At 45.2% G+C, this 60,948-nt stretch overlaps 2 protein-coding genes across 2 annotated transcripts; both read right to left on the bottom strand.

Moving 5' to 3' along the window:
- Positions 1-25,439: 25,439 nt before the first annotated feature.
- Positions 25,440-29,244, bottom strand: LOC147973462 (protein FAR1-RELATED SEQUENCE 5-like). The gene is made up of 6 exons (XM_087524692.1): positions 29,086-29,244; positions 28,889-29,014; positions 28,083-28,145; positions 26,820-27,313; positions 26,334-26,716; positions 25,440-25,762 (listed from the first exon to the last, which is right to left on the bottom strand). The coding sequence occupies exons 1-6, from the start codon at positions 29,242-29,244 to the stop codon at positions 25,440-25,442; spliced, it is 1,548 nt and encodes a 515-aa protein (XP_087380818.1).
- A 4,730-nt stretch (positions 29,245-33,974) lies between these two features.
- On the bottom strand, positions 33,975-36,182 carry LOC147973463 (uncharacterized). The gene has a single exon (XM_087525011.1). It carries the CDS (start codon positions 36,180-36,182, stop codon positions 33,975-33,977), a length of 2,208 nt encoding a protein of 735 aa, XP_087381137.1.
- Positions 36,183-60,948: the final 24,766 nt, after the last annotated feature.

The following is a 60,948-nucleotide window of genomic DNA, read 5'->3' on the forward strand; positions in this document are numbered from 1 at the left end:
ATCAAATAAAAACTCGTGTCTATGGTTAGGAAACATAACCATGATTGATTCGACGAGCTAGTCAAGTAGAGGCAAACTAGTGACACTTTGTTTGTCTATGTATTCACACATGTACTAAGTTTCCGGTTAATACAATTCTAGCATGAATAATAAACATTTATCATGATATAAGGAAATAAATAATAACTTTATTATTGCCTCTAGGGCATATTTCCTTCAGTCTCCCACTTGCACTAGAGTCAATAATCTAGTTCACATCTTTATGTGATTAGTTCACATCTCCATGTGACTAATACCCAAAAGGTTTACTAGAGTCAATAATCTAGTTCACATCGCTATGTGATTAACACCCAAAGAGTGGTCATGTTTTGTTTTTGAGAGAAGTTTAGTCTACGGTTCTGCAACATTCACATCCATATGTATTTCGCAATTTTCTATGTCTACAATGCTCTGCATGGAGCTACTCTAGGTAATGTCTCCCACTTTCAATATGTATCTAGATCGAGACATAGAGTCATCCAGATCGACATAAAGAGCTTGCATCGACGTAACTCTTTATGATGAACTCTTTTATCACCTCCATAACAGAGAAACATTTCCTTATTCCACTAAGGATATTTTTGACCGATGTCCAGTGATCTACTCCTAGATCACTATTGTACTCCCTTGCCAGAAAGATGCTAAGGTATACAATAGGACTGGTAAACAGCATAGCATACTTTATAGAACCTATGACTGAGGCATAGGGAATGACTTTTCATTCTCTTTCTATTTTCTGCTGTGGTCGGGTTTTGAGTCTTTACTCAACTTCACCCCTTGCAACACAGGCAAGAACTCCTTCTTTGACTGTTCCATTTTGAACTACTTCAAAATCTTGTCAAGGTATGTACTCATTGAAAAAACTTATCAAACGTCTTGATCTATCTCTATAGATCTTGATGCTCAATGTGTAAGAAGCTTCATCGAGGTCTTTCTTTGAAAAACTCTTTTCAAACACTCCTTTATGCTTTCCAGAAAATTCTACATTATTTCGGATCACCAATATGTCATTCACATATACTTATCAGAAATGCTGTAGTGCTCCCACTCACTTTCTTGTAAATACAGGCTCCACGGCAAGCCTGTATAAAACCATATGCTTTGATCACTTTATCAAAGCATATATTCCAACTCCGAGATGCTTGCACCAGTCCATAGATGGATCACTGGAGCTTGCTCACTTTGTTAGCACCTTTAGGATCGACAAAACTTTCTGGTTGCATCATATACAACTCTTCTTTTAAGAAATCCATGAAGGAATACAGTTTTGACATCCATTTGCCATATTTCATAAAATGCGGCAACTGCTAACATGATTCAGACAGACTTTTGAGCATCGATAGGAGTGATAAAATCTCATCGTAGTCAACACCTTGAACTTGTCGAAAACATTTTTGCGACAATTTGAGCTTTGTAGATAGTAACACTACTATCAGCATCTGTCTTCCTCTTGAAGATTCATTTATTCTTAATGACTCACCGATCATCGGGCAAGTCAACCAAAGTCCATACTTTGTTCTCATACATGGATCCCATCTCAGATTTCATGGCCTCAAGCCATTTCACGGAATCTGGGCTCATCATCGCTTCCTCATAGTACGTAGGTTCGTCATGGTCTAGTAACATGACTTCCAGAAAGGATTACCGTACCACTCTGGTGCGGACCATACTCTGGTTGCCCTATGATGTTCGGTAGTAACTTGATCTGAAGTTTCATGATCATCATCATTAGCTTCCTCACTAACTGGTGTAGAGATCACTAGAACTGATTTCTATCATGAACTACTTTCCAATTTGGGAGAAGGTACAATTACCTCATCAAGTTCTACATTCCTCCCACTCACTTCTTTCGAGAGAAACTCCTTCTCTAGAAAGGATCCATTCTTAGCAACGAATGTCTTGCCTTCGGATCTATGATAGAAGGTGTACCCAACTGTCTCCTTTGGGTATCCTATGTAGACACATTTCTCCAATTTAGGTTTGAGCTTATCAGGATGAAACTTTTTCACATAAGCATCGCAACTCCAAACTTTAAGTAGCGACAACTTTGGTTTCTTGCCAAACCACAGTTCATACGGCGTTGTCTCAACGGATTTAGATAGTGCCCTATTTAACATGAATGCAGTTGTCTCTAATGCATAAACCAAAACGATGGTGGTAAATCGGTAAGAGACATCATAGATTGCACCATATCTAATAAAGTACGGTTACAATGTTCGGACACACCATTACGCTGTGGTGTTCTAGGTGGCGTGAGTTGCGAAACTATTCCGCATTGTTTCAAATGAAGACCAAACTCGTAACTCAAATATTCTCCTCCATGATCAGATCGTAGAAACTTTATTTTCTTGTTACGATGATTTTCCACTTCACTCTGAAATTATTTGAACTTTTCAAATGTTTCAGATTTATATCTCATCAAGAAGATATACTCATATCTTACTCAAATCATCTGTGAAGGTCAGAAAATAATGATACCTGCCGCGAGCCTCAACACTCATCGGACTGCATACATCAGTATGTATTATTTCCAACAAGTCTGTTGCTCGCTCCATTGTTCCGGAGAACGGAGTCTTAGTCATCTTGCTCATGAGGCATGGTTCGCAAGCATCAACTGATTCATAATCAAGTGATTCCAAAAGCCCATCAGCATGGATTTTCTTCACGCGCTTTACACCAATATGACCTAAACGGCAGTGCCACAGATAAGTTGCACTATCATTATTAACTTTGCATCTTTTGGCTTCAATATTATGAATATGTGTATCACTATGATCGAGATTCAATAAACCATTCACCTTGGGTGTATGACCATTGAAGGTTTTATTCATGTAAACAGAACAATAATTATTCTCTGACTTTAAATGAATAATCGTATTGCAATAAACATGATCAAATAATATTCATGCTTCACACAAACACCAAATAACATGTATTTAGGTTCAACACTAATCCCGAAAATGTAGGGAGTGTGCGATGATGATCATATCAATCTTGGAACCACTTCCAACACACATCGTCACTTCACCTTTAACTAGTCTTTGTTCATTCTACAACTCCCGTTTCGAGTTACTCATCTCAGCAACTGAACTAGTATCAAATACTGAGGGGTTGCTATAAACACTAGTAAAGTACATATCAATAACATGTATATCAAATATACCTTTATTCACTTTGCCATCCTTCTTATCCGCCAAATACTTGGGGCAATTTTGCTTCCAATGACCAGTCCCTTTGTAGTAGAAGCACTTAGTCTCAAGCTTAGGTCTAGACTTGGGCTTCTTCACTTGAGCAGCAACTTGCTTGCCGTTCTTCTTGAAGTTCCCCTTCTTCCCTTTGCCCTTTTCTTGAAACTAGTGGTCTTGACAACCATCAACACTTGATGCTTTTCTTGATTTCTACCTTCATCGATTTCAGCATCACGAAGAGCTTGGGAATCGTTTCCGTTATCCCTTGCATATTATAGTTCATCACGAAGTTCCAGTAACTTGGTGATAGTGACTAGAGAACTCTGTCAATCACTATCTTATCTGGAAGATTAACTCCCACTTGATTCAAGTGATTGTAGTACTCAGACATTCTGAGCACATGCTCACTAGTTGAGCTATTCTCCTCCATCTTGTAGGCAAATTACTTGTCAAAGGTCTCATACCTTTCGACATGTGCATGAGTCTGAAATACTAATTTCAACTCTTGGAACATCTTATATGCTCTGTGGCGTTCAAAACATTTTTGAAGTCCCAGTTCTAAGCCGTAAAGCATGGTGCACTAAACTATCAAGTAGTCATCATACCGAGCTTTGCCAAACGTTCATAACGTCTGCATCTGCTCCTGCCATCGGTCTGTCACCTAGTGGTGCATCAAGGACATAATTTTTCTGTGCAGCAATGACGGTAATCCTTAGATACGGATCCAATCCGCTTCATTGCTACTAACATCTTTCAACTTAGTTTTCTCTAGGAACATATCAAAAATAAATGGGGAGCTACAACGCAAGCTATTGATCTACAACATAGTTATGCAAATACTATCAGCACTAAGTTCATGATAAATTAAAGTTCAATTTAATCATATTACTTAAGAACTCCCACTTAGATAGACATCCCTCTAGTTATCTAATGATCACGTGATCCAAATCAACTAAACCATGTCCGATCATCACGTGAGATGGAGAAGTTTTCAATGGTGAACATCATTATGTTGATCATATCTACTATATGATTCACGCTCGACCTTTCGGTCTCCAGTGTTCCGAGGCCATATCTGCATATGCTAGGCTCGTCAAGTTAAAACCCGAGTATTTCTGCGTGTGCAAAACTGTGTTACACCCGTTGTAGATGAACGTTGAGCTTATCACACCCGATCATCACGTGGTGTCTCGGCACGACGAACTTTGGCAACGGTGCATACTCAAGGAGAACACTATTACCTTGAAATTTAGTGAGAGGTCATCTTATAAAGCTACCGCCGAACTAAGCAAAATAAGATGTATAAAAGATAAACATCACATGCAATCAAAATATGTGACATGATATGGCCATCATCATCTTGTGCGTTTGATCTCCATCTCCAAAGTACCGTCATGATCTCCATCGTTACCGGCATGACACCATGATCTCCATCATCTTGATCTCTATCAATGTGTCGCCACATAGTCATCTCACCAACTATTACTCTTGCAACTATTGCTACCGCATAGCGATAAAGTAAAGCAATTGTTTGCCGCTTGCATCTTATGAAATAAAGAGACAACCATAAGGCTTCTGCCAGTTGCCGATAACTTCAACAAAACATGATCATCTCATACAACAACTTATATCTCATCACGTCTTGACCATATCACATCACAACATGCCCTGCAAAAACAAGTTGGACGTCCTCTACTTTGTTGTTGCAAGTTTTACGTGGCTACTATGGGCTGAGCAAGAACCGTTCTTACCTACGCATCAAAACCACAATGATAGTTTGTTAAGTTAGTGTTGTTTTAACCTTCTCAAGGACCGGGTGTAGCCACACTCGGTTCAACTAAAGTTGGAGAAACTGACACCCGCCAGCCACTTGTGTGCAAAGCACGTCAGTAGAACTAGTTTCGCGTAAGCGTACACGTAATGTCGGTCCGGGCCGCTTCATCCAACAATACCGCTAAACCAAAGTATGACATGCTGGTAAGTAGTATGGCTTGTATCGCCGACAACTCACTTGTGTTCTACTCATGCATATAACATCTATGCATAAACCTAGCTCGGATGCCACTGTTGGGGAACATAGTAATTTCAAAAAAATTCCTACGCACACGCAAGATCATGGTGATGCATAGCAACGAGAGGGAAGAGTATCGCCCACGTACCCTCGTAAACCGTAAGCGGAAGCATTATGAGGACGCGGTTGATGTAGTCGAACGTCTTCACGATCCGACCGATCCAAGTACCGAACGCACGGCACCTCCGAGTTCAGCACACGTTCAGCTCGATGACGTCCCATGAACTCCGATCCAGCAGAGCTTCACGGGAGAGTTCCGTTAGCACGACGGCGTGATGACGGTGATGATGTTGCTACCGACGCAGGGCTTCGCCTAAGCACTGCTACGATATGATTGAGGTGGATTATGGTGGAGGGGGCACCGCACACCGCTAAGGGATCAATGATCAACTTGTGTTTCTAGAGGTGCCCCCTGCCCCCGTATATAAAGGAGCAAGGGGGGAGGCCGGACGGCCCTCTATAGCATGCCAGTAGGAGGAGTCCTCCTCCTAGTAGGAGTTGGACTCCCCTCTTTCCTACTCCTACTAGGAGGAGGAAAGGAAGGGCGAAGGGGAGAAGGAAGGAGATGGAGGAAAAGGAGGAAAGGGGGGCGGCCCCTAGTCCAATTTGGTTTGGGCTAGGGGGCCGCACGCCCTGCCTCCTCTCTTCCACCACTTGGCCCATTGAGGCCTAATACTTCTTCCCGTATTCCCGTAACTCCACGATACTCCGAAAAATACCCAAACCACTCGGAACCTTTCCGATGTCCGAATATAGTCGTCCAATATATTGATCTTTACGTCTCAATCATTTCGAGACTCCTCGTCATGTCCCCGATCTCATCCAGGACTCCAAACTACCTTCGGTACATCAAATCACATAAACTCATAATATCGATCGTCACAGAACTTTAAGCGTGCGGACCCTACGGGTTCGAGAACTATGTAGACATGACCGAGACATGTCTCCGGTCAATAACCAATAGGGGAACCTGGATGCTCATATTGGTTCCTACATATTCTACGAAGATCTTTATCGGTCAAACCGCATAACACTATACGTTGTTTTCTTTGTCATCGGTATGTTACTTGCCCGAGATTCAATCGTCGGTATCCCAATACCTAGTTCAATCTTGTTACCGGCAAGTCTCTTTACTTGTTCGGTAATGCAGTATCCCACAACTAACTCATTAGTTGCATTGCTTGCAAGGCTTATAGTGATGTGCATTACCGAGAGGGCCCAGAGATACTTCTCCGACAATCGGAGTGACAAATCCTAATCTTGATCTATGCCAACTCAACAAGTACCATCGGAGACACCTGTAGAGCACCTTTATAATCACCTAGTTATGTTGTGACGTTTGGTAGCACACAAAGTGTTCCTCCGGTACTCAGGAGTTGCATAATCTCATAGTCATAGGAACATGTATAAGTCATGAAGAAAGCAATAGCAACAAACTAAACGGTCATCGTGCTAAGCTAATGAATGGGTCAAGTCAATCACATCATTCTCTAATGATGTGATCCCGTTAATCAAATGACAACTCATGTCTATGGTTAGGAAACATAACCATTATTGATTCAACGAGCTAGTCAAGTAGAGGCAAACTAGTGACACTTTGTTTGTCTATGTACTCACACATGTACTAAGTTTCCGGTTAATACAATTTTAGCATGAATAATAAACATTTATCATGATATAAGGAAATAAATAATAACTTTATTATTACCTCTAGGGAATATTTCCTTCAGCCGGCCCCCTCTCCCTTGCCCCTATATATAGTGGGGGGTGGGAGGGCAGCCGCACCCCTTACCCTGGCGCAGCCCCTCCCCTCTCCTACACCTCCTCCTCCTTCGTAGTGCTTGGTGAAGCCCTGCCTGAGAACCATGAGCTCCATCACCACCATGCCATCGTGCTGTCGGAGTTCTCCCTCAACTTCTCCTCTCCCCTTGCTGGATCAAGAAGGAGGATATGTCCCAGGGATGTACGTGTGTTGAACGCGGAGGCGCCGTTGTTCGGTGCTTAGATCGGAATCGACCGCGATCTGAATTGCTGCGTGTACGACTCCACCAAACGCGTTCTTGCAACGCTTCCACTTAGCGATCTGCAAGGGTATGAAGATGCACTCCCTTTCTCTCGTTGCTAGCATCTCCCAGATTGATCTTGGTGACACATAGGAATTTTTTTGAATTATTGCTACGTTCCCCAACAGTAGTGATGTACCCCGAGTGTCAGACTGACAATGTGTAGATGTCCATTTCTAGGCCCACGTGCCAGAGTTTTTGCCGAGTTGTTCTACCAGATTACCGAGTTGCATTAGATAAGGACCAAAAGGGCACCACAGAGATCACGAGGCCAAAGGTGTTTGTTGTGACCCTCCTCCACCGTACGACGTCCAAGATCCCATGGCTTGTCGAGAGCAATAATATTAGGATCCAAGCATAGCAAGTTGCTGCCCCAACCTAATGAACCCGCGAAAAGAGAATTGAGTTCCCGCACTGAATGCAAAAAGATGAAGAGACCACAAAGTGACCCCTCGCATCCTCGGCGACTACCATGTCCAAAGCATTTCTAGGCAGTTGATCACTAGTCTTGTCCATCCACAACCACTTTGTCCAAAGCACATCATTCTGGGTTTTGAGGCAGTTCAAGCCCAACCCACCAACCTCCTTTGGTGAGTAGACAATCTTCAAGAAACCTTGCATTGGCCTCTCTTAGTATTGTCCCTTCTCTCACAAAAGAAGCCCCGTCAGAATTTCTCTGACGCTTTGAGAAACCATGGCAGAAGATCCATCGTGATCATAGGGTAGATGTTGAACGAGGTAAGAATCGAATTAATCAGCATTGGCCTCTCTTAGTATTATCACTTCTCTCCCAAAGAGAAGCCCCATCGAAATTTCTTTGATGCTTTGAGAAACGATGGCGGAAGATCCATCGTGATCATAGGGTAGATGTCGAAGAAGTAAGCATCGAATTAATCAGCACAAGGCAGCCGCTTGATGCAATCAAACCATCTTCCCAATTCAGTAGTTTATTTGGGAATTTCTGCACATACGACATGAGGTCCACCTTCCGCGGATATTTATGCGATAGAGGCAAACCTAGGTACTTGACAGAGTAAGACCGAACTAGGATAGGGAATGGAAGGAGAATGGCCTGCAAATCCACATTTTGCACCTGATTGGAACATTTGCACACCTGTTGAGATTCATTTGTAATCCTCACATGGGCCTAAATATGTTGAACAGAGCGAGTAGAAGCGAGTGAAGTCTGAAATAAACCTTATAATCATATGGCTCCTCGAAATCAGACTTTTGAAACTTAAAAAATGTTCTTGAAGCCCAAACTCCAAAAGACCTTTGCATTACACTAGTAGAAAAAGGGTCTTCTGTCCCGGTTGGTAAGGGCCTTTTGTCCCGGTTTTTGAACCGGGACTAAAGTGTCGTTACTAATGCCCTGGCCCTTTAGCCCCGGTTCAAACTGGAACCGGGACAGATGGGCCTCCACGTGGCCGGTGCACCGAGCCCAGGCAGGAGGGCCTTTGGTCCCGGTTGGTGGCACCAACCGGGACCAATAGGCATCCACGCGTCAGCATTTGAGGGGCTGAGGTTTTTGTTTTTTTGCCTTTGGTCCCGGTTGGTGGCACCAACCGGGACCAATAGGCATCCACGTGTCAGCATTTCAGGGGCTGAGGTTTTTGTTTTTTTAAAGGGGGGGGGGGTTGGGGGTTTTGGGAGGTTAATTTAGGTGTTTCATATATTGTGTTAGCTAGCTAATTAATAGAGAGAAGTGTCCTCTCTTATGTCCGTGCTTGGTCGACGCTACGTACTATATACGTATAGAGAGGACTAGACACGCTAGCTAGCTAGTAAGCAAACGAAGGAAACAGAAGATCGTCATGAACATATATGCATACAGAGAGAAGTGATGTCGACCACCTCTCCTTCTTCGAGAGATTGGTCGAACAACAAGTTCTCGTATATCTATCCGGCACTACCGGCTACATATACACAATAATTATCTCTTACAATATAATCTCCTAATTATATATGAACACAGGATCCACATAGTATTCTCCGTCTTCAGCGATCACATGGTCAAGGAAGAATGCCGCCAATTCCTCTTGAATTTCTCACATACGAGCTGGTGCTAGGAGTTCATCCCGCATCCAAAAGATCTAATTTGAAGAAGGGGGTCAATACATATATATATATATATAAACACTATTCTGATCACGGGATCAGAATAATATTCTGATCACAACCTGAACTGCCTGAGTAACGCACCTGAACTTCCCTCTGTACGAACCCGACCTTCGGGCTATCTTCGCAACCGTGGCTTCCCCCGCGAATTATCCCGGTCGATAGTGTTGTGTGGGATGTGACTATAATCCAGATACCCATACCTGCATCTAAATGCTCGTTTTGATTTGTAATTTTGCATTTTGGCGGATTCACTCTCGGGGCGGATGAACTCGTGTCTATTTATAAGTTTAATGCATTCAGTGGATGTTCTGGAACCTCTAACATGATGGTAATTTGGTTTAAGTACGAGTTTCGTGGGCAATTTGTCGTTAATTTCAACGGATTTGATTTGAGGCTCTGTATTCTTCGTCCGCGGGAGTGGTTCCGCTGCTTCTGTAGATTTGTTATTTTTATTTGAGTATAGAGGGCGGATTTGATTACAGTAGTGAGATTGGACCGTTCATGCGTTGTTAATTCCATCGGCAAGGCGAATACACCGCTGAAATCGGGCGATTGGATCTCGTGTCCGCCGGTGCTGGTTTTCGGTTCTTCAATGAGACAGCTTGGTTGATTTATCGTTTTGATGTCAGGGCGCAATAGGATATCATTCGAGGTCATGGCCTGAGAAGGTGTAGTCACCCAAGTGAATAAATCTGAAAAGAAAATTCGATAATGTGTTTTTTCAGTGATTCTACTATCTGTGTTACAGAGTTGGACTTTTGCACCTTTTGTGCTTGAACTTCCCTCGTTTTAATGCATGTGTTTTGGTTGATGCTACAATACGATCTGTTCGGTTGGTGTTGTTATAAAAATTTTGTGTACGAATGTTTTGTTTTTCAGAGTACTCATATACGTAAATGTGGAGGTGGTCCATAGATACACAAATCACCCTTTTTATATTTATTCAGTCTTTGGGGCTAGTTTTTTGGATCATCCACATTCTGTGGTAGTAATTGGACTTCTATGCTAGCAGTGATTGAACTTCCTGATTTCCACATTGCAAGGTGGTGCAACATCGCGCTCTATTTTTTGTTTTTTTTTCTTTTTTTTGTAATTTTCAATTTTCTAATTTGGGTTTTAGTTTGTTCCGTGGAAACTATGGGATTATTCCCAAATATGCATGCATACCTTACTTTTTTTGTAACACATTTGCATACTTCAAACAGTGGTAGAACTTCAATTTGTGTTTAACGTGAACTTACAAGAATTTTGCTTCTGTGTGATTTGTCTTTTCTACATGTTCATTTGATGTTTTTTCCAAACGCCAAACTTCTGTGTTTTTACAACTTGAGTTTACCTTTATTTAGAACATTTTATTAGTTAACTTACGCCTTGTGCATTTTGTTTCTTCGACACTAAACATTATTATTCCTCATGTGCTTCTTTCTTGGTTTTTTATGTCACAGCAAAAATTTTCTTGAATGGTTCATCTTTTTGACATTGATATTCCAGGACAGATTACATTCCAGAAATCAAAAACCCTTAGTAGATTTCTTCTGCAATTTTGTTGTAACTAGTGTGTAAGTGTGGAGCTGGATCACAAGCACTATCTTCAGTAGGATTTGGACTTCTTTTTTATTAATGGTTGAACTTCTGGTTTTGGAGATTTGCACTCCACATTGGAAGGCGAAGGTGCATGATGCTCTATTTTTTGTTTGTTTGGTTTTCTTTGTAATTTTTAATTCTCCAGATGTTCTTTTTAGACTTTTGTCTCGTGAGAAATCATGGGATTAGCCCAAGTATGGGCCGAGACAGGAACAAGCCGGAGCAGGCGACGACGCGGCGTGCCGCGTCGTCGCATGCGGAGGCGAGTCCATCACATCCGTGACCCCACTATCTATCTTAGGGTTTTTAGGGTTTAGGGTGCGTGCGGTGGGGGTGGAAACAGAATAACCGCATTGCGTCCTGTCAAATCCTAGCGCCCAGCAATGCGGTAGCGCGATGCCGAGCAGGGGGGAGGGGGGGGTCGGGACCCCCCTCCCCTCCCCCTGCGAGGCCGAGACAGGAACGAGCCGGAGCAGGCGACGACGCGGCGTGCCGCGTCGTCGCATGCGGAGGCGAGTCCGTCACATCCGTGACCCCACTATCTATCTTAGGGTTTTTAGGGTTTAGGGTGCGTGCGGTGGGGGTGGAAACAGAATAACCGCATTGCATCCTGTCAAATCCTAGCGCGCAGCAATGCGGTAGCGCGAGGCCGAGCAGAGGGGGGTCGGGACCCCCCCTCCCCTCCCCCTGCGAGGCCGAGACAGGAACGAGCCTGAGCAGGCGACGATGCAGCGTGCCGCGTGTCGCATGTGGAGGCGAGTCTATCACATCCGTGACCCCACTATCTATCTTAGGGTTTTTAGGGTTTAGGGTGCGTGCGGTGGGGGTGGAAACAGAATAACCGCATTGCGTCCTGTCAAATCCTAGCGCGCAGCAATGCGGTAGCGCGAGGCCGAGCAGGGGGGAGGGGGGTCCCGACCCCCCTCCCCTCCCCCTGCGAGGCCGAGACAGGAACGAGTCGGAGCAGGCGACGACGCGGCGTGCCGCGTCGTCGCATGCGGAGGCGAGTCCGTCACATCCATGACCCCACTATCTATCTTAGGGTTTTTAGGGTTTAGGGTTTAGGGTTAGATATGAACTTCATCTGTTTTTGTACTTGAACTTCTTCTTTTTGTTTCTTAGGGTTTATTTATTCTTATGCTGTTACTTCTTTTATTAGAGTACTTGAACTTCTGTTCTTTGTTTTTTGAACTTATTTCTGCTGTTTTTTAGGTGCATATTTATGTATGTATTTTTCTTCCTTTGGTAGTGCATTTGCCATCTATTTTTGGTTTTAAGGATATCAGCAGTGTTGTTGTGTGAAGTTATCTCATTATAATATATGCATTCAAATGGTGCATTCATTTATCTATAGATGTATTTACTTTTTAACAATTCTGATGACAGATAGGCATTAAGTGAGCATCTCCCTCATCACCACCTGTCAGAAAACCCCTCTCCCCCTGTCGCTCGCTCTATTCCCCCTCTCCGTCGCTCCGCTGCCTTCCTCGCCTCCAACTCCCCCCGATTTCTCCGCCCCTGTCCCCTGCCCTCGTGCTGGAGTAACCGACGCAGGCCCCCGCTTCTATTTCTCGCCCACGCCCCGCTCCCCCTCGCCCAGCAAGCTCTATTCTGCTCTGAAGCGAGGGCGGCAACTGCCTGCACGGTTGCAAGGTGCGCGTGGCGTTGTGGGGAGTGGAAGAACCGCCGCGGATTCGTGTGTGCGGGGGTTGTTTCGAGAGGTACAAATGCTGCCCCCCCCCTAATGCTTGTTTTTAGTTTTGCCAGATCTGTCGAGTCCACCTCCTACTCTCGCGTCTGCATCCTACCCCCTTCTTCTGATGGTTTGATGGGAGATTAGGTAGGGTTCTTGTGCGTGTGGTGGGTGGATTCCATTCCCCCGTGGTCAGATTTGTCTATGAGATGCTTGTGTGTGCTATTTCTCCGTTCAGAGTTGATTGGATTTCATTTCCCCTTTGGTGATTTCAGCATTCAGATGCATGTGAGAGAGGGGTGGTGTGATGGTTCATGTTGAATCTGATGTATCTAATTGTCTTAATATTGTTGATTTCGAAGTCTAGATTGTGTCTGTCACATGCTAGTTAGTTTCTAGATTCTTTTTTTGTTTGTGCTTGCCTATATGTGCTACTGTTCATGTTTCCATACTTGTTGATATTATCTAGTTGTTTCATCCTAGGGTTTCATTTAGTTGTTTTTTGTATTTGTTGTATGCTTTTCTACCTGCTAACTATATGCATTCTATCCCCTGTTTTTAGTAGGTTGTTCTAGGGTTTGGAGTTTCATTCATCAAGGGGGTTGTGTTGTCATGGCTTCCAAACCTTCTCCAGGTATCTTAATGTAGTTGGATCTTGTATTTTAAAGCACTATTCTTATATATGTCTGCCCATATCTTCACTTAGTTTTCTTGTTGGACTGCCATTCTTATTAGTGTGAACTTCTAAGAAAGGTTATGTGTATGCTTTTTACCCTTAGCTTGAGTTAGTAGAGTGTTGCTTACTTTTTAGTTGATGATTTGCAGGTGAAACTATGTCACCAAGTGTTGTTGGACTTCCCAAATGATTCATATTTATAGTGTATATCTTTGTTTTTTTATTTGTTATCATGTTCATTGTATTGATATTTAGTTTGGCTGTGAAATACTATTTGTGGTCATGCTACATATTTTTAATGTGCTATTTGCTTGGGTCACATAGTTGAACTTCTGGTTTTAATTAGTGTTTGTTCATAATGAAATTTGGTTGAACTTCTGTTATGCACATTTTGTGTTTACTACATTGTTATATATCGTTGAACTTCTGGACATTCATGTTATATGTAGTACCCCTCTGGTGTAGATTGTTTTTATAGTTAGTGCGTAGATTTTAGTTTGTTTGCTGTGTTTACTGCTTTGTTAGGTATTGTTGAACTTCTTGTTATTGGACATTGTTGTCAAAGTAGAAGTCCCTATGGTGTAGGATTGTGCATTAGAACTCAGCTGCCTTTTTACTTGCATTTTTCGTAGTTGGTGATGAGTTGTATAGTTCTGAAAAAAATGCCTGCGATCAAGATGGAGCTTCAGAGGTTAATACTGATGCTCCAATATCTGATGCGGCTAAATCACCCATTATTCCTGACTTTCTTTATTTTTTGCTTCGATTTTTTGTGTTCTTTGCAGATGTGTCCACAGAGGAGGAAGCTGTGAACACCATCAACGATGTTTTATCTGAGTTGGGTTTATCAGAAAACCCTGCTGCAACTGAGGACGGGGCTCCCTCAGTCAAAGGTTGTGATTCCGTTCCGGATCCTTTGTGCTCTCTTCAGATGTCAGAGACGCAGTCGCAGTCTGTTGATGGCACTGAACCTGTCACGCAACCCGAGGATGTGCCTCTTCAGCATCTCCTAGAGGACCAACGTAAGAGGAAGAAGCGAGAAGATTTTGACAAGAAGAGGGTGGCCTGCCTTGAGAAAGGTTCTGATGTTCCTGGATCTGTTCATGCAGCTGAGCTCATTGTTGAGGAAGACGTGTCGTGTGGCAGTGATGGCACAGTTGTCCCTGTTAAGAAGAAAACTAAGAAGACTGCTGCGAGGAAGCTAGTAGTTGGTGAAGTTACTCCTCGGAGGAGCCCACGTGTTTCAAGGCCTGCAGAAGTTGTTGAAGATGAAGGGCTAGGCGTTGGCGGTATGCCACGCCGTAGTCCTCGTGTGCTTGCCACTGCCGCGCCTACACCTTCTCCGCTTGGTGCTGGTGCATTTGGTAAGGGGAAGAAATGCGGCGTGAAGTGCAAGGTTCCACCTGCAAAGGTCAACAAGGGTGTGAAGAAGCGTTCTCGTGTTAATCCAGAGGACGATGATGATGCTGATTTCAATGCTGATGATGAGGACGACGACGATGATGATGATGCCGCTAATCAGGTATGAATGTCTAATGTTTACTATTTTTTAAGCATTTGTCGCTATTTTTGTAGTTTTATTGTTTTTAGCACTGCCTTGGCGTACATAGGTGACCTTCTGCTCCATATAGATGAATAAATTAGCCGACGTGCTTTGCTTTTATGGTATTTTTGCCTTTGTGTACATAGTTGGACTTCTGGGTATATACATGAAGAAATAAGCTTAACTTGTTGGTGTACATGTTTGATTACTGCCTTAGTGTATATGGTTGAACTTCTGCTTTTTAAATTTCCAACATTTTTGAAAGCATGTTAACTAGTGTTCATACATGGTTGTACTGCCTATGTAGACATAGTTGGACTTCTGAGATACATGTTTGATTACTGCCTTGGTATACATGGTTGAACTTTTGCTTTTATAAATTTCCAACATTTTTGAAAGCATGTTCACTTCTGGTCATACATGGTTGTACTGCCTATGTAGACATAGTTGGACTTCTGAGATGTGGTGCGTATGTAGGCATTAGTGGAATTTTGGTGAAGCTTGTGTGTCTCATTGTTCTGCCTTTGTTCCTTGTCAATGTATTTTTTTCAGTATCAGCTTGTGCTGCGGCCTGAGAGGAGGAAGAGAGGAGGCAAAGCGCCCGAAGAAGGTGGCCAAGGAGGAGGTGAGGCGAAACGTTTTAACAAGACGGTTCGCTGCTCACTAGGAGAGGTCAAGACGTGTGCGTAAATGCTACAACATAGGCACAAGACGAGGGTTATCAAGGCTGGTTTTGGTTGTGTGTTTGACTTGAAGGTTGATTCCAACATTTCTCGTCCTTTGATGGGCAACATCTACACGAGGATTGACCCTTCAACCATGATTTTGGACATGGGTGAGGCGAACAAGGTTATACGTATTACAAGTGATGCTATTCACCATCTCTTTGGGTTCCCTCAAGGTAATCGTACCCCCCCAGGTCCTCGAATGATGGTTTCAATGATGCTGTTATGAGGTTGAAGGGCAAGCTTGGGTATGCTAGGAGTGACGACATCAAGACAAAGGATTTGCGGAATATCCTCGCTGAACTTGTGAAGGATGAGACGAAGGATGATCTTGCTCTGCAGGTGTTTTACCTTATTGTTTTCATGAAGGTGGTTATCCCTGGAACGTCTACACGAGTGTCCAGGGAGGCAGCAATGGCCGAGAACCTTGTGTTTGAGGATATGGCAGACATGGACTACTGCCAGTTGGTTGTTGACGATATTCGGAGTGCTGTTGTTAGGTTGCAGCAAGGTACTAGCAGAGGAAAAGCTGTCACAGGCTGTGCCATCGCGCCGCTTCTTATGTATCTGGACTGCCTTATCATTGGAAAGACGCCTAATATTGACTTGAGGACCCCTCGCATCAATTTCATGGATCAGGCCAAGCTTGTTGAGCTTGCTGCGGCTGACTTGGTCACGAAAGGTGATGATGACCCAGCCAACTGGGTGTTTGGGAGACTGCCTGTGAGTGTTTCTATGCATTATTCTTTCCTGTGTAGTTTACCTTGAACTTCTGGTATTGTCTTGTATATTTTTTGTTCCCATGTTCCTTCATTTGTTTTCTGACGCGTTGACTTTTGTTTTTGTATTCAGTGGAAGACACAGACTGAGGTTGTGTTCTTTAGGGTTATCAAACGTCCTGTTCTAACTATGCCTCGTTCTGCCGGCCTAGGGAGTGGAAGTTCCCCAAGATTTGAATTCTCCCGGGATGTTAATACCGGTGCCTCCCTGTAGATACAGGAGGTTCTTCTGCCCGTGTGAGTGCTGCAGGTGGCGTTTCTTCCGAGGATTTGTTTGAAGCTGCCAATGTTTCTCTAGTTAGGATTGACAGTCTTTTTGAAACTGTTTGTGGGGAGTTGGCTCGTGTTCCTTCGACTGCTGAGCGTCTTAGTCGCGTTGATGGGATTCTTCCTCCCAGGCACGGGTTTGATGCTGAGTCTTCGAAGGAGGCATTATGTATTGAAGCTAAATTTCTTGAAGAGCTTCGTCAGAGCACTTCCCACCTCTGTATTAGCGTTGGGCTGTTCAAGGAAATGTAGGATGCTCGTTGCAAGGCTTTTGAAGATGAGGCAAGTGTTGTTGTGAGATAGATTCAGAGGCAGGATTATGTTCGTTCGGGTCATGAAGGAGGCCACGTGGAGCATACCAAAGAGGTTTGTTTATGTTGGCTTTTTGGTATTTCTTTGCACTAATGTTCAATGTTAGCTTTCAGTTATTACTGTTTGTGGTCATAGGCGAGCGTTGTTGATTTGATGTGTCGTAAACTGTTTCTTTTTACCACTAGTGTTCCTAGGTGACCTTATCTTTTTATTAAACCTGAACTTCAACTGCTACAGCACCTGAACTTCCATGACTTCGATGAATGGCCCTTTTTTGTTCCCTTTTGTATCTTAGAGTAGTTTGATATCTGACCTGCTATGTTTACTGTATTTGGACTTCCATTATGTGTCAGTTGTGATAGCTGACCTTCTCTGATTGTGCAATCTGAACTTCTGCTGATTAGGTATTTGTTTTCTAAATGATTTTTTTTATTTTTTAGGCTGTTGATGATGATGCTAGGGTTGAGGAGGATGTTTTACCTGCGCATGAAGCTGCTCCTGTGCATGAGGCTGCCCTTGTGCATGAACCTGCTCCAGCTAGTGGCGTAATAGTTGATGAGGTTCATGGAAGTGAAAATGAGGTACCATTTTTCTTGTCCATTTGTCTTGTTTCCCCTGAAACGGACTTGCTGCTCCTGTGCATGAGGTTCAGTCAGCCCTTTGTAATGACTTTCTGTTTCTTTTTGCATCAGCAGAATGATGATGTTAGTGTTCGTCCAGAGAAGGTTGCAGACATGTCCGTCTCAGGCACCGGCTGCTCCGACGGGGTGGTCCTGACTGAATCTTAGTCGTCCATTGTCGCCGAGATTTCTAATGTTGAGCAGGGCAAGACAACTGGAGACATCATTTTGGAGAAAGATGCTGTTGAGTTTGCTGTTGAAACTGGTGGTAGTGCTGCTGCAAGCCCGGAGAAGTCTCCTGCAGCAGAGCCATCAGTTGATGTTAATGCTCTACAGGCACAACCAAAAGCTTTTCTTGTTTCAGATTCTCCAGCTGCTCCAGCTGCTGCTGGTGTCCTTCCTGACGATGCTGCAACGTCTGCTGGCGACGACGATGAAGATACCAAAAGCGATAGCTATGGAGAGGAGGTTGATCATTCCAGTGCTGCCACTGGTCTAGGCAAGGATCCATGAAGAGAGGAGCATGCTTCTCTCTTCTTTCCCCATCCCCTTCCCTCTTTGTTGTTTGGTTTAGTCCATGATATCCCCTGTGAACTGCCTGTGTGGTCTAGGTTGAACTTCTGGTTTTGTTGTTCATCGTGTGGGTTGTAAAGAATGTTAAGTGAACCTGTTTTCTATGTGGGTGGAGGTTTGTAATGCATGGGTTGTGATGTCTATGATGCTGTGGTTTTATCTTTTCTGATGTAGCAGCTGAGATGTGCTTATGTTTTGAATGTTTGTGCTTGAATGTTGGTCTTAATTGAAACTGTCGTGAATCTATGTGCTTTGAGTGTTGCTGTTAATTGCTATTTTCTTTTTGGTGAGTAGATAGCGACCTTGCTGTCGTGTGAAAGAAGGTTGATGACTTTTATTACAGTGTAACTAGGCTTAGGAACGACCGTTCCAAGAGGTGAGTGCAGCTGCTCAACATTTACATCATCCATGTACCCCCTGTGAACTGCTTGTGGTTTCATACCTGAACTTCTCAAGTCTATGTATCTGACCTTCTTGTTTTTTTTGCTTCTCTGGCGCTGAACTTCTGGCCTCTTTTGTACTGTACTGCCTGTTGTGATATAGCTGAACTTCTGTGCTAACATGTGTTATGAACTTCCTGAGTTCCTGCTGCTGAACTTGTTTTACTTTCTATTCGCTTGTTTTAGATCAATGATTATGTTCCGAAACAAGGAGTGTGAAGCTTCTGTTCAAGAAGTCGCAATATCTTTTGGTCCTCACGGAATGCTTACATCTAATGTGGCTAAGTGTGCACTCTATTGTCTACGTGCGAAGTACCAGGGATCGGATAAACTCATCCTGCCGTATTGGGTTTGTGTAAGTCAACCATATAGTGATTTCTTTTCTGTTTTGTTCCTTACCATTTTAGTTAAAACTTGTTCGTCTCATTTTTGTATTTTTTCATATGTTGGTGTTGCCTGCATTATTTTAGGACAAGATTTTCAGGATTCCCGTGTGATGAAGTACTTCATGGCGATTGGTCCAGATAGCATGGATGCACATGATTCGGTATGCAATATCTTGTTCTTTGCCTCTGTATTAGTTTTGCAGTGCGGTCCACTGTGTTAATATTTGTTTTATTTTTCTTTTGTACCATTCTGATATTAATTCTCATTTTTTTAATGATTCGTGTGTTTATGATGCTTCAGGTTGTTTTCCCTACTTTTGACCCGCCTGAGCTTCCTGCTTCCATGGGTGGTGTCGGTCATTGGGTGTCGGTATTCCTTGACCTGAAGAATTCAAGGTTCCAGCTTCTCGATTCCTACTATGGACCAAAAGATGAATGTGCGGTACGCCTGTTTCGATAGATGGCCGACAACATCAAGAGGCTTTGGAAGGATGCCAGCAACGACAGGGAGACACCCTTCAGTCCTATTAGCATCAACAATTTCCCTCTGGATTGGATTGATGTCCCCCAGCAGCAAAACAAGTATGAGTTCGACTTTTTCTCTTTATCACATCTGTTTAACTGTAGATGTACTTAAGTTGCGACGTGTTTAATTCGTTGGCTTTCTTTTTCTGTCCTAACACTATTTCTTTTACTTCGTTTGATGGCAGTATCGACTGCGGATTCTTCATGCTTACGAATGTTAATTCGTATCATGACGGGGTTCTTGCAAATTATTCCCATGAGAATATCGGGGATATCAGGAAGACGTGGATGTACTCAATCGCTTCTTCTAACCTGTTTGAGACAGACTTCCAAGCTCTGTTTGGCTACTACACATGTAAGTATTTTGGAACTTGTACTGCTTACCTGCACTGCATCTTTTATTCTACCTGAACTTCATATTTTTCTCTGAACTTGGACTTCTACTTGAGGTCTGGCTGGGCTGCTGGTTTCGGAAGGAGAGGAGCATTTTCTTTGTACATGAACTTCATTTCTATCTTTTTTAATTTTGCTTGTGTGTTTTGTTTCGCTTAAATGGACATGAGCATTTTCTTTTATAATTGAACTTCAGAGATGATGCCTTTCTACGGTTTTGTTAGCTGTAGTTGAATGATTTACAGTTCATCGGTTTATCTTGAACCATGCCTCTGGTTGTGCCTGAACTTCATTTAGTTTTTTACTGCAACTAATTTTTTAGGTCAGCTTGAGTAGTAACCATGTCATCTTTATTAGTTGGACTGCACATTGTGATGTTCCTGAACTTCAGTTGTATTTAATGGTGATGTTTTCTCTTCCTTTTTTCTTTGACAGTGGAACCGTTGGAGCTGACCGATTACCACTACTCATTCCTGGGGTCACAGGAATACCAGCCTAGGGAGGAACCGATGAGTACAGCTCCAATAGTAGATGATAGACCTCGGACCCTTATTCCTTCCAAGTTGGGGAAGCAGGCTGGTGGTATTCATGGTACTCCAAAAACCCCTTGCTACAGGAAGGCTGATGCAGTCGAAGCAGCCGAAGCAGAAGTGATTTCGTCCGATGATGATTTTGAGAAGATTGCTTACCCGAAGAATGCTAAATGTGCTGCTGGTACTGTTGCTGGTAGAGGTGGGAAGAATGTTGTGATCACCAGGAGGAAACCGGCAGTTGAGTCTGGGAACATAACTTCCTCCAAGAGAGCATCAAGATTGCCTTTGAAGTGGCGTTCTCTTGTCGCTCCCCTAAAAAAATACAGTTACCCTCATCTATCCGAGGCCCGGAAGTTGAAATAGTATGTGTTGAGTAAAGACGGAATGGAGAAGCATTCTGAGTGAGTTACCCTCATCTGTCGCTCCCTTGCCTTGGAGTTGTAGTGTCTGAACTTCTGTTGTTGTATTGTCTGAACTGTCGTTGTTGTAGTATCTGAACTTCTGTTTTATGTCTCCTCTTGCCTTTTGAGTTATAGTGTCTAAACTTCTGTTTGTTGTTGTATCTGAACTTCTAATATATTTTTTACCATCCTTTTGTATTCTGTAGGACAAGCTACTGCATGTTTACCATCCCTGCGATTGTGATTGACCTCATAGGACGTGTCCTTTATACGCTTTTCGGTGAAGGGCAGCAGATGGAAGGAGACATAATGGATTATCTCATAAATTTGTGGAAGGATAAGCCAGAGGCCTCTGAGATATTCACTAGTGCTGATAGGGTTGTACTTAGTCCCTACTTCATACAGGTTTTAGTTCTTTGCACCCCTATCTCCTTCTTTTTGCCTTAGTTTTGTTGTAGTAGCATATGGGAGGTGTTTTAATTGTGTTTTTGTGAATGCACAGTACTGCCTGGAGTATGATTTCTTCGGTGCAACAGTTCCAAAGTTTGATGCAAAAAATTCTGCTGGTCTCCTCCCAATGTTTGTTCGCAAGGAAGAAGACCTTCTTAACGCAAAGCTGGTTAGGTTTTCATAACTCTTGCTTTTTTCAATTTCATGTGCATCCTTTTGCTGAGTTTGTCAAGAAGTTTTTGTTCATGCCGGTTCTTCAGTACATATGCTTTTATAGTTTGTGTTCACCGGTCCTTTCATTCTTGGCAGGTTTTCTTGATTCTATTCAAGCCAATTGGCACAATGGCGCACTACAGTGTGTATGTGTTGAATAGATATCGTGGGAGCATTGACATCCTTGATTCACTTTCTTACGATAATATGCAAATGTCGCGATCGAGTTCCCACGGGGACTGCCAAAATATCGTGAGTGTTTCTTGGCCTGAACCTCCTTTCACATTCTCTTGTTTGACACGAAGTTTATTATGCCTTGTGTTGACAAAATATGTTGCTGTCTCTGTTTTGGTAATACTGCTTGAACTGACTGTCATTTAGAAGTTGAACTTCTGCTATTTTGTTTAGGTGGATCTTATGCAAGTGTCGCTTTTTTATGTACCTGAACTTAACTATTTTGGTTAACATGTTTTTGACTTCATCTAATTTTGTTATTTCCAGTAGATGAAGAGATTTGTTGGGTTGCTCAAGGAGGTGTACGGCAAGGCTGCATACAAGGCGAGCAAGCAGCCTAACTGGGTGACTATTGCAAAGAGGCCGACTTTCATCGATGTTCCGAAGCAGAAGAGTAATGATTGTGGTTTCTTTGCCGTGAAGTTCAGCTCTTCGTATGATGGCGATGAGATTGTTGAAGATTTTGGTGATGTGGAAGTATGTTCTGTCTTTGTTCTTGTCTCATCATCCTTTGATTATTCTTGTGTGTTTTTGCTGAGACTCTCCTGCTGTGGTTTTAGATATCCGTTACTAAACCATCGTTTTCACCTTTCTTTGTTTGCAGGCTGCTGCAGATGACTGAAAGGCTGAGTTCATGCACACTCTGATTTTTAGCAAGAAGAATGAAGTCGTGCTCTCAGAGCTCCCTAAAGAGATCCAGTCCTTTGGCCCGTGAATTCGAAGCATTAGTTTCATCTGTAGATTTGATTTCGTATAGATTTTTAGGTTTGATAATGATTGGAACAATTCCGTAAAGATTTGGTTGTAAGAATGTTTTTAGTGATTTGTGTATCTATAGGTGCAGCACTATTACTTATGATATTGTGGACAAATGCATTTGGTGTGAAGAATGATTTGGCTTTGTGAATTTCAATGTACTGCGTCGTTTTTCAGTATCCATGTGTTGAATGTTTTTGCCCCAACAGATGTACCTGAACTTCTGCCTCGGTTTTGGTTTAACTGCTTGATTTTTTTTATGTTGTTTATTTTCGGGCTCCCAACATATGATCATAGACTTGAACTTCTGCTTTGAGATGTGGCTGGGCTGCTGGTTTCAGATGGAGAGGATATTTTGTGTTGTGTAATGTATTGGTAATGTTCAACCCAACCAATATGTATGCTTTTGCGTAGAATCTATATTTGTTTTTTTGTGTTTTTTTCAAGTGCGAACATATTTCATATGTAAATCTGTGCAGAAATATTTTTGACGTTTCTTTATCTTTTGTCGGCATTGTACATGAACTTCTGCATGTATCCAAGCAGAACTTCACATTTGAACGTGTTGTCTTAGGCTTGCTAACCTTAGTTTATGCGGTGAAACTTTATTTTTTAAGCATATTTTTTCCTACATTGATTTTATATACCAGAACTTCTTCTATAAGCTGACGTGAACTTCAATACTGTATGATTATTTGCTGGTTGCACTTTTATGGAATACAACATGAGCACCTCCTGCCATAATATACCAGGACTTCTGCAGTAAGCTTACTTGAACTTCCCAGTATATGTTTTTCATGTTTGTTCTTGCTTGCACTTTCATGCAATACATCACCAGCACATCACTTCATCCCATAACATACCAGGACTTCTGCAGTAATATTACTTGAACTTCACAGTGTATGTTTTTCATTTTATTACTGCTTGCTCTTTCATGCAGTACATCATCAGCACATCACTTCATGTCATAACATACCAGGACTTTTGCAGTAATACTACGTGAACTTCACAGTGTATGTTACCAGGACTTCTTTGAAAGTTCAACAATAAAAGGGGATGACATAATATTCTGGACATTGACATGACATAAGTTTGCATTGTGTTAATTGACCTATTCTAACTATTCATCAGCCTTGCGCTCCTCCTAGGCTTTGGTTGTATAGGTTTTTGCTTGACATGTACCTCTTCCTCTTCATCTTCCTCTTCATCGTCCTCTTCCTCTTCACCATCCTCTTCCTCTTTCTCTTCATCGTTCTCTTCCTCTTCGTCTTCCTCTTCTTCGACGGTGTCTTCGTCTTCCTCTTCCTCTTCCACCTCTTTCTTGTTGCTGGCTCTGGGTTTTGCTTTCTGTTTCTTCTTCGGCTTTTTGCTTGTCTTTTCAGCATCTGCTCGCTTCGGGCATGTTCTTGCATTATGTGGTTCATACTCCTTGCATATGCTACAAAGTCTGGTGCTTGCTTTCTGTGGGTGTGGTCCCTTCTTTTGTTCCATAACTTTGGGTTGCTGTTTTTGAGATTTGGGTTGCTTGACCTCCTCGGCATTGTTTCTTTCCAAGAGTGTTGGACAGGTCAGCTTGTTGTGTCCCGCAACCTGGTTGCACACACTACATTTCCTGTGTCCAAGTGGCACTCCATTCTCATCGAGCACCACGACTCTTCCTGCAGGTGGTGCCTTTATTTGCGCTCTCTTGTCACTTTTCTTTGCTGCAGTAATTTTCTTCCAACCCTTTGTTTCAGAATACAGCGGCAGTTTCATCGTCTCTTGCTGTCGCTGCTCCATTGGTTGGCCATCACCCTGCTTGCATTGGTTGGATTCAGCGGCGGCGTTGAGCATTTCAGCTGCATAATAGTGAAGGTCATCTTCAATTTCAGCGTCCTCTTCAGCCATCCTTTCGTCAGCATCCGCTCGATTTGTTGAATGTATTGCATCAAGCTCTTCCACGAGCCTCTTGAGAACATAGTAGGCTCTGTCATACTGCTGGTCACATCTCATCGCTTTCTTGTTAACCATCAAATTCAGCTGCAGCAAGATGTCTTGCTTCGATAGCCTTGAGCTGCCATCCGATGCGGTTGTGTTGTAGTCCCTTGTATCAAAGGTTGGCTGTGATTTTGCAGTCTTTGTGTACCGTTTGAGGATATACTTGTTTGGAAATTTGTCAGGCTTCAGGTAGTCCAGTATGTTCATGATGTGAAGGCAAAACAGGCCTGCATTTTTTGACGAATGCAGAATACATAGTTTGTGAGGCAGCAATGAGTTTCATAAATTTTGATATGATACTACTAGTCTAGCTATTTAATGAGTTTGTTTTCCCGCTCACATGTGTGTGTCCAGAGCTTGCATTCACACTCGTATATTTCATTGTCTGGGTCAGCTACAACCTGGAATTCATGCTTTGACCAGGAAAATCTTTCTTCATCATCATGGCCAGGCTTGTTGTGGTAGTACACAAGGTACTTAGTGGACTCTATTGTACGCTTTGCGCGAAATAGCGTGGCCTTTCTCATCCTATTCCTCATCTCGGTGTACACAGCTCTCGCGTACTTGATAGACATGTCTTCCTCGTAGCCGTAAGTTGTCTTTGTCACAGGATTGGTCTCCACATGTCAAAAAGTAAGATATTAGTTGAAGCAGAATCATGGTTTTCATTTTTTTAAATTCAAAGTGCACATGTTGAAGGTAAACAAAACATGATGGTGGTGTTTTGTACTTGTCATCATACCATGCTGGTCATTGTTTGCTCGTTCTCCTTCTGCATCCGAGTTTGTATGCAAGCATTGACCTGCCTAGCAAACTTGTGTAGGTTCTGGGTCCCCTTGACAAACCCTTTCTTTAGCACGTGGTTCATGCTCTCGCTTCATTGTGTGGAAGTCATTCTAGCACAGAAAATGTTCTTGTAATATTCTGAAATCCACATCTTCCTATCACTCCAGAGCTGCATCATCATCTGGTCGTTCTCTAGGTGATACTTGTGCACGAGTTCAGCCCAGGCATCTTCAAACTCCATTGGCATCAGCGGCCAGTTCAATATAGCTGTGAACTCCTCTTTGAATGTTTTATACTTTTTGTACAGCAACGCGAGGTATTCCCTGTACTTCTTCAATATGTGCCAACGGCATAGCTTGTGGACGGTGTTTGGAAATGATTGTGGTATAGCTTTCGCCATCGATGGGCACTGGTCTGCATGAATTAAAAAATGAAACTTGATTCTTTTTTGTACTGATGGTGAACTTATGTTGCACAAGTAATTGAACTTCACATCTAGTAGTATGGCTATCTAAGAATGTCACATGTATTTTTTTTCTTACAGCAGTGTTGCTGAACTTCTGTGGTACCAGTGCTTGAACTTCACAGTTAGTAGTAGGACAAACTAGTAGTGTCACACTCAAAAAATTTCTTACAGCAGTGTTGTTGAACTTCTGTGGTAGCAGTGATTGAACTTCACATTAATAACTATGTTTTTCTGAACATGCTACATATTTTTATCTAACAGCTTTGTCCTTGAACTTCTATGATTCATGTACTTGAACTTCTATGATTCATGTACTTGAACTTCACGTTCATAACTACTTTTTTTCTAAACATGTGACAGATAATTTTGCTTTCTTGTATTTGCTAGTTGGACTTCTGTGCTAACAGTGGTTGAACTGCATTCTTTACATATTTTTCAGAAAAAACAAATGTACCCAATCAACAGAGACCCATAGATTGAAAAGATGATGAAACTTGAGGAGTTTTTTTTTGAACTCACCTTTTAGAATGCAAGTTGGGTGCTTGTTGTTCATGCACCGTACAAATGTATCGAACAGCCACTTGAATGACTTTGCATCTTCGTCTCTTATCAGGGCAACAGCAAATATCGTTGACTGCAAGTGATGGTTTGTTCCAACAAACACTCCCAGGGGCATATGAAATCTGTTGGTCTTGTAAGTCGTGTCAAATGTTACGCAATCGCTGAAGTCTTGATAGGCTCCTCGGCAGCTTGCATTGGACCAGAAAATGTTTTTAATTGACTTGCCCTTGTCCACTTGGATGTCATAGAAAAACTCATCATTTATTGCCTTCATGTCTTTGAAGAATGAAACAAGTTTTAATACATCATCCAAATCATCTTTCCTTGCATTCATGGCTTTCCTACAAATCACACGCCAACATGCATTTGTTATTTTTGCTATCAAAGGGGTTGTGAGCTAGGATGCTATTTTACATTGCAGCATGTGGGTGTTTGAATACTTACTGGTTTAGTAGGTCTCGTCCGGTCATGCTTAGGAAGTAGCTTCCATCTTCATTTTCAGATAGCATGGACATGATTGTTGTGTGCTTGACATCATGGTACTGCAGGAGCTTTACATACTCTAGAATAGTGGGGTCATAATTCTTGTGTGAGTGCAAAAATACCAGCATGTCATCAGTTTGCATGAGCTGGTGATTATGATTGTACTCAATGTCCACTGCCACGCATGTGTCATCCTCCTGCACCTTCACCCTCATTCTTGCATTGCAGCCCGTCCTCTGCGATGTTTTGTTTCGCTTTCTGTTGGCCTCTGAAACAGAAGATGTGTGTATCCCTTGGAAGGCGCAAACAAAATACTTGTGGTTGTCATTTCCACCCGTCTTCCTGATTCCAAAACCAGCGTGTCTGGCGTATCTGTTATAAAATTCCCTTGCTTTCTCTACATCTTTGAATCGCATCTTTAGTCTTGGTATTAGATAATCCGGTAGATCCGGCGTCTGCAGAAAAAGAAAAAAAATCCAAATAGCACGTTAAAATGCAGTTTATGAACTTGTTATTCTGGAGGGAGCAGAAAATGTGCAGATAATACAAGATGTGTATATTAATATTTTTTGTTTCACTTACGTGCGTGTATGATCGCAACTCCGCCGGTGTCAGTTGCTGTCCCTCTGGGATGGGGCATGGCGGAGTAAGCATAGCAGGATGCGGCAGTGGATCACGAGGAGGAAGGAGGGCTGAAGATGGCCTCTCTCTTGTTTGCGTCCTTTTTGCTTGAGGTGGTTGTGGAGGTATTGCGATCCTGGTCTTGGTTTGCTCTTTTGTTTTGTGAAGCAATCCATCTACCTTATCACCCATACAATTCTGACTTGTAGCAGCAGCAGCAGGATTAAACGGTGGTAGTGTGCAGATCACTCTCCTCCGTGTGTGTGTTGCTGTTGGATTTGTCCTGGGATCCGGTTTAGTTGCTTCGCTTTGGCATTGACGAGGCACACAAGGATAACCTCCAGAGTTACACGCATGACTTGAGCTAACCCCCTCCTCCATCGGCGTGCTTGGGAGCCTGTTTGTGGATACAAAGAATCCGCGAGGGATTTCCGGTGTCACCCAATTAGGTGGAGGCGCAAACATGTGCGGATAGGGCTGTGACCCAACATCTCGGAAGTATCCATGTATTTCGGGTGTCATCCATTTTTGGTCTGGAGCAGGTTGGTAATGTTGTTGGTGCATTTGAGGCGTGACCCATTGAGGGGGTGATGCAACGCGTACAGGCTTTGGATTGTGTACTTGCTGCTGGGAACTTCTAAGCTTCTTCATGCGTCTCTCGTCTTCCTGACATAAAAGAAAAAAAATGTTTATTAGCACACAAGTTATATATGCCTATACCTTTGTAACTGAACTTAGCATTATTCACAGCCTGAACTTCTCGTATAAAAGTGGTGATAGCCATCACGCTATGCACTGAGCTGAGCATCTGCCAATACTTTTGTACCTGAACTGAGCACCCTTCACAGAATTAACTTCACATCCTGTTTTTTAATTCTACAATATTTTATTACTTATATGCACCTGAACTGAGCACTGTCCACAACCTGAACTTCCTGTTTTGCAAAGGGGAAATACTGTCTACAGTTAAAAAACATGAACCTTCATGCGTTTGAATGGATGGACTGCTAGTGCATACCAACCGGACCTTCATGTCATATCACGTGCATGTTTTATTTTCCTTTTATTTTTATTTTGCATAGAACCAGAGACATACCAACCTGAACTCTAGCACACTTACTAGTTGAAAGTCACGTGTGAATGTGAATGCAGGCAAATTTTATAGTGTTTGTAGCCTGGACTGAGGCTCACATACTACCTGAACTTCACATGCCTGTAAGCAGGCAGATTTTTACAATGATGTTTTGTAGCCTAGACTGAAGCTCACACACTACCAGAACTTCACATGGTTGTAAGCAGGCAGAATTTGAAAAAGCTTTTGTAGCCTGGACTGAGGCTCACACACCACCTGAAATTCACATAGCTGTAGGCAAATAACAAACCAAAGGAAGGAAGAATTTCAACCATACCCTGGCTAGAAGTTCGGCCAATCTTTTTCCAGCAGCTGATGATAGGCCACCTTGAGAACAATTCGTCGTGGAGGTAGTAGAGGAATTCCATGGAAATCCATGTCTTGCAGGGGGCGCGAAGTTCATCTGCATGAAGCAAGAAGGTCAGAGAAGGCAAGATTGAAGAAGAAGGCAAAATTGGGAGGAAGTTCATGTACTTTTGCCGCTGAATTTGAGGGCGCAGCCGATGCCGCCTCCGCGGAGGAGTTGCTCCGTTGGTCGCGCCGCTCGCCGTTGCTTCCGTCGGGGCCGTCATCTGGTCTGCCAAGGCTTCGGGCGGTGACGATGGGACGAGGATGCGGCTTCCTGAAGTCCATGGCGGCTTCGCCACGTCCAGGCGACACGGGCTCCCTCGCACCGGCGTCCGCCGTCGCTCGCTCGCCCACGCCGGTGGCCGGCCAGGAGCTGGGGAACGAAGGAAGGCGGCGGATCCGGCCGGCCAGGAGCTGGGGAAGGAAGGGAGGCGGCGGATCCGGCGAAGATCAGCGGCGATGAGGGGGAGGTCGGGGGATCGAGGGGAGGAGGGGGGCTGGGGCGGCTCGGGATCGGGATCGTGATCAGGTGGATCCTGTCGGGGGGCCTCGGGATCCAGTGGATCCTGTCGGGCCGGCGGCAGTTCAGAAGTTCGGGAGGGCCCTGTCGGGCCCTATATAGGGCTGCTATGATCCAAATAGTTATTCTAATCCTGGGATTAGAATAGTGCCACTCTATCTCTATTATTAAAGGAGGATCGAACGTCGTGATGGTTCGACCTCCCTCGATCCCTGCAAGAACCATCACGACCTTCCCCACCTCTCCTACAATCGCACCGTGATTCTTTCCCGCACACAGGAAAAAAACTCAGAAAAACGACGAAGGAAACAACCGCAACCGACGATCGCACGTCCCAGGCCCATCTCCCTCAACCCCTTATTCCACGACCCATCGTCCTCCTACCTTGAGCCGCCGCTCCTCGTGCCTGGTGTGATGGCAACCATCGCTGGAGGCTCCCACGTTCTCAGTTCTCATGCAAGCTACCGCGTCCTCCCCGCTATGCGCCACTGGATCCTCCCGTGTTCTGGCCAGAGATGCCGCGACCTCCTCACTCAAAAAGTCGACAGGGCCGCCATTGAAGTATGTAGTCTAGCGCCTCTACCTTGCCCCCATCCTCCATGCTCCCAAATATCTCCAGCCAAATGGGGGATGTTAGCGACGACATCGAGAGTGTCTTAGCCAGTAGGTTCTGGGCATGGATGCTATTGCAGGACCCACATGGCGTGCACCTCCTCGATCCAAATCAATCCTCTACCTCGTCTTCGAGTACAGGATACCGACCTCTGGAGTCTGGAAGTTCATATGTGGCCACCGCAAGAACCATAAGAAGATCACTAGCAATACCGTCAAAGGTTGGTTGTTCATTTTCCAATTTTTGCATGCGGGGTGTTTGGTTGAATGTGCCAATGGTGTTTGATCTGGTGTTTGGTGACCCGGTGATGTTGTGCATGTACATCATGATGTGCCAGCTCTACAAGGGTGTGGCAGAGACGTTGTGTGTTGCACTGGGACTTCAAGCCGCACAAAAACTTGCTCATGGACGTGCCTTCATGGTTCCTCTCAAGAAGTACACACGTGATGTCTGGTTCCTGATTCGTACTACACCTGACTAATGGTTGATTTTGCATAATTCCCTTTCCTTGATCTGTTCATGATGCATGTAATTGCTTTGCAGATTCTTACTATGTGGTACAGGCCCCTACGTTCGTGGGCTGCACTTTGGTAGGATAAACTGGACATGATAAATTAGCACAAATTTTATACTCAACTCTCTTACAAAGATACGCTGAACTTCCGGTAAATAGCATCTGAGTTTATTGCAACCATGGCACTTTTCCCTGGAGAAGGTGCAGCAGCTATGCTCCTGCATAGTTTGATGTATAGTACCACACCTTGTCAGATGTTACTTCTCTTATTGCATGACATTATAGTAGAGGGTATCTGATGCTGAAGGTCTGTCTTGTTTTTTGAATGCTAGGTTGCTGGGCACTCGAAATGAGGATGTCTTGGCCATGAGTAGGTAAGCTCCCAAACTCACACACGTACCCTTGGTGGAACGTCTCATACTCGTCTTTTGTAATTTTCAGTCTCAATGTTGATGGGTTTGATCTGCTTTAGTAATCAAACGTATGCATCTGTGCTACTTGATCCTTGCAGAAACATAGAAGAAGAGGTGCTCCAGTGTCATTACCGTGTGCAAATGAAATATATACTGATATGCAATTGTTTCAGATTTTTTGGGGGTATAGAAGTAATGTTTTAAATTTACACGTACAATTGCATCTAACGGGCTCCACATAAATCCAGTTATTTTGTATGTGAGGGACAACAGATGTTTCAGAAAAGAAACACGGTACTGATAATTATTATGGTCCTGATTTGTTAATTGCATTTGTGATTGATTCGTCAAGATTGGCAATAATATGTGCTATTAGAAATATCTGAAGAACAAAATTTGACCAGGTGGTGCTTCCCTACATTTAGTGTCAAGAATGTTCAATTATTTATCGTTGGTGTAGTTTTTAATGGCATTTTGTGTAGCATGGCTCCTCAAGGATGGTATTTAAGGGACAATATATTAATAGATGGTTCGCATTATATACACTAGATTTGTTTAATTGAAGACGATATATTCTAGACGGTGTGTGAATTATGTCCATAATGCTCTAATCCCAGTAGAGATGGAGGAGCAAGAATGCCGCTGGCAATTGTGGTACCAGCCCAAGAAGTAACCTGCGATGAATATCTCTACAAAATTCGACTCTATGCACATGGATACTCACGTATGCGCCATGAACTAATGTCTAGAGGTACCTAGAAGTGTACTATCCTTTGAGGTCTGAGCTTCGCTACGTTAGTAGACAAGCTAAAGTTTCTGCACATGTATGTGCAAAAATAAGTATTCCCTATAAATGACGTGTGCAAAACAGGTATCATGCATATCAGCATTATGTGAATTATAAGTTCTGTGTCCAAGCAAACATTGCTGAGAAATCCTCTGCATGATTCTCACTGTCTACATGCATGTATATGTGTTGAAGTGTTTTCATGGTCCTTTTTTTAGTTCTTGGAACTTTGATATACATTCAAGTGGTTTCTGCTTGCTCATGCACTAACTGGCGTGCAGTAACTTTCACCGGACCATCACAGTTCTGCTTAGTTGACTGTCCTCATTTCTTCATAATTAAGATTGTACTTTTGTGTGTAGTGAATGATTTTCTAGGTTCTAGGCATCTTATTTACCCTATGTAAAATAAAGCCGGTGATTGCAAATAGATTTGGAGAAATCCATGTTTTTCTCAGTTGTGTAACGCTAGACCTGACGGACCGAGTGATGACAAACAGAGACAGAAAATGTAGACTCCATCTTATACCCTTATGGTCGAGACGAGTCTACTATAGCAATCCAAATTTCTTTTTCTTTCTTCTAGGATATGAGGACACATGTAACAATATTTCTCAATTACCACAATTATTCAATTATCTGTTTCTCTTAGCAGAGTAACTTCCTTGAGATGATAAAAGAATTTGATCCACCAAATCTTGTGAATTTGTCATCCATCTTTGGTGCTACCTTGAGAAGTCCAAATAAGGTTGTCCAGATTTTAAAATCAAAGATTTTACCCTATTACGTGAAGATGAATTAGTTCATAGGCTTCATGACGAGCAACCACTTAAGAAGCCTTAGGATAGAAGATTCTACAAAGGAAAATGTTGACAAAAAATAAACAAATATATGTTTTGGAAGCTAATATTTCACTTACTATTTGCTGCTTTTTATTCTGGCATCTTCCTTGAAACAATGTTGTGGATACTTCTTTCGTTGTTGGCTCGACTCAAGTTTCAGCATCTACTCACCGTGAAATTGCTATAATTGTTTTACAAACGAGTCTATCTTCTAATACGGTTCATGACGATTAAGAAAGAATGATATTAGTAGGAGTACAACGGTTAGAGACAAAGACCAAGATAGACCTTCTAAAGAACATGTATTGGATGCTAGGAAGACACCGTAATTACCAACGTATGGTCAAAAATAAAACAAATAGTAGAAAAAATATCTCAATATATATCTATCACTCTGTCGCAACGCACGGGTATTTAGCTAGTATATATATATATATGAATAAATGAAACTCAACACAAATGATGGTAATAAAATAAAATTGTGAATATTATTTCTTACGCACTTCATATTGTTCATCAGAGTACCCTCGTTCACAGGTCGTGTGGCGGATGGACTCGCAAACGTAGTATCCATAGTAATCATTCCCTTGTTCTTGCCACAACCACTTTACAAGAAATAGAGGTCAATCAAACTGATAAGCAAGCATGCCAAATGGTATTGATGAAACTAGCGCTTGAATCACTAGGAGATGCGCGGAACATGTTACTATAGTACTTACTTTCGGGTGTCTAAATTGCAGCTTCTTCGGCAGTCCCAGAGCTTTTTTGGTGAATTTTCTCCAAACCCTGCCAGACAAAGAAAACAATTATTGATATCAGGAAATGAACAAAGTTGCTGATATGGTGGATAATGATCGATTTAACTTACTTCTCGAGCATTTGAGTCATGTCCGCATAGTCCCGGGATCTTTTTGTCTCGAGTCTAAGATGGTTACTAGTCCCTGCTCAAGCTTAATCTCTAGGAGAATATAGTGGAACCTATGCACGCATGCATAACTCATCAATTACTTTACTATAACCTGGACTAATAAGGGAAACCGAATATGCACAAGACAGTAACACTCACTTGAAGTTGTAAGGAAAGAGTATTATATCTTTGTTTTCATTTATTACCAATGATCGTAGCAAGTTGGCCTCGGTATCGTCAGCATGATATTTAACCTCAGTTGCATCTATGAGATTTGTGTTAATGAACCCAATATCACCGATTTGTCTTCTCTTTAATTTGGCGATCTTCAATCTGCATAATATAGTGAGGATAATTATAAATACATGCAATGAAAGAGCTGACCTATATAGAGAGACTTAATGACAGAAGTAGTACTACTTACAGACAGTAGCAAGTGACCGTTGCTTTATCGAGGGCCTTTTGATTGAAAAACTGGAAGAACTCCTCAAATGGAACATTCAACAGTTCAATTCCAACGAGGTCATGCTCCTCTCTAATTCTCAGCGTCAAAGTATTCCTCCCCCCAGACTCTCTGCAGGTTTTCATGTACCAATCATGGAATCTTCGCATCATCATTGTTAGAGATCTTTCATCTTTGACGAGAGGCTTCCCATACTCGTATTTGTGTTCCTCCACCTCCAAGAACTCATAATGTACATCGTCAGGCAGGTAATCTCCAAGATTGCTATAACCGGGCACCATCCTCGGATCATTAGTAGGCACCTTGAGCGGGGGGCACGATTGGTTCGCTTGTTTGCCGAGCTGGGGAATTTTTTTCCCATCTCGTCGTTCTTTTAACCTTTGATCACTGACAGTACTTCCCGACCGCTCCACTTCAACAAATGACTTTTCAATAATGCGCTCATAGTTGCCTTTCGGCGGAGACTTTGCTGGTTTTTTTAGGGTAGCCAGAGTGCGCTTCGTTTTCACCGGATCTACCTTCTCCTCCAGAGGTGGATGTTTCTTTGCTTTCACCCCTTCAAAGAAGTTCCTCACTTCTTCTCGCGCGATCTCGGCATTCTCCTCCGGGCTCCTCTCGTATGGTAAATTCTCTAGAGTCTTCAGAGAAGGACCGAATCTGTATTGCCTCCCGCCTCTGGCTGTACTGCTAGATGCCGGCAGAGCAGACGGAGCTGCTACGGCTGTCTTCTTTCCTTGCTTACGAGGAGGAGGAGGAGAAGGACTATGACGCGCCGGAGCAGCCGGAGCGGCGGTGGTTCTCTTCCGCCCTTGCTGACGAGGCAGAGAAGGAGGAGGCTGGCTGCTCGGGCGCGCCGGCGCAGGCGGAGAAGGAGGCGGAGTGCCGCCACGCGCTGAAGAAGGAGGCCGAGTGCCCTGATCGTCACTCGCCGGAGGAGGAGGCGGTGGAGGAGGCGGAGTGCCCTGACTCGCCGGAGGAGGAGGAGGCGGAGGCGTCCAGTTCGGAAGGTTGATGAGCTCCTTCTGCCATAGGCATGGAGTCTTCAGAGCAGAACCCAGCCGAGTCTCCCCTTCACCTGTAGGGTGGTCAAGCTGGAGGTCCTCAAATCCCTCCGTTATTTCATCCACCATCACCCTAGCATATCCTTCTGGAATCGGCCGGCAGTGAAAAGTTGTGCTGGGTTCCGTAGGAAAAACAGAGCCAACAGCCTCCTTGACCTTCAAATTCATCCATTGCGTCATAAGGTGGCAATTTTGACACTCCGTGATTGCATCCACGGGATAGCTGGCAGGAGCCTTCAATACATGCTTCGGCTGAAGCAGCTCAGTGGAAGCCATGTTGCTTCTCCGCTGAGATGGCGGGGTAGCTTCAGGGGAAGCTTCGGCAGTTCGTTTGCTGCGATTTGCTTCTCGTTCCTCTATCGCTTGTACCCTTGCGTGCAGCGCCTGCATTTGGGTCTGCTGCATTTTTTTCCTCCTCTCCTGGCATTTGTAACCGCCTGCGTCCGGAAAACCAGCCCTCCACGGAATGGAGCCTGGCGTGCCTCGTGTCCGTCCAGGGTGCTCAGGATTCCCGAGGGCCATTGTGAGCTCGTCATTCTCTCTGTCTGGAATGAACGTCCCTTGCTGCGTTGCATCAATATAGTGCTTTAGCTTCTTGACTGGTATGTTCATTTGCTCGTCCGAGCAAATGCATTTCCCTGATACAGGGTCCACGGTTCCGCCAGCCCCGAAGAACCAAGTCCGGCAATGGTCTGGCCAGTTCATTGTCTCTGGTTCGATCCCTTTATCAAGCAGATCATTCTCAGCCTTGGCCCACTTAGGCCGGGCTTTGAGGTAGCCACCTGACCCCGTGCGATGGTGAATCTTCTTCTTTGCAACATTTTTCTTGTTTGTCACCGACATCTTCTTACTCTTTTCTGATGTCTTGTAGGCCACAAATGCGGGCCAGTGATCTCTGATCTTCTCATATTTGCCGATGAATTCTGGTGTCTCTTCGTTGTCGACAAACGTTTTCAGCTCATTCTTCCACCTCCTGAATAGCTCTTCCATCTTCTTAAGAGCATGAGACTTGATTAATTGCTCTTTAACTGGCTTCTTCGGATCCTCCTCTGGCGGTAGGGTGAAATTTGCCTTCAGCTCAGTCCAAAGATCATCTTTCTGCATATCATTGACATACGACACCTCAGGGTCTTCGTTCTTAGGCTTATACCATTACTGGATGCTGATTGGGATCTTGTCCCTAACAAGAACCCCGCACTGAGCAGAAAATGCTTCCTTTGTCTAGATGGGTTCAATCGGCATGCCATCGCGTGCGATTTCTGTGATCTCAAACCTTTCATCCGAACGCAACTTTTTCTTCGGGCCTTGTCTCTTTACCGAAGTTATGCTCGATCCGGAGGGCTAGAAAAAAGAAGAATTAGATGAGAGTTAATTAATATGTGTACATACCAAAACAATGAATGCATCAATTAGCTAGTCATCACAGGCTTAACTAATATATTTACCTGGTCGGACTCTGTTCGGTCACCGGAGCCGTCACCATGGGCTCCTTCTTGCACCAGCATTGGGTCACCGGAGCCATCATAATCATGTGTTTCCTCCTCCATGCTTCGATCACTGTAGATTGCTTCTTCTTCACCATGTTCTGCTTCCAGACCATCATTGTCGTTAAGATACGACATGACATCACCTCCAGCTAAGATTATGTCCCCCAACACTTGTTCTTGTTCCTCGTCTCATCCGAACTCCATTGTTTCTGCAAATATTACAACATGGCAATTATTACAAAAACATGACAGCATGTGGATATATTAGTTGCAAACGTAGACCTAGCTTATTCCGGGTTTGGGGTGGCCTCGGCAACGCTTCAAGGGTAGGGGCGCGGCAGGAGGGGGTAGGAGACCGACATCGTTTTTTTCTAGGGTTTGGGTGTCCTCGAGAGTTTTGGTCGAGCGAGAGGGCCGGGGGTGCTCCCGTGGTATAAGTTATCGGGGAGGGGGTAGGTCGAACCCCCCCCCCTCGTGTTGAAGTTATCGGGAGTATATCGACAACGACATATCCGATAAAAAATAAGAAGACGAAGAAGAAATAAAAAGAGGAGAAGAAGATATTAATAGAGGAGAAGATTAAAGAAAAAAATAAGAAGAAAAAAGAGGAGAATAAGAAAGAAATAGAGGAGAAGAAGAGAAAACAAAATATTCTATTTTCTCTTCTTCTCCTCTATTCCTTTCTTCTTCTCCTCTTCTTTTTCTTCTTTTTTCTTCTTCTTATTTATTTCTCCTCTTCTTCCTCTCCTCTTCCTCTCCTCTTCTTCTCCTTTCTTCCTCTTCTTATTTTCCTTTTTCCTCTCATTATTTTTCTTCTTCTTCCTTTCCTAGCTAGATATATAAAACTTTTCTAAAAATGTAACTTTTGCATACATACATGCGAAAATAATATTATCGGGGAGGGGGTAGGTCGAACCCACCCCCCTCGTGTTGAAGTTATCGGGACACAGGGTATATCGACAACGACATATCTGATAAAAAATAAGAAGACGAAGAAGAAATAAAAATAGGAGAAGAAGATATTAATAGAGGAGAAGATCGAAGAAAAAAAAGAATAAAAAAAAGAGGAGAACAAGAAAGAAATAGAGGAGAACAAGAGAAAATAGAATATTCTATTTTTTCTTCTTCTCCTCTATTCCTTTCTTCTTCTCCTCTTCTTTTTCTTCTTTTTTCTTCTTCTTATTTATTTCTCCTCTTCTTCCTCTCCTCTTCTTCTCGTTTCTTCCTCTTCTTATTTTCCTTTTTCCTCTCATTCTTTTTCTTCTTCTTCCTTTCCTAGCTATATATAAAACTTTTCTAAAAATGTAACTTTTGCATGGAAAAAATGTTTTCTTCTCCAACAAAAAACACATATCATCTCATCTCATTTCATCCACATCCATGCATACATCATATATATGATCATCTATGAACAAAAAAACATCATATTCTATATAAAAATCATCATATATATGAACAAAAACAATTATGATAACAAGCATATACATCATCATATATACGAAAAAAACAAGCATATATACATGAAAAAAACAAGCATATATATATATCATCATATATATGAAAAAAACAAGCATATATACATGAAAAAACAAGCATATATAGGACAGGGAGGGCGCCGGCCGGACCAAGGTGATCGGGGCAGGGGCGCGGGGTCAGCGGCGAGGATGGCGACGGCAATGACGTGGACGGGGCAGGGGCGCGCGCTCGGGGCAGGGGGCGACGGCGACGAAGGGGGCGGGGCAGGGCACGGCGACGACGGGGCGGGCCGGGGCGGCGCGCGTCGGGGCAGGGCTGGGGCGGCGCGCGTCAGGGCAGGGGCGGCGAGCGGCGACGGCGTCGGGCGAGGGCACGGGCCACGGCGAGGCGCGGGCGACGATGACGGTGGGCGACGACGACGGTGGGCGACGACGATGGTGGGCGACGACGACGGTGGGCGATGGCGATGGCGGGGGCGGCGGGCGGCGTCGGGGCAGCCTGGCGGCGTTGATGTCGTCGGCGTCGTCGGGGGCAACTGCGAATGAGAAGTGAAAATTTCCTAAGTGTCATCTTATATAGCAAAGCCATTAGTCCCGGTTCATGGCACCAACCGGGACTAATGCCTCCCTTTAGTCCCGGTTGGTGCCACCAACCGGGACCAAAGGTCTCTTTTCAGCAGCCGAGCCCTTTGGTCCCGGTTGGTGGCACCAACCGGGACTAAAGGGGGGCATTGGTCCCGGTTGGTGCCACGAACCGTGACCAATGCACCCCTTTAGTCCCGGTTGGTGGCACCAACCGGGACCAAAGGTCTTGTGCTGCCCCGCGTCAAAAGTTTAGTACCACCTCGCTAGCTGAGAGAGCTCGAGAGTGGTTTATAAGCCCCGCTGCGGCTGCCCACTCGAGCTCCTCTCAAATGCAGGCTTACGGGCCTAATCTTACACTATGTTGTCTGTGGGCCTATTGGGCCTTCTGCGGGCCTGAATCCTGGCCCAGGTTGGGTTTCAAGTCGTATTCAGGCCATGGTGGCCCAATAGGTGGTAGTTTTTTATTTTTTTTCTAGTTTTTTTGTTTTGTTTTTTGCATTATTTATTTTCTTTTGTTTCTTGCTTTATTTTTTTATTCTTTTTGCTTTTAGTTTTAGAAAAATTATAAACTTTCTGTTAGTGCCATTAGTTTTCAAATTTGAATAGTTAAAATTTGAATTCTTTGAAATTTATGTGAATCACAAGTTTGTGATAAACTTTGCTAGAAAAATATTTTTTCCTAGTTTTTTTGTTTTGTTTTCTGCATTATTTATTTTCTTTTGTTTTTGTCGGCGTTCTGGGAACGGGGGTCCCCAGACTTGCCTGCATGCGGCCTGCGGCGTGGCTCAAAGGGGGCCCAGCACGGCCCGTCTTCATCAACACAGACCCAAGACCCTCGTGAGGGGCCAAGCCTCGCGGGGCGGACGACATGGAGCTTCCTCAGGCACGGCCTCATCAGGCTGGCTCGCGAGGAGGCGGAGAGATCAAGGCGGGGTACCTCACGATGTGCCCATGACGCAAGCCATGACGACCAAGGGTGCCAGGCGGGCGTCAGCCCGCGCAGTGTCCTCCTTTCCTCTTTGGTGCAAAGGGAGCAAGCGCAGGCGAGAGCATCAAGCAAAGGCACCCGTTTCGGTGCAACGAGACCAAGACCAGTCCAACGGCAGGGAGGAAGTCATTGTGGAGCCCAAGCCAGCGTCACCACCAGAGTCTTTGGCAGGCGAGGACCAACTTTAGTCAGGATAAGTGTACCAGATGTTCCCCTTTAAAATGGCCAATTGTTGGTGCCCTTCCCACTCAATATTTGGGAAAGAGGCCCAGGGCCTTTGCCTATAAATAGGACTAGCCACCCACAGGGTAGGAGGATGGAGAATCGTCCAACCCAGGATGGAGAATCGGCCAACCCAGCATCGAGGTCGGATCACAATCGAGAAGAGACAGAGAGAGAAGGGTGACTGAACTCCTCCTAGTAGTTCATCCCCCCCAGCCAAGAACAGACCCTCGCGAGGCTGTTCTTCCTTGTATTGCTCATCATCATCAGCCCAAGAGGCAATCCACCACACCGCACACTGGAGTAGGGTATTACACCACAAAGGTGGCCCGAACCAGTATAAACCCTGTGTCTCTTGTGTTGTTCTTTCCATAGCTTAGATCTTAGCGAGGCGGAGGGGTGCAGGTAGGTAGAAGGCGAAATCTCCGCGCGCACCCCAGTGTTCGAACCTCAAGGGTCTGCCGGAACCCGAAATTCGACAGTTTTTTGCTTTATTTTTTAATTCTTTTTGCTTTTTGGTCACCAAAATTATAAACTTTCTGTTAGTGCCATTAGTTTTCAAATTTCAATTATTAAAATTTGAATTGTTTGAAATTTGTGTGAATCACAAGTTTGTGATTAACTTTACTACAAAAATAGTTTTCCCTGTTTTTTTGTTTTGTTTTTTGCATTATTTATTTTCTTTTGTTTTTTTCTTTAATTTTTAATTCTTTTTGCTTTTAGGTTAGCAAAATTATAAACTTTCTGTTAGTGCCATTAGTTTTAGAAAAATTATAAACTTTCTGTTAGTGCCATTAGTTTTCAAATTTGAATAGTTAAAATTTGAATTCTTTGAAATTTATGTGAATCACAAGTTTGTGATAAACTTTACTAGAAAAATAGTTTTCCTAGTTTTTTTGTTTTGTTTTCTGCATTATTTATTTTCTTTTGCTTTTGCTTTATTTTTTAATCCTTTTTGCTTTTAGGTCAGCAAAATTATAAACTTTCTGTTAGTGCCATTAGTTTTCAAATTTGAATAGTTAAAATTTGAATTGTTTGAAATTTGTGTGAATCACAGATTTGTGATTAACTTTACTATAAAAATAGTTTTTTTCCTATTTTTTGTTTTGTTTTTTGCATTATTTATTTTCTTTTTTAGTTTTAATTTTTAATTCTTTTTGCTTTTAGTTTAGCAAAATTATAAACTTTCTGTTAGTGCCATTAGTTTTAGAATAATTATAAACTTTCTGTTAGTGCCATTAGTTTTCAAATTTGAATAATTAAAATTTTAATTCTTTGAAATTTGTGTGAATCACAAGTTTGTGATTAACTTACTAAAAATGAGAATAGATGCGCTTATAGAGAAAATTCAACCTAAATTCATAGTAAATTTCTATGAATTTTAGAGAAATTCACTTTGAATTTAGGTTAAACTTTTCTCTATAAGGGAATCTATTTTCATTTTGACAGGAGCTCAACAAGGCAGAGAGGGAAGGGCTTATAAACCGGTGTGAGCCCCCTTCGGTTGGTGAGGTGGGACTAAACTCTGCCGGCAACGAGGACCAACCCTTTAGTCCCGGTTTGTGGCACAAACCGAGACTAATGGTCATGGGCCAGGGGCGAGGAGCATTAGTCCCGGTTGGTGCCACGAACCGGGACCAATGCCCCCTTTAGTCCCGGTTGGTGGCACCAACCGGGACAAAAGGCCTTGCGCTGCCCGCGGCCAAAAGTTTAGTCCCACCTCGCTAGTTGAGAGGGGCTCGGAGTGGTTTATAAGCCCCACTGCGGCTGCCCTCTCGAGCTCCTCTCAAATGCAGGCTTATGGGCCTAATCTCACACTATGCTGTCTGTGGGCCTATTGGGCCTTATGCGGGCCTGAATCCTGACCCAGGTTGGGCCTCTAGTCATATTCAGGCTGTGGTGGCCCAATAGGTGGCAGTTTTTTTTGTTTTTTTCTAGTTTTTTGTTTTATTTTTTGCATTATTTATTTTCTTTTGTTTCTTGCTTTATTTTTTAATTATTTTTTCCATTAGTTTTAGAAAAATTATAAACTTTCTATTAGTGCCATTAGTTTTCAAATTTGAATAGTTAAAATTTGAATTATTTGAAATTTGTGTGAATCACAAGTTTGTGATTAACTTTACTATAAAAATTGCTTTTTCCATTTTTTGTTTTGTTTTTTGCATTATTTATTTTCTTTTGTTTTTTGCTTTTTTAATTCTTTTTGCTTTTTGCTCAGCAAAATTATAAACTTTCTGTTAGTGCCATTAGTTTTAGAAAAATTATAAACTTTCTGTTAGTGCCATTAGTTTTCAAATTTGAATAGTTAAAATTTGAATTCTTTGAAATTTGTGTGAATCACAAGTTTGTGATTAACTTTACTATAAAAATAGTTTTTTTCCAGTTGGCCGAACCATAAGACATTAAAGCATTTCAAATGAAGTCTGAAAAAGTTGAAAGTTGGCATGGTATCATAATTTCACCCACATAGCATGTGCATGTACAAAACGGACAATCGTATCATACTCGTCTATTACGAAGTTGGCATGGTATCATCATAATAGTTGCGGGAGAAAGTCTTCACTTTTTCTTCGCTTGTGTCATTTGCTTATTGCGCCGTAACCATGGATAATCTTCATCGTTTATCAGGATGCTTGGGTCAGCCTTGACTTTGAAGGGAGGAATTTCATGAAACTTTTCATAATCTTCAGACATGTCTGTCTTGCCCTCCACTCCCACGATGTCCCTTTTTCCGTAAAGAACTATGTGGCGCTTTGGCTCATCGTATGATGTATTCGCTTCCTTATCTTTTCTTTTTCTCGGTTTGGTAGACATGTCCTTCACATAGATAACATGTGCCACATCATTGGCTAGGACGAACGGTTCGTCTGCATACGCAAGATTGTTGAGATCCACTGTTGTCATTCCGTACTGTGGGTCTACATGTACCCCGCCTCCTGACAGATTGACCCATTTGCACTTAAACAAAGGGAACTTAAAATCAGGTCCATAGTCAAGTTCTCATATGTCCACTATGTAACCATAATATGTGTCGTTTCCCCTCTCGGTTGCTGCATCAAAGCGGACACCGCTGTTTTGGTTGGTGCTCTTTTGATCTTGGGCGATTGTGTAAAATGTATTCCCATTTATCTCGTATCTTTGTAAGTCAATACAGTCAAAGATGGTCCCCTGGACAACAAGTACAGCTCATCACAAACAGTGTTGTCACCTATGAGACGTGTTTCCAACCAACTTCTGAAAGTCCTGATGTGTTCACATGTAATCCAGTCGTCGCACTGCTCCGGGTGTTTGGAGCGCAGACTGTTCTTGTGTTCATCGACATATGGGGTCACCAAGGTAGAGTTTTGTAGAACTGTGTAGTGCGCTTGAGACCAAGAATATCCATCCCTGCATATTATTGAGGCCCCTCCCAGCGTGCCTTTTCCAGTCAGTCTCCCCTCATACCGCGATTTAGGGAGACCTATCTTCTTTAGGCCAGGAATGAAGTCAACACAAAACCCAATGACATCCTATGTTTGATGGCCCATGGAGATGCTTCCTTCTGGCCTAGCGCGGTTACAGACTTATTTATTTAGGATTCCCATGAACCTCTTAAAGGGGAACATATTGTGTAGAAATACGGGCCCCAGAATGACAATCTCGTCGACTAGATGAACTAGGACGTGCATCATGATATTGAAGAAGGATGGTGGGAACACCAGCTCGAAACTGACAAGACATTGCGCCACATCACTCTTTAGCCTTGGTACGATTTCTGGATCGATCACCTTCTAAGATATTGCATTGAGAAATGCACATAGCTTCACAATGGCTAATCGGACGTTTTTCGGTAGAAGCCCCCTCAATGCAACCAGAAGCAATTGCGTCATAATCACGTGGCGGTCATGAAACTTTAGGTTCTGAAGCTTTTTCTCTGGCATATTTATTATTCCCTTTATATTTGACGAGAAACCAGTCGTGACCTTCATACTGAGTAGGCATTCAAAGAAGATTTCTTTCTCTTCTTTCGTAAGAGCGTAGCTGGCAGGACCTTTATACTGCTTAGGAGGCATGCCGTCTTTTTCGTGCAAACGTTTCAGGTCCTCCCGTGCCTCAGGTGTATCTTTTGTTTTCCCATACATGCCCAAGAAGCCTAGCAGGTTCACACAAAGGTTATTCATCACGTGCATCACGTTGATTGAAGAGCGGACCTCTAGGTCTTTCCAGTAGGGTAGGTCCCTAAATATAGATTTCTTCTTCCACATGGGTGCGTGTCTGTCGGTGTCAAAACCGGCGGATCTCGGGTAGGGGGTCCCGAACTGTGCGTCTAAGGCGGATGGTAACAGGAGGCAGGGGACACGATGTTTTACCCAGGTTCGGGCCCTCTTGATGGAGGTAAAACCCTACGTCCTGCTTGATTTATTCTTGATGATATGGGTATTACAAGATTTGATCTACCACGAGATCGAAGAGGCCAAACCCTAGAAGCTAGCCTATGGTATGATTGTATGTTGTCCTACGGACTAAAACCCTCCGGTTTATATAGACACCGGAGGGGGCTAGGGTTACACAGAGTCGGTTACAAGGAAGGAGATCTACATATCCGTATCGCCAAGCTTGCCTTCCACGCCAAGTAGAGTCCCATCCGGACACGGGACGAAGTCTTCAATCTTGTATCTTCATAGTACAACAGTCCGGCCAAAGGATATAATCCGGCTGTCCGGAGACCCCCTAATCCAGGACTCCCTCAGTAGCCCCTGAACCAGGATTTCAATGACGATGAGTCCGGCGCGCAGTATTGTCTTCGGCATTGCAAGGAGGGTTCCCCCTCCGAATACACCACGGAAGAATTTGAATACAAGGATAGTGTCTGACCCTGCAAAATAAGTTCCACACACCACCGTAGAGAGAATAATATTTCCACAAATCCAATTTGCTGGCTTGTTTTGGCAACACGACATTATGTCATGGCCCAGTGATTATTCGAACCGTTTCCTTTAACTAGCCCCGCACATAACGCGAGGCAGTTTTTTGACACGTCTTGTCAAAGCAGAGATCATGTCCCCTTATCACGGGATTCTCATCAATACGGGCGTGGGTAACCCAACCGCGCCATCAATTACGGTGCTTGGGGGATAAGCGAGTTTTACCAGGCTAGTGGGGGCGCATAGTTTCGGTCGCCCATATAAAGGGATAAGGATTCACCTTTTCATCCACGCCTTCTTCCTCCTTTGCTCATCCATTTTCGCACACTCGAGCTCCAGTGCCCAAGTCTGCATTTCCCACCTCGACCTTCTCCAACCATGTCCGGAGCGGGAGGCAAGTGGATGGTCTCCTCCGTCATGGAGGGACACATCAAGAAGCTGAGGAGAGCCGGATACCTGCCCGACGACATCGCGCACCGGCTCCCAGATGAGGGGTAGTTCATCCCTACCCCCAGGCCCCATGAGAGGGTAGTGTTCCTTACCCATTTCCTCCGCGGACTGGGATTCCCTCTCCACCCATTCGTCCGGGGGCTCATGTTCTACTATGGCCTGGATTTCCACGATCTGGCCCCGAACTTCATCCTCAACATCTTGGCGTTTATCGTCGTGTGCAAGGCCTTCCTCCGCATCAAGCCCCACTTCGGCTTATGGCTGAAGACCTTCAATGTCAAGCCAAAGGTAGTGAGCGGCCGCCAGGCAGAGTGCGGAGGTGCCATGGTGGGCAAGATGCCCAACGTCACATGGCTCGAGGGCTCCTTCGTGGAGACCATAAAGGGGTGGCAATCGGGGTGGTTCTACATCACCGAGCCGCGTGACCCTAAATGGGCAGCGGCCCCCGAGTTCCGATCTGGCATCACCATGCGGCTCACCTCCTGGCAAGAGAAGGGCCTGTCCTGGGGTAGTTCGGGAGAGCTGACTGGACTCCAAACATGTATTCAAAACATGGTGAACAAGAAGCTCAAACTCGCCAACGTAGTCCAGGTCATGCTCATCCGCCGGATCCTCCCGTGCCAACAACAGGCTTTCAACTTGTGGGAGTTTGACCCGGCCCAGCACCGAACTCTGAACAGGCTCTTCGACACAACTCACGAGGATGCCTGGAAGGTGCTATTCAAGGGTGCCGAGGTTCCCCCTCCCACTACTGAGGATCGCGGATTCTGCGTGAAGCGTCAAGCCAGCGCGGTAAGCTGTTTTACCTCTCACAGGATACTTGATTTTCATAGTTTGACTCTACACGGGATCTAAGCTCCCGTACCTTTGACAGGACTGGCAGGAGACGGCCAAACAGATCGACTGTCCGGCTCCTTTGCCCGAAGGCCCAGCAGACGCTCTCCTAACGAAGATGCTGACTCCGGCTCCTTACAAGGTGCCGGAGAAGACCAAGAAGGCCAAGGGAACTGGAAAGAGTTCCCGACGCCAGGTGTCATCGGACTCATCGTCCGATAACTCTGCGACGCACTCCTCCCCCGAAGACGAGGAGGAAGAAGAAGATGCTCCCCCTTCAGTTGGGGGAGACAAGAAAAGGAAGGCTACCCCAACTGGGGAGGCCGAAGGGTCCAAGAAGGGAAGGACTCTCCTTCCGGACAGTTCCACCACCGCCGCCGAAGGCGAAGACGAGTGGCTGCTCAGGGCCAAGCCCCTCACGAAGTCGTAAGTATTCGGATACCAGAGTAACTCATAGCATTCCTTTGTCGCACTACTTCCCCTAACGCCGAATATGATTATGCAGGCCGCCACGAGCCTGTATCGATGTATCGTTGGACGGCTCCCTGGGCTCGTCGGATATGGATAGCGATCCACTTCCGACCGCCACCTCCCCTTGCCCTGTGGACGACGCCAAGGTATTGTCTCAAGAGGCACCGGGTCGAGGGGAGACTGTCCCGGAGGCGCCTCAAGGCGACCTTCCGGACTCCGGGAGCAGAGGGAACAAGGCCCCTGAGGGCTTTGAGTTCGGCCCTCAGCGGAACACCGCGCCGGAACCTCCAGTGGTTCCGGACTCGGGCAGGCGGCCTCCTTCCAAGAGGGGCAAGATGCTTGTGCCGGTGACCTCTGTCCATCCAGAGGCGCCGGACAATCTGCTGGGAGCGCTTCGCAGTGCTTCCATCGACAAGGAGCACCGTACTATTATGAGTGCGGTGGTCCAGAAGGTTCAGTTCGCCAAGAGCGGATTGACTGAAGCATGTGCCAGCCTTCTAACAGGCTTTGAGGTAAGTGTTTAAAATATAGGAAAAATATTACCGCATAGATAGTAGCCCCTGATGCTCTGTTCGGTGTTCACAAAGAAAAGCCGAACAGAGGATCAAACAATATCGCAGGAGTCTAATATAAGTATGTCAATATGCGTATGCAGGCTTCGCTGCTGGCATCTACCGCACTGACTGCGGAGGTCGCGCACTGAAGCAGGACCTTAAAGGGTCCAAGGACGAGCTCGGCTTTTCCAAGAGGCAGCTCGAGGAGAACAAAGGTAAGTAGTACCTAGTCTATGGATATGTATAAAAAGAATGCGATTGCAAAATGATAGGATCATCATGAATTTACTAGGGGCCACGACCGAAGTGGCGACCCTAAAGCAAGTGTTGTCCGAGGCCGAAGATAAAGCGGCCAAGGAGCGCACCGAGCGGGAAAGGCAAGAGGCTCGGGTGGGCGAGGTGCAGCAGGAGCTCCAGGCACTCGTGACGAAGCACGAGGCGTTGGAGCTTGACTTGAAGACGCGAGAGTCTGAGCTTGCCGCGGCCCTCGAGAGCACAAAGAGTGCCAAGGCCGAAGCCCAAAAGGCCCTCCAGGAGATTGACGCGATGAAGAAAATAGCGGCGGGTAAGGCATTCTATATGCAAAGCAAGCATGTGAAAGTAAATTACCTATTACTTACCCGAATTCGGAGCTCTCCAGGAGCATTCGCATATTTGCGCCATAGCATGTCAGATGCCGCACAGTTTTACCAGGCCGAGGAGGGAAGCTCAACGGAGAAGCTATTCTGGTCTCAATATAATGGGACCGAACACCCAGTGCCTATGAGCGACCAGCTGAAGCAGCTAGTCGAGCTACACAAGGTGGCCGAACAGGCCATGAACGGCTTTATAGTCCGGCTGTGGCCTGGCGACACCCTTCCGAACAGCTACTTCGGCCTGGTGAGGCGGCTTGTGGATGCCTGCCCACGGCTGGAAGTCGTCAAGCGGTCTGTCTGCATCGAAGGTGCACGCCGGGCTTTCGCCTGTGTGAAGGTGCAATGGGCCAAGCTAGACGCCGTGAAGCTGATCAAGGAAGGACCGCCGCAGGGCAAGGAGCATCGCACCCCCGAAATTTATTATGAGGGTGTCCTGAAGGGAGCCCGTCTTGTAGCGGACGAATGTCCAAAGGATGTAATATTTGAGTAAACTTGCTCGTGTGATCCTGTAGGATGAAAACTTGTTTCATATGCGCTATGCAACGCTTGTTTGAATTTAAAATATTACCTTCTGTTTGGCTGTTTATCCAATCTGAGAGATGGCTAGTCCTCGGCTTCTGCACCCATGCCGCGAGTGCTGGGGTGTTCGGGATAAACCTGAGCACTCTTGTTCCCATTCTTGGGTCCTTCGAGGGAGGTGCTCAGCACAGTGAACAAGGCAACCAGACTAATAATGCTTTATCACTCACACTTAGCCATAGAATTCTATAATTTTAAATTTCAGCGAAGCCCCTGGTATTCGGAAGGCCGAATTCGGGGCGCGATACACGCCTTTAAGCCGGACAGGACTGGCTCCTCGCTCTAAGCGGCATAAGTCTTTAGGGACTCGAAACCTCGCCAAACAGCGACCAGTCTCTCGCCTTATCATGACAGTCAGTTTTAGCTTTCTCTACTGAGGTGCTTAGCCCAGCAGAACCGGGGCACAATCGCAGTAGTTCTCCTAGTGCTACCTTAGTCGATAGAGCGGAACGTAAGGTACCAAAACAGAGGAGCCGGGCAAACCCAACATTTGACCAAAGACATGATTCGGAGCTGATGCATATAATGCTATAAGTTCGGGGTGCCGCACTTGTGGAAGTGTTCAGACTTCTCACACCATAATGTGGGGTACTTAAGCCCCTGGTGTATTGGTCATACCAAAGTGTACGGTTGCAAGGCGTCATTAATGAACACATATATATATATATAACAAGAATGTAATAATAGTCGTAATGTTATGCATTGTTTATTCAAAAAGGTGCATTAAGGCAGAATGATACAGATAGTGCGATAAGCAAAAAGTAGGACTATGTCCCTTCCAAGGGCAAGCTGAGGAATAGTATTAAAGAAAATATTTCACTCGTTATCGTAATCCACCTGGGAGTTCCGTGGTGTGACGTAGCTTTCTACCTCCTTGGTTGTTGCATCATGTGTTCGGCAATCATGCTGCCGTACAGGGTTTCCAGAGATTAAAGTCCTGAAAGAGAAAAATAACAAAGCGGGAAGCCCCTAGTGCGGTTTACGCCGCGTATTGGGGCGTGCCGTAGTTGTGCCCCCCTCCCCGCCTGTGCCCATGGTATTTTTAATGCGTAATTATGTACGCGTGGCACGAATTTCGCCATTTGGCTTGGGCTGGGGTGGGGGCCGCATTGCTACGTGAGCTCAGATCGTGCCAGGCGGTCTAGTTGCCGATTACTCCGAGCGCGCTTGAAGGTGTCCGAGTCTTGAAACGCTGAACTGGTGGATTGCCTTGAGAGGCTGCTTTGCACTTCTGCTGCGAGGGCCGCAGTGTGCTCCTCCGTGCGGAGAGAACGCTCTGTGTTTCCATTAACTGTGATGACCCCCCGAGGTCCTGGCATCTTGAGCTTGAGGTATGCATAATGCGGTACCGCATTGAATCTCGCAAATGCGGTTCGCCCGAGCAGTGCATGATAGCCACTGCGGAAAGGGACTATATCGAAGATTAATTCTTCGCTTCGGAAGTTATCCGGGGATCCGAAGACCACTTCTAGTGTAATTGAGCCTATGCAATGGGCCCCTACACCTAGAATGACGCCTTTAAAGGTCGTTTTTGTGGGTTTGATCCTTGAGGGGTCTATACCCATTTTGCGCACTGTGTCCTAGTAAAGCAGGTTCAGGCTGCTGCCGCCATCCATAAGGACTCGAGTGAGGTGAAATCCGTTGATGATTGGGTCTAAGACCAGTGCGGCGAATCCGCCATGATGGATACTAGTGGGGTGGTCCCTGCGATCGAAGGTGATCGGACAGGAGGACTATGGGTTGAACTTTGGGGCGACTGGCTCCAACGCATATACATCCCTGAGCGCACGCTTCCACTCCCTCTTGGGGATGTGGGTTGCGTATATCATGTTCACCGTCCGCACTTGTGGGGGGAACCTCTTCTGTCCTCCGGTGTTCGGCTGCCGGGGCTCTTCCTCGTCATCGCTATGTGGCCCCTTATCTTTGTTTTCGGCAATTAACTTGCCGGCCTGCTTGAATACCCAACAATCCCTATTGGTGTGGTTGGCTGGCTTGTCGGGGGTGCCGTGTATCTAACATGAGCGATCGAGTATGGGTCCAGACTGGACGGGCCCGGAGTGCTTCTTTTAAATGGCTTTTTCCGCTGACCGGGTTTAGAGCCTTTGAATCCGGCATTGACTGCCGTATCCTCGATATTGTCGTTGTTAATGCGGCGCTTATGTTTATTTCGACGTGACCTGCCATTGCCGTCCTTGGTATCCGAAGTACCACGGTTCTTTGATATGTTATTATTGCGAGCCAGCCAGCTGTCTTCTCCCGCACAAAAGCGGGTCATGAGTGTCGTGAGGGCTGCCATAGATTTCGACTTTGCCTGACCCAGGTGCCGGGCTACCCACTCGTCGCGGATGTTGTGTTTGAAAGCTGCTAGGGCCTCTGCATCCGGACAGTCGGCGATTTGATTTTTCTTTGTTAGGAACCGAGTCCAGAATTGCCTAGCCGATTCTTCTGGCTGCTGAATTATGTGGCTCAAGTCATCGGCATCTGGTGGTCGCACATAAGTGCCCTAAAAGTTGTCAAGGAATGCGGCCTCCAGATCTTCCCAACAGCTAATGGACTCTGCTGGCAAGCTCTTAAGCCAATGTTGCGCTGGTCCTTTGAGCTTTAGTGGGAGGTATTTGATGGCGTGTAAGTCATCACCGTGGGCCATGTGGATGTGGAGGAGGAAATCCTTGATCCATACCGCAGGATCTGTTGTGCCATCGTATGATTCTATATTTACGGGTTTGAAACCCTCTGGGATTTGATGATCCATCACTTCGTCTGTGAAGCATAAGGGGTGTGTGGCGCCTCTGTATTGGGCTATATCGTGACGCAGCTCGAATGGGTCTTGCCCGCTGTGTTCGGCCCGGCCGGATTTACATTTACTGTATAAGGCGTGACATTTATCGTCTTCCATAGTGGCGCACCCTCGTGATCCGTAGATCGATCTTGCATGTTTTGCTTTGTCCTCCAATACGTCTCGCAGGTCTGGCGTATTTCCCCATGCCTTTTTATTTGAATGGCATCGAGGTGCAGGCTGATTTTTTGGCTGGAATGCCTCTCTATCGCGGCCACGAGGTGGCCGATCAGCCGCGTCATATGCTTCTTCCTCCAGTCGGGGTAGCAACCTGCATTTTGGGTAACTCTTGGAGGGGCGCTCGAGTTTATATTCCTCGGCCGCGAGGACTTTAGTCCATCAGTCAGCTAGCAGATCTTGATCAGCTTGAAGCTGCTGCTGCTTTTTCTTAAGGCTATTTGTCGTGGCTATAAGCTGGCGCTTGAAGCGCTCCTGGTCGACGGGATCCTCTGGCACGACAAATTCGTCATCGTCGAGGCTTGCCTCGTCTTCGGAGGGGGGCATGTAATTATCATCCTCCGCCTCTCCATCTGCCGCTCTCTCTGGAGGGCTGGCTCCTCCATCCTCCTACCCTAAATCTTGCTGGAGGGGATTGTTGCCATCTTCAGCACTATCCGGAGTGTTATTATCTCCTGTGCCACTGTCAACACTTTTGCTTTGGCGGGACTTAGAGCGGCGCCGCTGATGTCGGCGCTTGGGTTGCTTTTGGAGGGGTCATCCTCCGCTGTCTCGTCGTCATTACCTTCTTTGGGTGTGTCCACCATGTATATATCATAGGATGAGGTGGCTGTCCAGTGCCCTGTGGGCAGTGGTTCATCTTCGTCTCCCGCATCGTCGTCCATACCGTCGACGACTTCAGAGTCAAAATTGAGCATGTCGGTTAAGTCATCGACAGTGGCTACTAAGTGGGTGGTGGGCGGGCCGTGAATTTCTTCGTCGTCTGCATCCCAATCCTGTCGGACATGTTTTTCGGGATATTAATTTCCCAAAAAAGGCCCTTGTGCTCACCAGCCCCAGGATTACTGTTAGCTGATGAGACACCAACTTGTTACAGAAACTCCAAGCAAACTACAAAATATGTAGTACAAGACCATTCTGGCCTATGGGTACAACAATTGGTTTCTAGTGGTTGATGGCGGAAGCGGTTTGCGGATCATCAGCGTCTATGGGACTCCATTTCCCACAGGAACAGCTGACCAGGATAACTCCTATCTTCGCGAGGCTGCTATCTCCATTGCGTAGGTTCCGGGGCTGTCATCGCAACGTTCCTTTCCACGCAAGAAATCTGGCCAAGACAATAGCCAGGGACAAGCCAGTGAGTACTTTGAATGTACTCACAAACATTAAGAACACAGGTATAATATAGCCATTGATAATCCTGCTTTCAAATATTCTATGATTACTCCGTCAGTCATAAATGAAGCTCATGATGCATGCAAGCAGGTTAATCATGTCATATATGAATATGCAATCAGTGAGTAGAAATAGAATACACCGATCGGGTGTCTGAAGTGACGCCTCGAAAGGATAACAATATAAAGTATGCCTCAGTCGAGCGTCTAAGCGACACCACACAAAGGGCTTATAAGTAGATGAAATGACAAACATGCCACAGTCGTGCGTCTGAGCGACACCGCATAAAGGGCTTATAAGCAAATGAAATGGCAAGCATGCCACAGTCGGGCGTCTAAGCGACACCACATAAAGGGCTTATATAAGAATAGTCACAGTGAATATCCAGGGGGTAGAACCGTCCCAGGGATACTCATAAATTTCAAATAATAAAAATGATTAGTCCATAATAATAATAATCATAATCATCATATGTCACAGATCATAACTAATGTTCTGGTTCAGTAGTTTTTCCTCCGAAGACCGACACTAAGACCGACACTTGACCCATCCCAGACTGTAGTCCTTAACCATGGACACGGCTATTCGAATAGCTATAATATCTCTGCAGAGGGTGTACTCTTTACCCACGAGTAACGGATTTCCTTAGCCCATCGGAACTAATTCCGTCAACGGTCTTTTAATTGAAAACCCACCTTACTGCACACACCAGCCAAACTCACCGGTGTCTGGAATCACCCTTGACACCCGTTAAGCAAAACTATAAGTGGGGAGGCTACAATCTCGACTTAGCATGGGATCACAAAATTTATACCGCGCGCAAACTGGGGGAGCTACCCCCTTCGGCTACAACCGAAAACACCCATGCCCCCGGACCGAATGACTGGCTTTAATCCAGGGCCATGGAACCCTCATCGCGGTCTCTCTGTACGGTGTGTGCTAGATAGGGGTTGACAACTTACTGAACCGTACCCTACCTATGGCAGGGACAAGTGGCAGCACGAAACAAGTATGGGGGTTACTAGAACAAGACTCGATCTACGGTCGACTCAGGAGGCTTAAGTATTTCCTGCATGATTAGCTCAAGGATAATATTTCACATCCATCAGACACAACCACCACTCATCATACCTCCCCCTGCCCCGCCGGTCATAACCGTCTCGACGAGGGACAAGATTGTGTCTACCCAAGATAGAGACTTTCCCGGATCCTTCCCGGTAGGCATGAGAGGCATATGAGGGTGATTGCTATCACAAGTATGTCCATTTCCACAGCAAAAATTTCCATCTTTGCACTCAAAGCGTATGATCATATCGTCACAAACACATAACGGATACTCCGTGTCACGGTGGTGTTGTAACTGTATCAAACAACACATGATAATATTATGCCTGAGTTCAGAAATGCTTGCCTTCAAGTTGTGGAGAGGCAGGGTGCATTCCAAAACTTTTGAAAGTTTTATCCTTCTTCAAACTCCTATTTTTGAAAATATTCAAATAACACATACTTTAAAAACAGTACAAAAAAGTTGTTTGGAAAATTTTTAAATAAATATGAAAATAAACTAGACAATATTTGGGAAACAATAGAAAAAGAATCAAGTCATTTGGATTTATATTTAAAAAGTTATGGACAGTCAAATTATGTTTTTTAAAATAAAACAGAAAAGAAAACGTTTCAAAAAGGAATACGCTTTCGTAGCAGGGGAGACGTACTGGGGGGTTTGCGCTTCCACTTAAAACACGTGGAGGCGGGGCTGGGTCACTGACAGTGGGTCCAGGGGGCCCACTGGTCAGGTTTGACCAGTCCTCTCTCCCTCCTCTTCCTCTGCCCGAACAGAGGCGAGGCTCCAGCGATCAACGCCGACGAACGGCGGCTCCCCGTGGGCTCCAGAGGGTCGAGATGGATCCGCAAGACCGGGGCGGTCCTCCCGGTGGTCGTTGGGTCGGCGGGGGTGGAGGGAGTCGCCGGCGGTGAGCTTCGCGGCGGAGGAGGCTTCGGGAGCAATGGGGTTTTGGGGCTACGATGGTTTCCGATCGCATATGAGAGGCTGGGCAGCTCCGCTAGGTTGAGGGGAGTCGAGTGGTGTCGTTGGATGGGCGGGGAGGGCCTGCTCGCGACGAATTGGACTGGAGCATGGCGGCGGCCGAACCCGTCGGAGGTGAGGAAGACGACCTCCTTCCGTCGTTCTCTGGCTATGGGGGGTACTTGGAGGATGGTATGAGGCTGCCTGAGGGCTTAGACGAGCTCGGGGGCCTCCTTTTATAGTGCAACGAGGACGGTTCCGACGGTGGTTGCGGATAAGATCGTCGGCGACCGCTGTTCTGTTGCTGCAGGCGACGTGGCGACGACGAGCGCTAGCGGACGGCCTTGCGGATGAGGTCGGGCTGTTCCACGAGCGAGCTGGCGCGCTGGTGTGGTTCCGGCGGCGCCGTCCATGGCAGAGCCCTGCTGCGGCCATCGGCGGCTAGCGTCGGTGGCGCTGTGGGGCGCCAGGAGGAGGGGTCCAGGCGGCTCTGCGGTGAGGGAGAGGTCGGGGCGCTGGCTGCGAGTGGGGAGTGGCCAGAGCGGGCGCGGGGAGGCAGTCATGCGACGCGGTGACTCAGTGCACGCGCGTGCAAAACATGCGCTCTGGGCGCGCGCTACGTGCTCAGCAATATGCCAAGGCATGCTAGGGGGCTCCAATCCACAAGAGGGTTAGCAGGGTGGGGATATAGGCTAGGGTAAATCCATGGGACATGCTAGTCTGGTCAGGGGATCAAGTTCACAAGGTAAACTTAAAATCATGCCAAATCTGGTCATGCATGCAAGGTACTTGACAGAATGCCAATGGCATCTAGGTAACTCTTGGGGTGGCCACAATCTCCAGATCAGTGTCTCTTTGGATGAATAAGAGGGTGGTGAAGTTAGTTTGCCAAAAGCACAAACTTGTTAGTTCAAGTTTGTGAGAAAACTGATTCTGGACAGAAAGAAAAAGGCACTAATGCATGCACTAAAAGGTCTCCAATGAGTCCACTCTCTTGGACTTAAGGGTTTTGCAAGATGGGCTATAAGTAGGAAAAAGCTCAAGGACACTAGAGCAACATATATTAGGGTTGCAGTACAAATTACCAAGCTGGACCAGAATGGAAATGAGGTTGATTCACTCAAAATTTTCAAAGAACATAGAAAGGTTTTTGCATAAAGTTGCATAATATACCCCTATGAGCATCCCATAATTTTGGTGGAAGCTTTAGAGAAATATTTAAATGGGTTGTTGTGCAAAATTGCCCACTGGACCAGATTTGAAGAATTGGTGTAGAGCTCAAAATATCCAGTGAATGAAATATATTTTTGCATAAAAGTGATTTAAAAACATCACATGACATCTCCAAATTTTGGTTGGAATTTTAGATAAATATATCAAAAGGTTGCAGTGCAAATTGGGTCCTGAAACTTAAGAAAAATCATTTTAAGAAATAAGGCTCGGAAAGGAATAATTATGCAAATAAATCCACTGATAATAGAAATGTTTTTCTTGAGGGGAGAAACAAGTCCAACAATACATTTGGAAAGTTTTTTTCACTTGAGGTAAAAGCCCCATAATAATAAGGTAAAGAATGGCTCTGAATCAATAGAAAAATCCAGAAAATAAAGGTTTAAATTTCCTGGCAAAAAATTTAATCAATAAAACAAGGGTAAAATTTTGGGGTGTCACAACACTACCCCCCTTAAGAAAAAAATCTCGTCCTCGAGATTTGCTAAAAGTTGTTTTTGAAAATATTACTCTTACCATTTCAAAAAAATAACCTCTTTACTTATGCAATAAAAGTGCCGTTACTGAGAGAGGGTAATAAGTGGTGTAAAACTATAGTGTGGAACACTGGCACTGCGTGGAAAAATCCATGGTTAGGTGAAAGCGAGGGATTTCTACGCTGGATACAGTAAATTTAGAATGAATTCTAAATTTAAAAAATACGCTGGTCGTACCCGAGGGTACAGTGCTCTCTTTGGCTAACAGGTGGACCCGGGGTCCACTATCAGTCTCTTCTTCTTCCTCCGGTTCCGTCTTCTCCCTCTCTCCCGCGCACTTTACCGCGCTTTCTCCACCGGCGACGTTTAGCGCGTAGGACATCTAGGCCGTACCGCGGTAGTGCGTGGCGTGCTAGCTGCCGGTGCAGTGTGCACTCACCTCGCGGGCCAGCGTGCTGTCGGCACTGCTCGCGGATTCGCCTCCGAACACCGGTGATCGGGCGACGAGCGGCGCTGGTGGACTTCTCCCACCGTACACCGAGCTCGAGCTATAAAACGGCCGAGGTGCTTCTCTCTTGTTCCTCACACCTGGCCTCGCTTCTCCTTCCCCTTCTTCCTCCTCCATTTCCGTTTACAAAAGTTAGAAACGAGGTTTTAATGGCGGAGGCGATGCCTGATTGGTACGTGGTCCTGATGTGCGGAAGGCTGGCGGCATTGCTGGGGCTCTCCGTGCTCCTGTGCGCGATGATCCTCGATGATCGACGTGACGCTGCTGCTCGAGTGTTAGCTCTTCGCGTTGGCGGTGATCATGAGGAGTAGGTGTGATGTCGGGTGCCAACTGTTGTCGGTATGCTGGGTAACTTGTACCCGGATGATTACCCACTAATCTCTCCTTCAGAGACTGTGGTGTACTAGGGAGATGATTAGCCAGATGCAGCACGGTTACGTGGTGTTGCAAGTAGTGTATGTGTTCGAGTGGTTGTGGTTGTGAGCCTGCTGCCGTGGTGCTGCGCGAATAAAAAATCCATGTCGTGAGGAGATATATGCTGTAGCAACTCAGGGAAAAGAAATCTCACTCCAGGATTTTTCGCGAGAGAAAATTAGTTAATCAAAATTTACAGCAGCAAAAACTACTCACCACAATTGAAACCAAATATTTATCTCAACGCATAAGATTTAAAATAACACGCATGAGTTACAACACTTAGCTAAATGCTGGAATAAAAGAACAAGGCAGTGACGTCTAGAACGAAAATGGCAACTGGACGGGGTCCCGAGAAAACGTCTCTGGTACTGGGGCACACTCTTCTTCTATCGGGGGAAGCAGGTTGATCAGTCGATGAACGCGTCTCTCCTGGTCGGGTCTCAGTGGTCTGCCGATGGCGATCTGAGGATTTAAATCAGCGAGGCTCTGGAGATAACCCATCACTCGTTGGGTCAAACGCTCTTGAGCGATGACATACTGGACAAGGTTGGCCAGTACTGGATCTCTCTCAATTCGTCCACCGGGAAAAGATGTCACTTCCCCGGGTGCTGCATGGCTCGGCAAGTAATAATACCCTCATTTGCTGGCATAGGGTACCGCTAATCGAAGGCCAACAAGCGCTTCGTGTGCAGCCGCCTCTATGGCCATCTGCGGAGTTGGCATAGATTTCCCCAGGAAGGAGACTTCCGTTGGGTCTTGGTTTGAGTTTACGGGAGGGATGTGCACTACTGCCCAATATTTCGAGGTGGATGAGGTGATCCTCAACTTGAGCAACTCGTACTGGGGTGGTTGGGTAGAACCCATGGTACTGCAGGTAAAGTCCCACAATATTTTAACAAAACTACCCGGGGTTGCATCTGGGTTCTCAGATAAATGCTAGGGCTCGGCATGGCAAGAAATGGTTGTGAGGGTTGCGCACAAGATGAGGGGTACTCGGCAAGGTCACAAGGTGGTTATTTATATAGCCTCCAGGCTGGGTTATTCACCGCGGTGAGGGGCACTAGCTTGCTGGTTCTACTCTCATGGGGGTCGGTCAAAGCCACAGATACACACATCTCCCAAAAGTGACGTGTTACTGTGGGTGCCATCGGGGTTGGTTTTGGTAACTACACCCGAAATTAAAATGCAGTCGTACACCAACGCACTCATGCATGGCCACTATTCAAAATAGGGATGCACAAGCAGGTAGCATTCCAATATGGTGATACATGATCACACAATTACAGGGCGTGGGGTATACTAAGACTTGATACTACTCGAGTGACTTAGTCTACCTCGTTCATATCTAAGCGGGCGTGCCTTGTGGATGCCGAGGCTTCTCCATTGGCTTCACCGTCGGGGTTAGCTAGAGGGGGTTGAGGAACTGCAGGATCGGGGTAGCGATGATGACCATCGCGGGGATTGTTGGCCACAATCCCGTTGGAGTGTGTTCCCAAAAGGCGACGAAGCACTTTTGGGGTCATCAAAGCACCTTGGTTGATGGCTAGGGCTGACCTCAAGGTACCGATCGGCTGTCCGAACAGCACGATTGGGTTGTCAGCATCGGGCTCATCTTCTCTTCTTGCCGGGGCTCGGCGAACCAGCTCTCCACGAGCTGCGATCAGATCAAGGGTGATTTGATCGAACAGTCCCTCTAGTGCACTTACATAGCGCACCAGATGCAATAATGCAGGATCCGTCTCGTGATCTCCGTTGGCAACTTGGGGTGGTCTACCATACCCATCACGGCTGGGGTAGTAGTAGAAGGAGCGACAGTTAACTCTAGGCGACAAGTGCCGGAGTTGAACTATAGCTTCTCAGGCAGCTAGTTGGATGGCTTGTGGCTCAAAGGAAGTTGTCCTTCCGGTGAACCTGTAGGGGCGTTCTGGCGATAGACCCCTACCATAGACGTGCACAGTGGCCCAAAATTGACGGCTCTCACCGCTCATGGACCCTTGGTACACAACATATTCCGGGGGCTCTTCTAATGCAAAGGCACGGCGGGTAAGGTTTGCTAGCACAGTCACAAAACCTCCAAGGTTGGTTGCTGTGGTCTCATTGTCAACAATGGGTCTTGGCATTTTAGCTTGGTTTGGGGTTAGAGGCTGCGCTGTGCTGGGTCGAGGCTAGCGTGCCCTCTTTATAGAAAAAGGGGACGGAGTCTTCCTTCGCACGCTTGCGAAAAAGACTATTTAGGGGCTGGTCACTGGCGCGTGACCAACAGGCTAGGCTGATAGGTTGGGCACCGACTGCCAAAAGTTGTCGGGTCACTGTGAGGCTATCTTACACGAGAAGCTTGGCCGGGGTTTGGTTAAGGTCTGGTGGGTTGGTTTACCTAGGTTTTCGACCTGGCTAAGATAGGATTAGCCAATGGTCAGCCTGGCTCTGATACCAAGTTTGTCAGGACCGGTTTTTCGGGATATTAATTTCCCAAAAGTGGCCCTTGTGCTCACCAGCCCCAGGATTACTGTTAGCTAATGAGACACAAACTTGTTACAGAAACTCCAAGCAAACTACAAAATATGTAGTACAAGACCATTCTGGACTATGGGTACAACAATTGGTTTCTAGTGGTTGATGGCGGAAGCGGTTTGCGGATCATCAGCGTCTATGGGACTCCATTTCCCACAGGAACAGCTGACCAGGATAACTCCTATCTTCACGAGGCTGCTATCTCCATTGCGTAGGTTCCGGGGCTGTCATCGCAACGTTCCTTTCCACGCAAGAAATCTGGCCAAGACAATAGCCAGGGACAAGCCAGTGAGTACTTTCAATGTACTCGCAAACATTAAGAACACAAGTATAATATAGCCATTGATAATCCTGCTTTGAAATATTCTATGATTACTCCGCCAGTCATAAATGAAGCTCATGATGCATGCAAGCAAGTTAATCATGTCATATATGAATATGCAATCAGCGAGTAGAAATAGAATACACCGATCGGGTGTCTGAAGCGATGCCTCGAAAGGATAACAATATAAAGTATGCCTCAGTCGGGCGTCTAAGCGACACCACACAAAGGGCTTATAAGTAGATGAAATGACAAACATGCCACAGTCGGGCGTCTGAGCGACACCACATAAAGGGCTTATAAGCAAATGAAATGGCAAGCATGCCATAGTCGGGCGTCTAAGCGACACCACATAAAGGGCTTATATAAGAATAGTCACAGTGAATATCCAGGGGGTAGAACCGTCCAAGGGATACTCATAAATTTCAAATAATAAAATTGATTAGTCCACAATAATAATAATCATAATCATCATATGTCACAGATCATAACTAATGTTCTGGTTCAGTAGTTTTTCCTCCGAAGACCGACACTAAGACCGACACTTGACCCATCCCAGACTGTAGTCCTTAACCATGGACACGGCTATTCGAATAGGTATAATATCTCTGCAGAGGGTGTACTCTTTACCCACGAGTAACGGATTTCCTTAGCCCATCGGAACTAATTCCGTCTACGGTCTTTTAATTGAAAACCCACCTTACCGCACACACCAGCCAAACTCACCGGTGTCTCGAATCACCCTTGACACCCGTTAAGCAAAACTCTAAGTGGGGAGGCTACAACCTCGACTTAGCATGGGATCACAAAATTTATACCGCGCGCAAACTGGGGGAGCTGTTGGGGAACGTTGCAGAAAACAAAAAAATTTCCTACGTTTCACCAAGATCAATCTATGGAGTCAACTAGCAATGATAGGAGAGTGCATCTACATACCCTTGTAGATCGCGAGCGGAAGCGTTAAAGAGAACGGGGATGATGGAGTCGTACTCGTCGTGATCCAAATC

The sequence above is a fragment of the Triticum urartu genome, chromosome 5A (assembly GCF_056163025.1).
Source record: "Triticum urartu cultivar PI428250 chromosome 5A, HENAU_Tu73, whole genome shotgun sequence".
Taxonomy (NCBI): domain Eukaryota; kingdom Viridiplantae; phylum Streptophyta; class Magnoliopsida; order Poales; family Poaceae; genus Triticum; species Triticum urartu.

Coding starts and splice junctions, on each gene's coding strand:
- LOC147973462 (XM_087524692.1), bottom strand. CDS start 29,244: ATGGACTTCAGGAAGCCGCATCCTCGTCCCATCGTCACCGCCCGAAGC. Junction 27,314..28,082: donor AAGTACACAATCCAAAGCCT/GTACGCGTTGCA, acceptor CTTTTTCTGCAG/ACGCCGGATCTACCGGATTA. Junction 25,763..26,333: donor CCCAACTTGCATTCTAAAAG/GTGAGTTCAAAA, acceptor TAATTCATGCAG/ACCAGTGCCCATCGATGGCG.
- LOC147973463 (XM_087525011.1), bottom strand. CDS start 36,182: ATGCAGAAAGATGATCTTTGGACTGAGCTGAAGGCAAATTTCACCCTA.